This window comes from Lagenorhynchus albirostris, chromosome 10, assembly GCF_949774975.1.
Source record: "Lagenorhynchus albirostris chromosome 10, mLagAlb1.1, whole genome shotgun sequence".
Classification (NCBI taxonomy): Eukaryota; Metazoa; Chordata; class Mammalia; order Artiodactyla; family Delphinidae; genus Lagenorhynchus; species Lagenorhynchus albirostris.
The window spans coordinates 35738558-35794671 of NC_083104.1; the positions used below are offsets into that span (position 1 = coordinate 35738558).

The window sequence follows — 56114 nt, forward strand, 5'->3', positions numbered from 1 at the left end:
GCCCCCTGCAGTAGAAGCACGGAGTCCTAATCACTGGACTGTCAGGGAATTCCCACATTTTAGGTTTTAATTGAAACTGCCAAGGTGCCCTCCTGCAGTCTGGTCAAAAGGCCCACGGGTTCTGATGTGCAGCTGACAGGCCCGCTATCCTGAGCATGTTTCATCCCCTTGAGGGGATGGGGTCACAGTGGCTGCTGTCTACTGAGCATCTACTGTGTCCTGAGACCGTGGGATGCACTTACAGAAATCATCCTAGTCCACAAGCATCAGCATAGCTACACGCGTACCTCGGAAATATTACGAGTTCGGTTCCAGACCACCGAAATAAAGCACGAGTCACAAAAAATTTGGGGTTTCCCCAGTACATATAAGTTATGTTTACACTATAATCTATTAAGTGCAATAACATTAGGTCTTAAAAAGCAATGTACATACCTTAATTAAAAAGTACTTTATTGCTAAAAAATGCTAACCATCATCTGAGCCTTCAGCAAGTTGTAATCTTTTTGCTGGTGGAAGGTTTTGCCTCGATGTTGATGGCTGCTGACTGATCAAGGTGGTGGTTGCTTGAAGATTGAGGAAGCTGTGACAATTTCTTAAAATAAAACAAAAATGAAGTTTGCCATATCAAATGACTCTTCCTTTCATGAATGATTTCTCTATAGTACACAGTGCTGTTTGATAGCATTTTACTCACAGAAGTTCTTCCAGAATTGGAGTCAATCCTCTCAAGTCCTGCCACTGCTTTATCAACTCTGTTTATGTAATATTCTAAACCCTTTATTGTCATTTCAATAATCTTCAAAGCATCTTCACCAGGAGTGGATTCCATCCCAAGAAACCACCTTCTTTGTTCATTCATAAGAAGCAATTCCTCGTTCGTTAAAAGTTTTATCATGAGATTGCAGCAATTCAGTTACATCTTCAGGCTCTACTTCTAACTCTGGTTCTTCTGCTATTTCCATCACATCTGCAGTGACTTCCTCCACTGAAGTCCTGAACCCCTCAAAGTCATCCATGAGGGTTGGAATCAACTTCTTCCAAACTCTTCTTAATGTTATTTTGACCTCTTTCTATGGATCACAAATGTCTTAATGACATCTAGGATGGTAAACCTTTTCCAAAAGGTTTTCAATTTTTAGATCCATCAGAGGAATCACTATGTGTGGCAGCTATAGCCTTGTGAAATGTATTTCCTTTTTTAAAAAATAAATTTATTTATTTATCTTGGTTGCGTTGGGTCTTCATTGCTGCACGCAGGCTTTCTCTAGTTACAGCGAGTAGGAGCTACTCTTTGTTGCAGTGTGCAGGCTTCTCATTGCGGTGGTTTCTCTTGTTGTGGAGCACCGGCTCTAGGCGCATGGGCTTCAGTAGTTGTGGCACATGGGCTCTAGAGTAGTTGTAGCTTGCAGCCTCTAGAGCGTGGGCTCAGTAGTTGTGGCCCACAGGCTTAGTTGCTCCGTGGCATGTGGGATCTTCCCAGACCAGGACTCGAACCCGTGTCCCCTGCATTGGCGGGTGGATTCTCATCTTTTTGCGTTTTTCTTGGCTGCACTGTGCAGCAAGTGGAATCTCAGTTCCCCAACCAGGGATTGAACTCACGTGCCTTGCTGTGGAAGCATGGAGTCCTAACCACTGGACTACCAGGGAAGTTCGGATTAAGTTCTTATATGGGCACAGTTGGTGGTGCTGCAAAACAATTACAATAGTAACATCAGACATCACTGATCACCATAACAAATATAATAATAATTTAAAGTTTGAAATATTGAGAGAATTACCAAAATGTGACACAGAAGCACGAAGTGAACAAATGCCGTTGGAGAAATGGTGCCGATCGACTTGCTCCACGCAGGGTTGCCACGAACCTTCAATTTGTAAAGACCGTGATGTCTGCAAAGTGTAGTACAGCGAAGTGCAGTAAAATGAAGTCTGCCTGCATCCCCATTTTACAGTAAAGGAAACTGGACCTCCGGGAGGTTGTCACTCACTGAGGTCACACAACTAGGGACATGCAGGGTTTGAAACCAGGGGTATCTGACAGCAGAGCCCTGCTCCTGCCCCCAGGCCCTCCTGCATCTGTGTTTGCTTGGCTCTGAGTGTGAGGCCTGGTACACATTTCAGGTGGAGGCCAAGCTCGCTGCTCTGCCTACACACCTACCTGGCAGGTGGAGGGCCGTCTTCCAGACCCCCAGTTCCCAGTGAAAGCGTGGCTCCGGGCCCAGCCACGAGAGGCATTTCCTGGGCCACCCGTCAGTCCTGGTGCCTATGCAACTCTGGGAACAGGCCTCGAGCCGCACAGCTTCCCAGGCAGTTTGGCAGCATCCCTGGCAGCTGCTTCCCCATCCCCCAGGCTTTGCCCAGCCCCATGGGGTACCGAGCATCAGTCTCTGAGGGATTCCCCAGAGCTGGGAGCTCCAAGAGCCAGTAAGGAGTAATGGTCCCGTTTTACAGATGAGGAACTGAGGCCTAAGGAAGAAACTCGTGGTGGTTACAGTGTGTGGGTAGCGGAGTAGAACTCACACTTCCGTTCTTCCCGCCACCCTCCACAGCCTCTGGCTGAAAAACGACTTAGTCTCCCAGCCCACGCAGGAGGAAATGGGCTCTGGCTGCATGGCTCTGCCTTGGAGCTGCAGGACGACGGGAGAGACTCTGAATTCACTCACCAACTGTAGTTCTGTTCTAAACACACTCTGGACCACCCCGGGGGCTTCTGGGGCCTGTGCAACAGAAGTAGGGAACAGGGGTCTCCAGGCTCCTCCTCTGGGCTCTCAGAGCCCCAGCATTCCCCAGCACAGCCCATGTCACGCTGTGTCTCCCCCCCTGACTGTGAGCCCAAGGGGAAAAAGCCCCACTTCTGGGGCTTTCACTGCTGGACGCAGAGCAGGGATTCAAGTGTTTCCCACGAGGATGGCAGGTGGAGAGGACAGGGAGACACTTAGGTCTCTCTGGGGAGGGTTTGGCCCCCAATCCCCGCAGTATCAGCCCCCCCTCATCTGGCACCTCTCCAGCTGTGGAAACTTGTACCTTAGCCCAGAAAAATGAACTTGCTGGAAGTCAGCTACTTGGATGCCAGGGCCAGCCAATCCGGCGCTGGGGGCACCTCGTCCACCACCAGGGACGAGGGCCGGGGGCTGGACCAGAGGGGCTGCAGGGAGGGCCCTGCCTGAGGCCTGTGCCCAGAGAGAGGCGGAGAGGAAGAAACAGGAAGCCGTGAGCAGGTGTTGAAGTGGTGGGGATAGAAAGCTGCACGCTCAGGGGGACACCGGCTGCCACCAGTTTCCTCGCTGCACACGGGCACACTGAGCAAGTCTCTCAACCTCAACCCGGCCACTCGGCATTTTCTCACTTTTTTCTCCTACCCTGCTCCCCTCCCTGTCCCCAGGTAAGAAAGAGCTCCTGAGATATAGATTCTAGAACTCAGACACAGACTCCTCTGTGGCAAGGGCGGGGACAAACATGAGATGAGGAGTTACACCGAGTACCACCTTGCTTTGTCCCCATTTTACAGATGAGGAAACGGAGGTTTCAAATGATTAAGTGACATCTTAAAAGCCGAATCTTTTGGCTACTCTGCGATTTGAATCCAGAGCTGTCTGAAGCCTGAGCTGTATTTCCATTCTCTCCCCTGTCCTCCTCCCCAGTCTGGGCTGGCCTCGACGACTTTGCTCACATCTCCCCGCCAGACCTTGCACTGTCCTGCTTTTCAGCGCTCGCCCCTCACTCTTCTGAGATAGACTCTCTGCAGCTGGTCCCTCCTCCTCCCATCACCCCACAGAGACACCTGGGGCTCCCTCAGCCACCCAGAAAAGTTTTCTGCTTTTGGCCCATGGCCCTGGAGCCAGAGGAAACCCATAAATACAAACACATTTGCATGAAAGCCCAGGGGTCTGCATCTGCAGCTAACAGCTCGGTTTAACTTCCAAGACAGAGCTGCCAGAAGTGGGAGCAGCAGCCACCAGCTTCCTGGGAGAAACGTGTCCTGATAGCCAGGTCAGCATCAGTTGGTGTTTATTTAGACACACAAATAAAAGAACCTGGCGTTTCAAACAGCTTGTGCTCCTTTTTTTTTTTTTTTTTTGGGTGGGGGGGTGGTGGGAGGTGGGGAGGGTGTGTGTCATATATATAATATATATATATTTTAAAAGATCATATCACCAGTCCCCCACATTTTTCTCTACTGAGCAATATATACACGCCTATATATATATATATATATATATATATATATATATATATATATATGCGTGTATATATATATATATATATATATTTTACATATTTTTTTCAATAGATAACTACATTCAAGTAATGAAACACAGGATTTACAATTTCCCTCTGAGGGCAGAGGAAAAGCAAATTCACATACAATTCACAGAGGAAGTACCATGAAAGCCCAGCCAGACAGGAGCTGAGGCCTCTCTGGGGGACGAGGGAGACAGGCAGCAGCAGAAATTATGACAATCACACTGCTACTTATCGTGGGGGACAGGCAGGTGCCGATGAAGTGGGGGGTCCTGCCTGCTCTGCCTGGGCCAGGTCAGCAGGCCGTGCTGGCTGACCCAGGCTCCCTGGCTGGGGTGGGCTGGGGGCACGTGTCTGGCAACCTCAATTTTCCAGGAGCCTCTCGAATTTGGGGTTCACAAAGGAGAAGCCGGCAAATGCTGTTTGGTCCATGGAGTCGATGAGGTTCTTGTCGCTGTAGGAGAGGCGCGGCTTCTCGTTCAGGAACTCCTGGTCGAAGTTGTTGTAGTCTCCAGCAGACCTCTGCAAACAGAAGGCAGGGGTGTGTAAGCGGGACCCACAGGGCAACCTTCCAATGGGTTCCCGACGTTCCAGGGACCCATTCCCGGAGCCATAATCCCTGTTGGGCTGGGCCAAGCCAGAGCTGTCCTTATTTAGAACAGAAAAGGGAGTCTTTCTGCTGGAAGGTGGATGCTGTTACCAAGGGAATGAGGGAAGCCAGCAGGGGGCCTGGAGGAGGAAAGGTGGGCATCCACCCAAGCAGGGTTCTAGAAGACCACAGCCCTGGGCCAAAGCCCAGCCACCACTTGTTTTTGTAGGTCCCACAAGCTAAGGCTGGCTTTTGCATTTTTAAATGTTTAGGAAAAAATCAAAAGGAGAATAACACTTCATGACATGTGAAAATTAAATGAAATTCAAAGTTCGGCATCCATAAATAAAGTTTTATTAGTACCCAACCACACCCACTCACTGACATACCGTCTATGGCCGCCTTGAGACTATCTGGCCTGCAAAGCCTAAGATATTTACTATAAGGCTGTTCACAGGAAAAGTTTGCCAACTCTCTGCTTCTGAAGGTACAATGAAAGAGTGATTGAAAGAGGTCTTAAGCTGGTGGCCCTCAGGCCAAACTGAGCTGCAGGTACAACCATTTTGACTAGCCATGGGTTTTAATGGCATTTGAGCCAATATTTTAAAATTGGGCAATTTGGGGCTTCCCTGGTGGCGCAGTGGTTGAGAGTCCGCCTGCCGATGCAGGGGACACGGGTTCGTGCCCCGATCCGGGAAGATCCCGCATGCTGCGGAGCGGCTAGGCCTGTGAGCCATGGCCCCTGAGCCTGCGCGTCCGGAGCCTGTGCTCCGCAACGGGGGAGGCCACAACAGTGACAGGCCCGCGTACCACAAAAAAAAAAAAAAAAAAAAAAAAAAAAGGGCAATTTGACATAAAAATCCTGGTTTCTGGCTTCTTTGAAAACTGACAGAGCAGAGCAGCCCTGGGCCCATTTCCTGGCACGTCCACCCACTCTTGGTGCTGAAACCCGCTTGGCCAGTACATCACAGGCCCCACTTCCCACTGACAGGGGCTGCCGATCAGCTGCCTGGTGTTATTTAAAATCAGTCTATCCCTCTTTCTATCAAAAGCGAGACACTGAAAGCAGGCTGTGTGATTTTCCTACAGCTGGCCTGGCCTGGTAGTGACGTGCCCACGGCAGGAGGCACTGAGTTTGAGATCCCTGGAATGGGGGAGTGCTCTGCGGCTTCAAGACACAAACACGGGGGCACATTACGCAGGCTGCTCAGTGGGAACAGCGTGTCCTGAAAGAGGAGGGGAAGCAAAGGAGAGAAAGGGGAAGGGAGGGAAGAGCTGCGATCAGAGAAGGGCCACAGAGTTCAACTTCTGAGAAGTCCAGCCTCCCTCTGCTCTCCTGCTGGCTCCTTGGTGGTTTCTCTAGATTCTAGGCCTTTATGCAAACCATCCCTCCTCTACCTGGAATACCTCCCATCTGCCCTTGGCCTGGCCGAGCTTCCCCAGCCCTGCAGACATCCCATTTCCTCTCAGACCCACCCCGATCTCTGCATCTTGGGCACCTGCCCACAAACCATCCCTATGGCAACTGATTGTGTGTGGCCTTGTGACATGTCTTGTACTGCTGTCATTTATCATAGATGACCATCAGTGTGCAAGTTTCCTATCTCTCTGAGGAGCTGGGGCCCCTCTAGCTCTGGGACTGGGCCTCCCACTTCGCTATGCAGCCCAGCACAGTGCTCTGCACCCAGAGGGTACTCATCATTTCCGATATTTTTTGGAAAATGGATTGGATAGATGGGTAGGTGGAGGGAGGGGGGCCTTAACTCTGATCCCCAAAGCATACTCCCCTGCACACAGTGGGTTTTAAAGAATGTATGCTAAAGGGTGGCTGGATCCACTGTCACCAATGTTTGTTGAATGACTGACTGAGGAGAGATGGTGAGGATACGAGGGTAGAGGCTGTGGCTCAGTGTGCCAAGGAGGTTGGGAAAGCAGATTTGCTAGAAGAAGGGAGAGGAGGAGAGCATGCGAATGATGCAGGAGAGAGGCAGGGCAAAGCAGGAGGAGTCCACTCCGGAAGGCAGTGAGAGAAAACATTGAGTGGGCAGCCCCCACTGGAGCGGGATCACGTACCACTTTGGGCTTGAAGGGCGGCTCCACTGCACGTTTCTCCAGCAGAGCCCAGTTGATGGTCTTGAAGAAGGGGTGGATTTTGATGTTCCCTGTCACTCCCAGCCTCTTGGTTGTATCCCGTTCAAGCAGCTGCAACGCAGCAGGGAACCTGGTTAGCACCCGAGGGCTGTAGGAAATGGGAGCCTCAGAAAACGCCAAGCAGGTCGAGGGGTGCCCAGGCTGGTCCAGCCCAGCCTGGTATCACAGCCCAGGGCCTCTGGGCCTGAGAGGTCCTCTCTGGCCTCTGGTCCCAGGTCCGGTGGAGAAATAGGGTGTGGACTGGGGCTGCCAGGACTCTCAGCTGGTGGGACTTGTGGGCAAAAGCAGTAGCTCTTATTGGGTGTTTACCATCTGCCTGGCATCATACACTTACGTTTTTTTTCCCCCCAAAACTCTGTGAGAAAGGTTCTCTTCTGGCCTCATTTTGTAGATAAGGAGATAGACTCAGAGTTTAGCCTAAGGTCTATCTGTCTTCTGACCCCAAGCCCATCATTGCCAGGCCAGGCTGATTCAGTGCAGGGAACATAGACAGGAGGTCCCAAGAAGGTGGCAGGAGAGTGACCCCCCAATGTGTTAGGACCGGAGCACTGGTGAGGCTGCCATCCCTGAGACAGGAGGCTTCTGGCATTCCCGTGACCTGGTGTCTGCCAGCTCCTGCCCCTGCCAGCCCAGCCCAGGGGCTCCTACCTTCTCCAGGATGTCCTTGGACTCCCTGGTGATCCAGCGGGGATAATACGGTGAGTCCACACGGATGGACTCAAAGAGTTCGTCCTCATCGTCACCGTGGAAGGGGGACTGACCAATGAGCATCTCATAGAGAAGGACTCCAAAGGACCACCAGTCCACGGAGAATGAGTACTTCAGGCCCTGCAGGATCTGGGGCAGAGGGGGTGCCAGAGCTGAGGGGGCCCTGGAGCACAAGCCCCGACCAGCCCTCCTCAGCCTCTCGGCTGTGACTCGGACATTGCCACCCACCCCCTGTGGAGACAAGGTGTCGGCCAGAGGCAGGGCCGGGAGGGTGCCACTCACCTCGGGGGCGATGTAGTCAGGGGTGCCGCAGAAGGTGCTGGCCTGTTTGTCCCCAAACATGTTCTCCTTGCACATGCCGAAGTCAGCAATCTTGATGTGGCCATCCCGGTCCAGCATCACGTTGTCCAGCTTAAGGTCCCTGCGGGGAGGGGACAGGAAAAGGAGTCGTTAGGGTCCAATTCCCCTCCTCCCCGTAGTCCCCTCCCATGTCCCCACTGTCAGCCCGGAAAGCCTAGGACTCTCTCCAGGGTACGAGGGAATGAGGAAGAGGAGGGGAAAGAGGTGCTAAACACAGGTGCTTCCTGCAAGCCGCCTACTGTGTGCTGTGTGCTGGACACACACCATCCTACTTCCCGAAGCCCAAAATGAGGCTCAACGAGGTAGTATCACTTGCCTAGGGTCACCCAGCTACTCAGCTGTGGAAGCGCCCTGGACTCAGGTTTGTCAGACTCCACAAGGGCAGGGAGCCCATCTATTTTATGTAGGTAGTTGAGTAGATAACTTAGGCACACGGTAACAAGCACCAGAAAAGCAGAACAGCACAAGGCCCATCTTCCACTAACCTCGCTTGCCAGGCCCTCCCTAGACTGAGTCCAGGCACGGACAGCACATTACAATGTGCATCTCATGCCACCTTTTAAAGCCTGGTCCCTAACATCCAATATGCACTGTCCCATGGATTGGTTTTCCACTTGACAACATACCTTGGGATCATCCCACAATAGTACACACAGCACGGCCTCAGCCTTTCGGATGAGTACATATTAATCCATGGCAGGATGGAACTGTCATTTATTGGGTGAGAATTTATGAAAGCAGACCCCATTGGTGGAAGCTCAGAGTGCTCAGATGCAGCTGCAGAGGGAGACCGATGGCTCCAAGGGAGGGAGACACCATACCAGTCAGTGCTGCGCTCCCACCAAAGGTGTCGAGTATGGGCAGGGAGTTCCCAGTCCCTGGAGCTGTGCCAGCCTCAGCTAAGGGGCCACAAGGAATTGTAGCAATGGAGTAGGTGGTTTAAGCAAATATCCAACTAAAGACCAACTCCAAGAGGAGATGGGGCCACAGCTGGACCGGGATCCACTCAGAGCATTTCAGAGGATATGATGGGGTCGGGGCCTCCCCTCCTAAACACCCCCCACCTTCCGATCCCCGCACCTGTAAATGATCCCTTTCTGGTGTAGAAACTGTAGTCCACAGACTATCTCAGCCGCATAAAACCTGTATGAGACACACACACACACACAGTGTCCTGAGATTTCTGTGAGCAGCCCCTGCTTCTCCCTGGGTCTTCATCCCCACCCCCAGGGACAGGAAATGCTGAAAATAACTCCACGGACAACCTGGTCCTGATCAAGCACATCTTGTATCAGGCAAGTAGGGGCTGGTAGCCAAGGCAGAAAAGAAAATTGTGAAGTAAAAAGCTCCAAATGAGACAGTTCTCTGTCCTAAGAGTGTATGCATTTATATAGATATGCCTGTGTGCACACACACACAGTCTGGGGGTGCATGCTAGTTTAGGGGCCACCCACCTGGGTCCTGCATTGTGCAGGATCACCCACCCGCTGAGGCCCAGGGAGGGGACAGGACCTGGCATGTCTAGGTTGTGTTCCCAGCCACAGCTCACCCCTCACCCCTAGCTTCCCACACGGGGCAGGGGACGGCCCTGGCCACCCCAAGTCTCTCCAACCCCAGCTCCAGCCCAGGCTGGCTTCACCAGGGGGAGGGAAGAAGGAATGGAAGGCAGATGGGCAGAGGGCTCTTCCCCCAACAGGGCCTCGCGTACGTGGCACGGTAGAGCTCGAAGCGGCCTTTGTCCTGGATGTGATACATCAGGTCGCCCCCATTGAGGAACTCCATCACAAAGAACAGGTGGTCCTGTGGGGGGAGGGTGGTGAGCAGAGGCACAGAAAGCGGCAGGCAGCTCCCTCACTGAGGACCACTAGGGACAAGCCCCAACAGGAAGCAGGGGACATCTGCCCTGGTGGATGTGAGGGGGGAAGAACGGCCCTGCCCTGAGGAGTCTGAGGAAGGGAGACTCAGCCTTGCCTTAAGTGGTCTGAGGAAGAAGACTGGGCCCTACCCTGGAGAATCTCAGTGGGAGACATGGCCTTGACCTGAGCGACTGAGGGGGGATGTGGGCCAGGGGCACTGATAGTGGGCGGGCCGGCACCTTGGTCTGGAAGGTGCAGAAGAGATGGGTGAGAAAGGGATTCTCCCCGGAGAGCGCCAGCACCCGCTTCTCCACCATCGTGCACTCCACGTCATCATCGATCAGAACCACGTCCTTCTTGAGGGCCTTGATGGCGAAGAATTCCTTTTTGCCCTTCAGCTCTGCGAGCAGCACCTGACAGATGGGCAGGGGTGCTGAGCAGGGGAGGTTCGGACCAAAGGTCAGGGCGCACGGCCCAACCCAACCCGGAAGCACCCAGGGAGGGTGGGAAGCAGGTGCCCCTTGGCTACCAAGCCCAGGTCCCTCGGGCTGCCTGCCCCAGGGCCATGGGGCCCTCACCTTCCCGAAGCTGCCTTTGCCCAGGATCTTGATGAAGGTGAAGTTGTCAATGCTGCACTTGGTGCTGCTCTCCCAGATCTTGCCGTAGGTCCCAGTTCCTGCCCAAGAGACAGCTGCTTCAGACTCATGTCTCACGTCCAGAGGGTGGTCCTCCCTGGCTGGGTCCCTCCCCACAGAGGTGCCTCCTCTCCAGTTGCACTCAACTGTGTGGAGAGGCTGGGTCCCATGCTGGCGTGGGGGGGTAGGGGCTTTCCTGGAAGGAATGGGCACACCTTCACATGGGACATCATCTCCAGAGACTCCTGGCTTCTTCTCAAAATTCTGGTAGATCCCAACAGTCTCTGCAGTCTCGGAGTCCGACCTCCGGGCAGGTCTCTGGAGGGGGTAGGGGTTGGGGGGCCAGAGGTCATATCATGGTCAGAACTCCCAACCCAGAGGGAGGACCCCAACCATCCATGACTCCACCCTCAGTACCAATGGGGGACAGCAGGGGGCAGAGCCCAGGACCCCAGGCGGTGCATGTGCACGCACACGTGTGTGAATAAGTGCGCACACACACGCACACACACTTCCGGCACAGAGACGCCTCGGTGGTCTGGAAGGCACTGACTACAAACAAGAGTTCTGGAAATTGAACCCTAACTTCCCAGCCACTTACTCAATAGATTTTTATTTGTGTTGCCTTCACTTGTTTTTTTTTTTCCCTCACTTGTGATAGATTCTAGAATCTTAAAGTTCTGTGGCCTCCTTCAAGCTCCACCCATACCCAAACACACACACACAAAAAACATGTACACACTGGACTGCCCTGGTGGCGCAGTGGTTAAGAATCCACTTTCCAATCCAGGGCACATGGGTTCGAACCCTGGTCCAGGAAGATGTCACATGACACGGAGCATCTAAACCCATGTGCCACAACTACTGAGCCTGTGCTCTAGAGCCCGCGAGCCACAATTACTGAAGCCCGCGCACCTAGAGCCCGTGCTCCACAAGGAAGAGTAGCCCCTGCTCGCCACAACTAGAGAAAGCCCGCATGCAGCAACAAAGACCCAACACAGCCAAAAATAAATTAATTAATTAAAAAAAAAAAAAGTAAAGGAGCAAAAAGAGATTTTAGGTAAACTCCTTTTTTTTTTTTTTTTTTTTGGCAGTACGCGGACCTCTCACTGTTGTGGCCTCTCCCGTTGCGGAGCACAGGCTCCGGACGCGCAGGCTCAGCGGCCATGGCTCACGGGCCTAGCCGCTCTGCGGTATGTGGGATCTTCCCGGACCGGGGCACGAACCCGTGTCCCCTGCATCGGCAGGCAGACTCTCAACCACTGCGCCACCAGGGAAGCCCTAAACTCTTTTTTTTTTAAAAAAAAAAAAAACCACATACACATAAAGGCTTTAGTTCCAAGTGTTCCAACCTTGCAGTCATCCAGGTTCACCCTCAGGAAAAGCACTGCTTGAATAACTAATTTCTTAGGAGAACAAGCCCACCACCCTCTAATGTCCAATCCTTGAACTGGATCTTCCAGAAGTAGGGTCTTATGTATAAACGCCCCTCACTGCAGTTCCCCAGGAGTGGGCATGAGCCCTGACTCGTCCCCAACCCTGCCACCCTCTGTCCAGGGTTCCCACAGTGCCTGCCCACCTGGGTGACTTGGTTCAAGGCCTCGGCCAAGAGCTTCTGGTTGATGCCACAGAGGTTGGCCACCTTCGTCTGGCACTTATGGTGCACGTTCATGCCACAATCTGGGGTGGGAGAGAAGCAGAGCCATCAGGGCCCCCGCCCAGGCAGGCAGCCAGCAGGCTCCAAAAGAACTGTCCCCTTGTCCCAGGCCCAGCCAAGGGCAGGGAGGGACGGAGGAGAGAGCAGGAGAGAGGAGGGCTTTTGGCAGGGTTTGCTGGGTTTCCTGCATTTAGAAAAAGATGTATCTGAAGCCATCAGGAGCACCTCAAATCTTTCATTATTTAAAGAAGAAAAAGAAAAAACAAATGTCTGGGACAAGCTAGACAAGTCACTTTTCCTCCAGACGTCTCTCGTTTCAGTGAAGCCTGAGGTGGGGGAGGGCCTGCAAGGAGCACGAGCTGAGCTGGTGTGAGAGGGGCCCTGGCCGGGGAGCACCTTCCGCCTGTTTTCCCCTCGGTGACTCTCTGGGGCCGACTCGACACCTGTTTTATACTTGAGGACGTGGAGCTCTCAGCAGTGGGGCCACCTTCTGATGGTCACACAGCAGTAAATGGCAGAGTCAGTCGAGCCAGTGGGGAGGGGCCAGGAGGCCTCACCCACGTGAGAGTCCCCAAGCGAGGGGGCAAAGGCAGCCTCAGCTGGTCTCAGCTTCTGGGGTCCGGGTGGGCCCCCCTCCCACTTCCGCCGCAGCCCCCGCCCTAGCCGGCACGCACCTTCACACTTTAATCCCTGCTTCACCAGCCCCCAGAGCAGGCTGCCGCAGTGGTCGCAGAAGGTGGGGCTCATGTAGTTATAAACCTTGAACCGGTGTGGCATGTCAATGTTGAAACGTTCTTTCTGGAACTAGGGGTGTGGGGTGTCACAGGTCAAGGGTCACATGCCAGCACCAGTCCCTTCCTCACCCCCTAACTCTCCCTGACCCAACCCCATGCGTGGCAAGATCCCCAAGAGGGCTCCGTGGGGACTGGGAAATCCAGGGATCCCAGGGGCCAAGCCAGGGGAAGGAAGGAAGAAGGAAAACGGGGAGGAAGGGTGACTCCACAGGGAAGGGGTGGGGAGAGCTCGAATCCCTCCCGCCCTGCCCTGGGCCCCGCCTCACTATGGTGTCCCGGCTGTTGGCTGCAGTGCCCGTACACCGGCCAATGATCTTGTCGATGCATTTCTTGTGGATGGCAGCGTTGCATTCTTGAGGCGGCCCAGGCCCAGGAGGGGGACGGGAAGGCCCCGGAGGGGCAGAGTCTGTGAGCTGGCGCCCCCCGGCCCAGTCCTGCCTTCCACACAAAGTCCCCGTGCTCCCCGACCACCCACACCCTCACCACATGGAGCCCTCGGCCTAGAGGTTGATTTTTCTCTCCTCCGGTCAGTCCCTGTGGGAGGAGTCTGGGAAGGATTGGGCAGGGAGGACAGGTCGATCTGGGCGGGTATCGGAGGTTAGGAAAGGCTCAAGGAGTCCCGGTGGGCAGGGAGGGGGGCATGGCAGTGAGAGAACTAGAGGCAGGGGAGCCCTCTTTGTGGCTCAGGACAGCAAACAGCTCTTAAGCTCTCTCACCGCCCCCCGCCACACACACACACACACACACACACACACACACACACACACACACACACACACACACACACACACACACACACACACACACACACACACACACACACACACACACACACTGACAGATGCACCCCAACACAAAGGCACTCAGGTACACGTACACAGCATGTATAATGACAAACCTTCTTACATAGAATGCTTACCGGGCACCAGCCACACTTAAAATACAGCTTTACATATTTTATCCCATTTGATCTTCACAATGACTCTATTGTCCCTATTTTACAGATGAGGAAATTGAGGCACAGATAGGTTAAGTAACTTTGTCTAAGGTCCTACAGCTAGGAAGTGGTAGAGCTGGGATTCAGACCCAGGCAGGCTGGCTCCAGAGCCTGTGCTCACCACCACCGGTCCACAATGCCTCATGCATGCACCGACGGCTGTAGAGAAGGGTGTGCTCATACGTGTGTACCAGATGCACACAGCTCTCAACAGAAGCACACATGCAGCCAGGGATGTGCTGGCAAAGGTCTAACAGCCTCTCTGCGGGGAAAGAGCCCCGATGTGCAGCACTGGCAGATTCTGTGTACATACTCCACTGGGGCCTATTTCAGGCCGCCAACGTGATGTCACTGAACGGGAAGCGCTGGGAAGACACACGCCGGCTCCAGCACTCACTGACGCAGCCGCCGTCCACACACACACTACCACATGGAAAGCCTCACGTGCACACACTCAAGCACAGGCTTCATCCAGACACACCGTCCCAACACAGGGACACAGGCTTCTCTGTGAAGGCACGCAGGCACATGCGTGCACACACATGTGCATACAGACTGGGCGGTGGAGACACTTACGCCTGCACTTGTAGCCTTGCTTGTTGAGACCCCTGAAAGGCAAGTGCCCAGGCAGGGTGAGTGAGAGGAAGTACCGGGGATGGGGGCCCTCCCTCACCCACCCCACCCCAGCGGACACAGCCAGTCTCACCAAACAAAGTCTCTGCACACAGAGCAGAAAGTGGGCTGTCCAAAGAAGGTGGCGATAAACTCGTGGTTCTTGATGTAGTGAATTTTGGCCTGTTTGATGGCTCCACGGCGGTTCATCGTTGGGAACTTGGCCCCGTCTTCACCCCGCATTGACTGCTTGCAATCTGGGGACCGGGTAGGAGTGAAGACAGCCCCAGCCCACGGGAGGGGCCACACCCCTTCAGTCCCTCCCAGGGCAGTCCTGGACAGAGCGCCAATGGAGGCTGCTTCCCTAAACCTCCGTTCTGGCTCTGGTCTATGAACCTCCGTCCCCAGCCCAGGTAGGGAGGGGCTTACCTATGTCTTCCAGGAAATACTGCACAGACATCAACACCTTGGCCTGGGGTTGCAGGTCCAGCTGCAGGAGTGAGGGTGGGGGAGTCAGTGAGGGCGGGCCTGGGCCAAGCCAGACTCAGAACCCGCCCCCATGGTTGGTCCCTGAAGGGCCAGGGAGTCCCAGCGCCTAGCCAGACACCTGTTTGCCCAGAGTGGGCAGGGCCCCACCTGTGAGCCCCGCCCCCAGCCCTCACCCAGGAGTATTATTACATTTGGGGAAGTAAAAGGATCCAGCCCACACCCAGCTTGGCCACATGGCCCTGGGAACAGAGTGGGAAGGGAAACTCCCCGCCCCCAACCCCGGCTGCCCACTTTCACAAGGATCTTAGAATGGAGGCACTGCATCCCCCCACACATGCAGACACACAGACACACGCCTACTGACACAGCGTGCTGGTTCTCTCTCTCTCTCTCTGTCGGGGGCTCTGCCTGTCCAGTCTCCTCACACAGACTGGCTCGTCCTAAGGGCAAGACCCTCAGCTCCCCCAGGGCCTGGTGACTGACAGTGTCCCTTGGGGTAGTGGACAGAGAGCACAACAGGAGCCTCTGCCTGATTCTTCAAGGGTGGGTGCAGCCCTGGGTCAACCTCTCTCGGCCCAGTTCCTTCACCCCTCACTGGAGGCTGAGTAGAGTCTCCATGGTCACAGGTCTTTCCTGGCGGGGACACCTCGGCTGCAGGAGCCCACATGTAACCGCAGGGGGCAGGGATGCCCTGCCAGCGCTGACGTCCTGTGGCCACAAGGGACATATGGCCACGTGTGCATGCAGAGTCCAGGTTTCAGCAGGTGAGTGGTGGGCCATGAGCCTTCTCCTCCCCGACCCCCCCTGCTGTGGAAGATCATAACTGGTGCTCCCCGATGCCTGCCTGGGTTTGGAATATCTGTGAAGATTCCAAAAAGAACTGGGAACAATGGGGTTCTCTGAGAAAGGGGACCTGGTGTTGGGGCTAGGACCCACCCTTTCATACAGCTTGATATGTTTTACTATGTGCACATCCTGCCTTTGCAAAATTAAAAGGGAAAAAAGCAGCTGTAATACCAAGGAGGGCTCTCTTTAGCACCGCCTACGTGCCAGGTTCTACAGTAAGCCCTTTGCATCCAGCAGCTCATTTCATCAGAACTGACCCCACCGTAGGTCTTTTAGTAGTTTCTCCTTTTACAGATTCAGAAGCAGACTCAGAGAGGCGAAGGGTCTGATGAATCGCAGGACCAGGATTTGAACACAAGCTGTTGGCTACAGAGCTGCCCCAGTGGCCGGAGCGTCCAGGTGCCCTCGGCCGTACCCGCTCACTTTGCCCACACACATGCGTGACTGTGGCTGTGCCCCTCACCCAGAACTCGGCCTTGCCATTGTTCTTCTTGCAGCGCTCGGCCAGCACCGACACACCCACTGTCACCTCGGACACTGGCTCCTCCGCAGCTCGCATCAGCACAATCTGGATGACGCGACCTTCGTAGATGTGGGCATCAAACGAGGACTTCCACTCGGGGTACATGGTGGGCTTCTTCTGCACCAGCGTCTTCCCACGCTCTGCAACAGGCCAGGAAGGCAAGGTCAGGCTAGGGAACCTCTGTGCCTCAAATCTCGGGCCTTTCCACAGCCTTCCATCCTATGGAATCTGCCTGCTCTCTCCCCCAGGGCCCAAGTCTCCACTCCTCAGCCCTCATGACCATGCTCTGCTCGCCTCACCAGCCCCATCTCACTCACAATCTGCATGAGAGCACAGAAACGCCGGCAGTTTCCCCAGGGTGCCCTGCTAGGTTCCACCCCGGACCTTTGCTCCTGCTGTCCCTTCTTCCTGTGACCCGCTTCCTCCAGCCCCTCTTAGATGTCACCTTCCCTTAGACATTTACTCAGTGACACTGCCACAGGCTCCCACATGCCAGCCATGGTGTTGGAGGCAAGGAACACGGTACCTGTCCTCCTAGAGTCCCAGTCCTGGGCAGAGACATGAATCAGTTCACCCCTCAAGTGAACATTAAATCACAGCTGTCATGAGACTGAAGAGGGCAAGGTCACTGGTTCTAGACCCGCCCATGGTCAGGTGGCCTGCCCCAACCTAAGGGTCAGGGAAGGCTTCCTAGAGGAAGGGACAGCTCATCCGAGACCTAAGGGATGAGCCAGGGGTTCACCAGGTGAGGGCAGAAGCAAGAAGGAATGGCGTGAGATGTTTGCTTCTTCCAGGATGACCTCCCTGACTGCAGCCTGGGATGGTTCCTCATCTGGACTTCCCTATCACAGGATCACTGTCTGCCTCCTCCACCAGACTGTGAGCCCCATGAGGGCAGGGCCTGGTCAGCCCTGGAGCATGGCAGTGTTCTCAGTACCCAGCACAGGGCCTGGCACAGATGGACATGTGGAGCTCCTGGAGGGAGCCTGTTCTTGGGTGAAACAACCAGTGGGGGAGGAGCCAGAAGCCCTGAGCTCCACAGAAGGTTCCATGTAGCCAGTGCAGGTGGTTCTACAGGCAGTGAGTCGCCTGTTGTCCTGCATCGCAAGCTGAGCTGGGCAGGGAAATGAGGACAAGGAAGAGAAGGATCCCTCAGAGGCTCTAGGAGAACAAGGCACAGTCCCTTCCATTGCCTCCTCCTGGCCCCGGCTTCCCCGCCCCACCGGCTGCTGCCATTGCCTGCAGCACAGGTAGGGTCCAGCCTACAGCCCTACCTGTGCTGAGTGCCTCCTTCATCCTCACAGCACAGAAGGGCTGGCTTGCCTCGTCTGCGGCCTGCAGGGAGCCCAGCTCATAGGAGTTGAAGGAGATGCGCAGGAACGGTGCCATGTTGGGGCTTGCAGCAGGGCTGTGGAGACAGAAGGTGTGAGGCGGGCAGCAGGGACAGCCCTGGGAGGTGGTCAGGTAACCGCTCCCCCCGAGGGCTCCCACAGCACTGAATTTGGCCCACATGGTGCTCAAAAGGCACTAGTCCTAGTTGCCACCATTAAAATTGAGAAGTTTTATGTAAGACTAGATTGGTGGCCTCCCTGGTGAAATTGGAAGGTGCGACATCAGGCCTACTGGGCAATATCTGGCTGGCACTGCCCCCTTTGTTGGGCACCCCTGCCAGTTGACTCCAGTTCAGAGGCCCCCTTCCACTTCTCTCCGAATCCTATCTAGGCCCTGGAGGCGTGTGAGCCTGTGATTCCCATGTCATTCATTTGGGGAGTCAGTCATTCAATGCCTCCTTTAATACCCAATGGCTGTTACCTAGTATGTGCTGGCCATGGCACCTTGGTGCCAGCCACGATGGGCAGGACAGCACCCCTTCCTCCCTGTACCCTGCCCCACGCAGCCCTCCTTGGTTTTCAAAGTTTGGTTTTTGCTCATAACTACCCAGGCAGACAAGTAGGGCCAAGACAAGTAGCAGGGCCAAGATGATCACCCCCACTTTTCAGATGGGAAACTGAAATCCTGAGGTTGAACCAGAACCCAAAGCTGGATTCTACTAATTAAGCACCCACTTTGTCTGGGATCAGGGTCATGAAAGGCCCCACCCACATCAGCGTGCTTGACACTTCGGAACCTGAGCTCCTTGGGGTCAGGCGCTCTCGCCTACCTGGAAGTTTGTCCGCACTTTCAGACTAAGTTTTTCCAACTATAAAACTACTTTAAGGTCGAATGTAACGCTGACTTTGCTTCTTACGCCACACAGGTTGGCCCCACACGCCCCCATTCCTCACAGTTCCTCAAATCGAGGATCACGACGGGTGGCCCTGAAGGTCTTTCAGCTTGTCCTCGTGGAGGATGCTCAGCTGTGCAAGCCCACAGGTGTACACTTGCACACCTGCACAGACACTGGTTCCGGGCCTAGGCCCCACAGGAGGGAGCTCCACAGCCGAGGCTGCAGGAATGCTCACTAACATTTATCCCCGTGTATACGTATTTGCTCCATCCTAAACATAAGCCAGCACGGAGGCAGACTGAGACACGCACCCCTACCCACACATGGGCCTGTGTGCACAGGCAACAGCCACCCTGGCCCTGGGACAGCTCCCCCAGCTCCTCCACATGGCCGCAGAGTACCAGCCAGGCCTGCTGGCAGCTCCAAGCCCAGATAAGCTCACAGGAAACACTTGACCTCAGCCTACAGCCCAGTCCAATGGCCCGGCCAGTCCTCTGAAGCCTGCAGCCAGAGAAGAGGGGAGGGACCATGCGGGGCAGACTCCACCACGTCCCCTGCCCGGGCCAGGCTCCTACTCAGAGGGAGCGAGAGTGGGTGTGTGAGCTCACGTCTGAGACCAGACAGGCCAGCCACAGTGACCCCTCAGCAGGCAGGGAGGGAAAGCCAGCTGTGGGCGGCTGCTGCTTCCTCCTGGGGCCCAAGCAGGCATGAGTGTGCAAGCTGGTGTTGGGGGGAGGGGGGCGGTATGTGTGGGTGTGACTGCACAGCCATGGAGATGTGTGTGCCTGTGAGGATGTGTGAGTGGGTGGCAGGCGGTGTGCACTCAGCCAACGTTGAAGTGGAGAGCGAGCTGTGTGGGCCTGGCTGGGAGCGTGCGTAGGAGCCTGGGTGAGTGTCTCAAACTTCCAGGCAAAAGGACATCATGCCCCTCCTGCCACCCTGTGTGGTCTGGGGGTCCAGAATGATCAGCAGGGCCCCTGCACAGCACACACTTGCCATGTGTCTGCATCTGCATTCCAGGGCCTGACCCCGGCAGACGTGGCTCAGCCTCATGCTTCCCAATAGGATAATCTCGAGACCCAGGTGGGGCCGTGATGAACTTCCCGAGTGTCTCAGAGGATGAGGGGACAGGTGGGCAGGGACAAAGGAGGAGCAGTTGTGCTGCAGGGGGCTGGGCTCATATGGGAGAGGGGGTCAGGGCAGCCCTGGGTGGCAAAATGACGGTCAAGCTGCCTGGGTATAAGATCCTATCACCCACACTGCCTTGGCTGTGGGACTCTGTGGGTCACTTGGCCTGAGTCTCAGTCATCCCCATCCTACAGATGAGGAACAGTCCCCTCGCTGCAGAGTTGTCACGATGATGAGAACTTGTATAGGATGAGAGCCAACACCAACCCCACAGCCTCAGGGCGGGGGCCTCTTACCACTACAGCCCCTTCTTGCTAATAGCACCCCTCTTTCATCTGTGCACCTTCCCTCACCGCTTACAAAGTACACTCACATCCCCACCACATCCACTCCACGCCACCCCTGGAGCCTGGGAAGACGGTCCTGATAACTGACTCTACCTTTCGGGGAAACCAAGTCTCCAGGAACAGAGCTGCTCATCCTGGAGTAGCAGGTGGGCCCAACACCTACTGGCCAGCTCCTCCTCGGCCCTTCCCCCACCTCCCCTCGGGGCCCATTCCAGGTGGCCCATGGGCTCCGGGTCACCCAGCAGGAGCCGTCCATGGACCACCCAGGGCTGTGAGGCAGAGACAGGATCATCAGCCTGCCCTCCAGCTCTGCAGCACACTCGGAGCAGTTGCTGTTCGCAGTCAGTTAGAAGCCATCAGAGGGAAAACCACAACCACAGCAGGCCCCAGTCCTGGCCCCAAACCTGCACAGCCAGGCCGCAGCACCGTGAGAGAGAGGACCCACGGGCTGCCCTGGGGCTACTTGGCAGTAACCCTAGCGTTAGGTCACCCAGCCCCAACTACCTAGGACTAAACCTAGAGCACGGGCCCCGGCCACGTTCTATCACCTCCTCCACCTCAACTGCACCGCCTGGACTCCCAGAGGAAGACAGGCACCACGAGCTGGCATCTTCTTCCATTGATGGCCATGTGACCCTGAAAGGGGTCTTGGGCCCCTGCACACCAGGACCCCCCTGCACAGCAGAGCCAGAGTTGTCCACCTACCTTGCAGAGCATCTGAACACTGGTGGGAAGGCCAGGGGGTAAAGTGACAGCACAAAAGCAAGGTGGGCCAACTATTTATAGCCCCCATGCAAATTGGCTCAGGCCCACAGGCCCCAAAGGAAGGCCATTGGCTCAACCTTATCCCCACTCTGCAGGGCCACGGAGGTGGCAGGGGTTGGACTCCACACAGGCCTCCATGGGGACCAGCTCCTTGGAGCCAGCTGAGGCCAGCCAGGCCTTTCCCAACTGCCTGTGGGCTCCGAGTCTCTGCTCTCCTGCTTCTCTAGCCCACAGCAGGGGCAGCCCTGTGAAGCAGAGAGCTCTGGACTTGGGAGTCAAAGGGCCTGGGTGTGAATCAGTACACTCACTTATAAGAAAGATCATCCTTCTCTGAGGCCAACATACACCAGACCAACCTTGTAATGGCATTAGCTCACTTTATCCCTGTGCAGGTCCCAGAGGTGGATATTTTACTGATGAAGAAACAGGCTCAGAGAGGCTAAGTGACTTGCCCAAGATCACAGAGCCAGTAAGTGGTAGAAGGAGGATCTGAATCCAGGCCTGCCTGACGTTGCAGCCCACATTCTTCTGGTATGCCATGTCAGGAAGAGGAGATGAAGGGCAAGAGGGGGCAGAGGCAGAGATAGATAAAAGTGCAGGGAGCAATACACACAAACACACCCATGAGGACAAAGTAAACAAGAAGAGGGGTGAGGGGACCAGGAGACAGGTCCCCTGTGCTTGACCACCCAACCCCCTCCAGGCTGGTCCTAGGTCTGACCTTGGGGATCCCCCGCTACTGTACAAAGAGGGTGGTACAGACCCCTGAACTGCTACTTTCTCTCCTGACCCAGCTGTTTGGGACAGACTCCAGTTCTTAAAACCTGGGGAAGGTCTGGCTGCATCCCATCCCCAGGATATGAGGGCTTGCTGGCCCTGTTCCCCACCCTGCCCTAGACCAACAGCCCAGAGGTACGGAAAGGCAGGGCCGGGCCGGACCAGAACAGGCGGCCCGCTTCTGCCAGGGCAGCGGAAACCTTCTCCCAACCAGTCAGGGGCAGTGGGCAAGGCCGACCTCGAGGTGACCAGGGTGACTGTGCCAGCTGAAGCTCCCGGGGCGTGGAGGACAAGTATGCACATTACACATCCACGTGTGTGTGCGTGAGTGTGTTCCAGTAAAGGAGGCAGGTGGGGTGCAAGGCCTGAGGGGCACTATCAGGAACAAAAACGCATTTTCTACAACAATCACATATAACTTGTTGACTAACAATTTTTTTTTTTTTTTTTGCGGTACGCGGGCCCCTCACTGTTGCGGCCTCTCCCGTTGCGGAGCACAGGCTCCGGACGCGCAGGCTCAGCGGCCATGGCTCACGGGCCCAGCCTCTCCGCAGCATGTGGGATCTTCCCGGACCAGGGCACGAACCCGTGTCCCCTGCATCGGCAGGCCGACTCTCAACCACAGTGCCACCAGGGAAGCCCTAACAATTTTTTTAGAGGTAAAAAATAAAACCCATCAAGCCAAAAATATCTCCCAATAGATCGGCCTTCAGAAACTGACGTGTCCAGCTCCTCTTTGTACAGAGCGCAGGGGAACTGAGGACCGGGTCCTGCAATGAGGGTCCCCTGGCCCCCAGATAGGGCCGGGTCCCCTCCAACCTAGTCCTTCCCTGACATTTGATTCCGCCTCACAGGCCACAGGGTGATGCCTGCTGGACAGAGGAGCAAAGCAGGGCCCGAGAAGAGAGGCCTTGGGCAGGCTCTTGGGGAGAGTGTGAGAATGTAGAGGGGGGCTCCCTCACAAAGTCTGCCCAGGGAACAAGAGGAGGCAGGCTGAGGTCAAGCAAAGCAGGGGTGAGTAGGACGAGCTGAGGCCCCTAGTGGGTCTAGGGTCTGGCTCCCTTGAACAGACCCCTGAAGAGAGGGGGATACACCCCTCCCATGCAACCCTCCCCACACACACCCGCCCAGCCTGGGGCAGCCCCTGCCACCTGCCCACGGAAGGCCACCACCCGCTGCCGGTCAAGGCTGGTGGTGGCGGCAAAGCAAAGTGGGGCAGTGTCGGCCTAGGCCCTCTAGGGACACAGACCCTGCCTGGGGGGAGCTCAAGGTCCGGCCCACATCAGTCTTGAGGGATGAACGGAAGAAGGAGGACACAGGAGGCCCAGGCAGTGGGAGGGAAGGAGAGTGAGAGGCAGTGTGATTGTAGGAGGGAGCAGGGCTGGCCCTGGCAGGGTTGCAACAGGGCAAGGGGGCTGGGCGTGGCAGAAGCTGCCGGGCAGGGCAGGCAGGCGGGTAGCAGCTCAGCTGGGAGACTGGCTTCCCCAGATGGCCTTCCCAGACAGAAGCAAGTTAAGGAGGCCACAGGGGTTTCACAACCCAGGAAATGGGCTCAGCAAGAACAGGAGGTGGGGGAGGGGAAGGGCTAGCAAGACCCCTCCAAGGCCCTTCCCCCAGGGCCTGTGCCCTAGCCCCCATGTCCTGGGAGAGGGACCAGCCATGGTCTCAGGTCATGGCCAAGTCCCACAGCAGGGGATGCTCCCCACCCCTGCTCTCCCCCAGGACTAGCACCTTATCCCCCAGCCAGACTCCTTCTCAGCCCCTCCCTCGCCCCACACAGACCACCCACTGCCGTGGACTCTCCTCCCCTTGCCCAGTGACCTCCCCTACTACCTGTCACCACTCCCGGTCTTTCCCCAATCCATTCTTCTCACAGCTCAGAACCTCCTGGACTCCCACTGCCCTTGGAGAAGGCCCCAACCTCAGCCTGGCCCTGGCCTCCCCGCCACCTCAAATCTCACCCCTGGCTACTCTGTGAACACATGCCTCACTTTCCACCTTTTGCACAGGCTGCTCCCTCAGCCAGAATGTCTCCCTGAATTCCTCCATATCCTTACAGATTGCTCTGAAGTCCAGCACTTCCTTCCCCACTTGCCAGGAAGCCAGCTGCTCCTCTATCTCACGTGCCCCCGCAGGTCCCCTGTGCATGTGTCTGGGATCACACTCAGCAGAGGACCTGGGTGTCTGCCTGTAGCTCAGCCTTGTCAGCTCTGGCCACACATCTGACCGGCCTGGGGACATTCAAAACCTCCACTGCCGGCTGACCCGGCCCACTGATGGGAATCAGAGGTGAGGCCTGGGCAGCACAACTGAACGTTTTGCAACTGTCCTTCCCTCAGAACCAGTGAAACACCTGGCTTTTCCCTCAGGAAAACCCATGCCTGTGGCGACAAGATTCTGCACATGATAGGGTGGGGACTGTAGGTCTCGAAGGCCTAGCCTGGTCCCAGGTGACCCCCAGCCAGCGGGCGTCACAGTGACAAGACACACCAGGCCCATGGAACTCACAGCCCCACCGGGGACAGCCACATAAGTGTGTAATTACAGAGAAGATGACTGCTGCTCAGGCAGTGAGAAGGCCTGGGGTAGAATGGGGGCCGGAGGGGCCTGTCAGCCGGGGCGGGGGCGGGGTGGTTTGCCTTAGGAAGGGCTTCAATCTGAGAGATGCTCACGGTGCCATGAGCCCATCTGGCCAGAGGGTCTGGAAGGGTAACGGGGACAGGTCTTGGGACCCTGGCTGTCACTGGCTCACACTCACCCCTGCCCGTGTCGGGTGTAGGACCTGTGTGGGGCACAGTCCACAGCAGGCACAGGCCTGAGCCACTCAGCTGGCCCTAGGACTGGGGAAGCCCGGGCTCAGCCAGAGGGAGGGCTCCAGGTACCCCTGAGGGGGGAACAAAAGTCCCTTCATGGCAAGACTGAGGACAAGGGGGCTCTGTGAGGAGCCAGGGTAGGGGGTATGTCAGGGCCTTTCCCAGAATAACCACACCTGTGTGCCCACACGGGCACACCCACCAAACCAAACACAGTTACACGTGGGGAGCCCTGGCTGCAGTTGGACATACACACACAGCTGTAACCACAGGCACATACACAATCCTATGACAACTCAGTAACGCACACACCGAGAACGACACCCCTGCTCCCCGGCTCTCACATGTTGACAGACATCCAAGCCCACGCAGATCACACAGGACATTCATACCCTCACGCATTCACCAGCACAGAGAGATCTGTGTGCACACAGGGAGCCGCGAGCACACAGGCACACCGCCACTCCAGGCTGGCAGAGATCAACTCACAAGCCTGGAAGAACCCACACATGCCTGACTACGGTCTGCCACCAGAAAGTCCAAATGTAGCTTTTTCTCCTGCAGCCCGTGGGGCACAACAATTGGGGACAGGGGAGGGAAGGGCAGCAGGACATCAGGCAGGCTGGGCCTCCCCACTGAGGGAGGTGGAGAAAGTCCCTCCTGGCCTGGGGCAAAGTCCAAAGTGTACAAGGGAAGGAGTGGGCCGGTCAGGCTCATCGCTGGGTGGCCTCCCACTGCCTGAGGGGAAGTCAGTGGAGGTTGGGGACGAGGCTGGGGGCCACAGGTGCAGTCACAGGCCTGGTGCACAGGAGGAGGGGCGGGTGCACCTGTGCAGGTAGAGCAGCCATGCGGGCACCCCACACAGCACCTCCACGGAGCTCCAGACTCACTGGGCAGAACCTGACAAAGAGAGGGCGGGTAATTCACCCAAAGCCACAAAGCCAACGGGGCAGACCCCAGGGTGGCGGAGAGGGACTCTCCGGTCCTAGCCCCAGAACTGCCCGTCTGGCCTCCCGCGGGACAGGGCACTGCTTGACAGAGGGCACGGCTCCTCCACCAGCCCCCACAGAGATGGGCCCGCAGTCCACTCCTCAGCCACTCTCTGTGCACCTCCTTCTAGAGTCCCTGTGATTTTCCTGATTGTTGACAACAGCCTTTGTGTTTGAGAGACGGTGAGATGGCCATCTAAGGCTTTTGCCATCCATGCCCACAAGGTGAGTAGGGCCTAGATGATGCCTTCCCACTTTAGGGATCAGGAGAAAGCTGGAGAGAGGCAGGACCATGGTGTGCCATCTCACGGCGGGCAGTGAACACAGGAACTGGAGAGCAGGGGCTGGTTGTGGGCTGGACAGGTCTAGTTCAATGGGGTCTACCCTGGGTGCCCTGCGACCTTGGCCAAGGCCCTCTGGCGTCATCTGTGAAAGGGATGATCTTGCCCTGCCCAGGAGGTGGTGCTGAGTGTAGGAGCTGTACCGTCATCCTTATCAGCGCTGTCATCCTCACGCTGGGCCCTCTCCCCACCTGCCCCACCGCCCATTCCCAGCTGTCTGATAGCCACAGGGGCCTCCAAACTTCCTTGGATCAGTGGGTAAAGGGGCTCTCTCAAGCCACCCAGCCCTGTGGTGCCCTGCTCTGGTCTGTTGCTCTGGAAAGAGACCAGGCTGGGCAAAGACAGCTGAGTCCACTGGCAGACACCTGGCCAGCTACTGTCTCTCTCAGGACCTCAGTCTCCCTACGTTGACAATGGAGACCTCTCAGCTTCCTCCAGCTCTGATGAACGACCCCACAGTTCTCCTCCTACCTCCTCCCAGCCCCAGCCCACAGCAAGCGGACACCTGCTCCAGCCTCAGGCCTTGGTGACTGGCTACTCCACTGTGCCTGTTTACCCAACACAGCCATAGACATAATCCAAAGCTTCTGGGGCTGTTGTGAAAACAGCAGCTCAGCCACCACAAGCCTGCCCTCCTGGGCACCCTGGCAGGGACCTTCAAGGGACAGCCACCCCAGCCCTGTACCCAGGGCCTCTCAAACTTCCCCACCAAAGGCCTGCTGAACCCTCTCCTCCCTAGTCCGGGCTTTACGTGCTACCTCTCGACTCTCAGGTTTCACTTTCAGCCCAGACCCTCCTGAACTCCAGGATCCCCAACCTCACCAAGCTCTGTAGGTGCTCAAACACATCCAAATGAGGCCTACTGGTGTTCTCCACGCAAGTGCCCCTGGTCTCCTAGCAGCGCCAGCACTCAGGCCAGACACCCGGCGGTCGTTTCCACCTTCCCCTTCTTCCCAGCACAGCAAGGCTATCACTTCTGCCTCCTGTCCATCCCGAAGTCCTCTCTTTTCTCCATCACCACCCTATCCAGACACCATCGCCTTCTGCAGGCCTGCACCAGCCTGATCACTACCCTCCATCCTCTCCTCTGGCCCCCATGGTCCCTCTGCCCCAGTGACTAGGCAGGTCTTTTAAGACAGTAAAGCAAGTCTTGTCACCCCCTGCTCAAGTCCCCAGTGTTTCCCATTTCCCTTCTGATGAGCCCAGACCGCTCTCCCCGGCCTCCTGGCCATACCCCGCCCTGCTCCTGGGCCCCAACCCCAGTGACCACTTCTGGTTCCCTAAACAGCCACGTTCCTTTCTGCTCACGAGCCTCTGAGCTCGCTGTTCCATCTTCCTGCTCCTCCCAAAACACACACTGGCTCTTTCTCATCATTCAGGTCTCAGATGGACACTCCCTGATCTGCCCATTTCACAGGTGAGGTGACTGAGGCTCAAAGTAGTCCAGTCCCTGGCTTGAGTACACAGCCAGGAAATATCAAGCAAGGATTTGAAGCCAGATCTGTCTGACGCCTGCAGAGGTCTTGCTCCTAAACCTTCGATGCCCTCGCTCACACTCCTAGCCGAGGCCCCTGCCCATCTCCAGCCCTCCAGGCTCCTGGCCCCCGCCTACCACACCGCCAGCATTACCATTCAACACCCAAGAACCCCAGCCCCTTGGCCCTGGATAGCAAAAGCCAAAGCTCAGCCCAACCCTCACTGGGCTGACCTTCTGTGTGTCCCTGGGACAGGCAGGTCCCTGCCACCAGCTGCTGCATGGCAAGGATGTATGTATGGATGTGTGTAAGGGGATTTCCAGCTCTCCCCACTCCTCCAGCCTCCATCAGCCCCACACGTCCGCCCCCTTCCCCAGTCCAAAGGCCAACTCCAAGGGTCCGAAGGGCAGGCAGGCTGGCGGGAGGGCTCACCAGCTACGCCCTCACCGCCAGCCTCAGCTTTTCCAAGCCTCATGTCCCACAAGGGGCCAGGGCAGGGGAGAGGCTTTAGGGAGGCCAGAGGGGGCAGCAGGCAGCTGCGGCCTGCCTTTCCCTTCCCTGCATCTGTTTGTCAGGAGATCTATTTTTCTCCCTTTGAAAGGGAGTGAGGGGGAGAAGAGCTGAGTGGGCACAGCTGTTCCACCCTGGAGTTCTCCTCTGAGAACGCAGAACTTATTGAAAACAACAGAACTGTCCCCACCCTGCAGCATTGCTGCTGGAGGCAGAGTCAAGACCCGGCTTCTCAGCCGCAGCCACTTGGCCCCGTGACACTGGGCCCATGCCCAGGCCATCAGATGATAATAATCCCATCATCAGTACCACCTGCTGTTCTTCGAACAGTTACCATGAACCGGGTGCTGAGTGCTTTATACAGCTAGTTTCTACTTCTTACACACGAACAGCATGCCAGGCACGGTCCTGGCTACTTTGCATACATCATCTGTTGTTTCCAGCACAACCTGGTAAAGGTGGATGCTGTCATGGTCTCAGGTGTCAGAGGGGGACACTGAGGCACATGGTGTCAAAGCCACTTGCCCAGGTCCGTTCATACAGCTGCTTAGAGCTGCCTAATCCCAGAGATGCAGCCCAGCTGATGTCACTCACACACAAGGGGCCATCCCTGCCTGAGCTAATGCTCTGAGCCTCAGCTTACAGCTTGGAGGAAAAGAGGAGCTGGGGTCATGGAGGCTGCAGGGGACCCCGTGGCCTCTGCACCCCCAGCCCACTCCTTGAGTTTCTGTCCAGGCCTGGAAAGCCTGGCCGGTTGACCTATTCCACTGGCCAGACACTGCTCCTCTCGGAGGCAAGACTGGGGTGGAGCAAGCCACAGATGGAGAGCTGGTCAGTCCCACTCTAAAACCACTTCCTGGGCAGCCCAGAGGAAGTGAGCCTCCGGAAACACCTCGGACGGTCTCTCCTTGGGCCCAGGCCTTGGAAAGTGCACAGACTGCCCCAGGAGAAGTCCCCTGCCTGCCTCCCAGTCCCCAGGGCCCAGCAACTCCACGGGTACCAGACATGGACACTGCAGGGAACAGAGGAGCTGACAGGATCCCCCATCCGCCTGTGAGCACCTCGGCCCCGTGACCACAGGCGGCCCACTTCCTCCTCTGTGGCAGCAGCCACAAATGGCGCCAGCACAGCTGACGTGGCCCCTCCCCTACCTTTATGCCCCCTCCCCCCAGTGCCAAGCCCTGGTCAGCCTGGGGGCCTAGCCCAGGCAGGCAGGATAGCTGGTGAATGCCTGGGAAGAGCTCACCTCCCACTGTGGCCCTGTCCCCTGGAGTGCCTGTGGTCACACAGCCACACCTCAAACCTCACCCTCAGTGCCAGATGCAAGCTGAGCTGTGACCCTGACCAAGGACCGCCCCCCCTTCCTGACCCAGAATGGGCACAGTGTGGTATGTGTGGGCAGGCGTCTGAGTGCACGGATGACTGGGTGAGCCTCTGTGTGCGTGTTTGAGCGTGCCTGCGGGTGAGTCCATGTGAACACGTGTGTACGTGTGTGCGCATGTGTGCTACGTGTGCAGGCACTCATGCGTCTGCGGGTATGGGTGCCGAATGCGGCTCGGCTTGTCTCCCTGTGTGTGTTTGTATGTCTATGCCAGCGAGGTAGGTGAAGTTTGAGAGTAGAAAGTGGGCTGGCTTTAAGGCTAATTAATTGAACTTAGGGAATGAGGCTCAGTGGTGGGCGGGAATGGCCCCCTGATCTCACACAGCAGAGTCCCCCAGCCAGCCAAGGACACATCACCTCCTCCTCACCAGGTTTGCAGGGAGGCTGAATAAACAGAAGACCCAGCGCAGACCCTGCCCTTGTTCAGCCCCTCCAGGAAGTGAGGGCCCTGACCTCTTGCCCTCCCCTCAAGGGGGAGCCCGGCCCCCACCATCTATTCACCCCTGAGACCTGTAGGTGCCTGGCAGCCAGTAGGGGTGGGAGTGAGGGGTTCATCTGGGAGGACTCCTGGGGGAAGAACACCTTGGCCACCCTGAGCACCCTCCAGTGCCCCCCAGAATCCTGTTCACTGGACTTCAGACACTCAGTGGGTAACTCACACTTGCCCCTGTAATGCGGGCTGAAGGAGGCAAGTCTGGCGCCAAAGGAGGGAAGTTTTAGCTTTATAAGGGGCCTGAGAGAGAGCAGCCTTTCCCAGTATTCCTTAGAGACTCCCAGCTCACCCTGAATCTGGGGGCTGGCGATGGGGATTTAGAGCCTCTCCTCTGGCCCCAGAGAGGCTGTGGAAATGAGGGAACTGGGGTGTGGAAGAGAGCTGTGCCAGGAGCTGGGAGACCTCGTTCCATTTCAGCTCAGTGTCCAACCCCTACAGGGCCCAGGGCAAACCTCAGTTTCCCTTCGTGATGACAAGGACAGCCTGAGGCAGAGAAAGGGGCCAAGGAAAAGCTGATACATCTACTCTCACCCTGGCTCAGACACCACCTCCTCTCGGCACCAAACCACTGGTGGGCCCCAGGCCTCTGAGCTCCAAGGCCAAAGCCTTCCCTGGGCCCGAAGCCAGTTCTAGGCAGGGAGCTCTCAGGGGCAGGGCCAATTGCTACCTGCTCTGGGTGCCCAGCCCCATACCCAGACCATGGGCATGTTGTATGTTCCCCCACTCCAGTCCCAGGGCAGAAGGGGAGGAGCCCAAAGAGGGTGGTCATCCCTGTACACTGTGCATCTGCCTAAGAGGACCCCATCTTACCTGGGGCTCCCGGCTCCCCTTTGTCCGTAGTCCTGGCTCCCGCTGCCACCACTGCCACACAACCACCACCAGAAGTAGGCCCACCGCCCTCACCTGGGCCAGTTCCTGGCAGACCTGCAGGAACAAGAGAAAACAGATGAGCTGGGAGGCGCCACCAAACAGGCTCTTCCCATCGGTCAGCCCCAGCGTGGCTGACAGAGGCCCAGCTCAGCCTCGTCTGGTTCTGAGACCTTGGTCTCTGTGGACGTGGCTTTCTCTTCTATGAAATGAGGTATTGGGCTTGACTTTTCCAGGGCACTGGCTATGTGTCCACTCCATGCTTGGAGTCAGAACACTATGTCTCAGCCCTTGGAGCATTCCCAGACTACAGATACAACAAGAAAGCTGTTACTAATCCTCCTGTCTTCAAGAGTCTGCCCTGTGGGCTTGGAGACCTAGGGTGCAATCAGGTACCACCGCTTTGTGGCCTGGGGCAATTCCTCTGAGCCTCAGTTTGTCTCATCTTTAAAGTGGGGAGACTACATCTCCCCAGACGGTACTGAGGCTCCAGTGATGTGGTGTGCCAGCTGCTGTGCTGAGCTCACACTGGGAGTGCCAAATGAATAGTGACACTTTTTTATTCTTTGTTTTGCACCTTCTAGTTCAGGTGATTCTCACATTACTGTTGTGCCCATTATACAGCTGAAAAAATGGAAGCCCAGAGAGATCCTAGAAGGAAGGAACAACAAAGGCAACAAGGTGCCCTGGGTCTCCTGGCTGAAAGGCCTGAGCACTTTCTCTGCAGGCCAGGCCTCCACAAAAGTTTCTCCTCCCCAGATGTGAGCCGCTCCTCCAGCTGAAGACCCCCATCATCACTCCCTCGGGGCTGAGGCATCCTCGAGCTTTATCTTTTTGTCTGTGCTTTAAGTTATTTCTAATTTTAAACTCCAATTAGCTGTGCTAGCTAAACGGTGTCAGTGGCCTGCGGTCACAGCTTCGAATCACCCCCACCACTCTCTCCCCATCACTGCTGCTGAGACTGGTAGGGGGTATCATGTGGGCTCAACAGGGCTGGATGCAGGTGGGGTCTCTGTCAGCCATCTTCCCTCCACAAGCAGTCTGGTCAAGTGGATGGGAGGGGGCAAAAGATACATCACGGGCAGGAAACTGGGTTGGGACTATCTGGGCTTTTATTAGCTCCAGCTCCCAGGAGAATGGGGACCATACAGTTTGCGGGGAGGTGAGTGGTCACCAAACAAGACTTAGCATGTGCTGAGCTTTCACTATGGACCAAGGCTGTGCTAAAGTACCTCTGACACAGGACTTCTGGTCCTCACAACTTTCTCCACCCTGCAAATAAGGAAACTGCCTCAGAGAGGCCTAGTTCCCAGCTCTTGCTCTTAAAAGGCACAGTGTGTATTTGAGCCCAAATCTTTCCTGGGTCCAGAGCTCTCGGTCTTAGTCACAACACTGTGAGCTCAGGTGTCTGTGAACTTGGGAGAGTGGAGGAAGGTGAGAGATGGAGGCTTTCCCCGTCTCCCCAGGAGCCAGGGCTGGGCCTGCGTGTATCATGTGCACATCCACACTCTCACAGCCTGCCACATGCATACACATATACACACACACACCAGGGCTCTCACCTTCCCTCCCAGCACTGCCACCCCAGGGCACAGGCAACACACACCTCGTGGCATCCCCTCCTGCTACTGACACCCACGCCCAAGCACTCTCGTTTCCCCACAATCACAATGACTCCCCAAGCACACATCCTCACAGTTTCATACAGTCAGACTGTGAGTCTCCCACCAGTCATACGCTCAGCCTCAGCCCCAGCCAAACTCCTGTCACACGCCAGAGCCCTCATACCACCCTATAGCCAGGTACAGCTGTCCAAACACCTCCACATCACACACACCCGCACAACTGCCTTCTATCGGCCTGCCCACCACGTCCCAGCTCAGTCCACGGCAGGAACGAGGAAACCCAAGGGACCAGTCCCCTCCCTCAGCGACTAGGTCAGTCTGGTCACAGCCTGGTCACAGCGGCTCAGTGGCAGAGAATAAGAACATGTAAGTGCACACACATACACACACTTATACAGACACACTCACACATGAGCCTCGTGGACTGACACTAACACTGCGGGCTGTATGTACTCATGACCACCAAAACCTACCCAGTGTACAAACAAGACCCTCCAGGCACATGGGGACACACATCCCAACACACAGAGGGGAGTCTGGTGACAAAGAACATAGTACACACATAGCTGCGGAGGGCACACAGAGCCTCAGGGCACTCAAAGAGGTATATACACATACACACAGGCAAGTCACACATGTTTAAAAGGACACAGAGGGTCAAGCCCCAGACCCGGTGACAAAGAACACACAAGGAGACACAGATACACAACATACCTACATGACAGATACGGACAACTCAGCAGAAGACAGGGTCCACGCACATAGGGTACGGGCCAGAGGAGAAAGGAACGTCGCTTCACTCACACCAAATCCTTCTGACCCGGTTCTGGTGGGGTTCTCAGTGGGGCTCTCCCCTCCCCGACAAGGACGAATGGAGGAGTTGGGGAAGTGCGGCAGTTCTGACGGTGCCCACCTCCTGCCTCTTCACCCTTTCCCTCCTCCGCCTCCTCCCCTCTCCCGGCTGGGCCCCCAAAGGGGTGGCATCTGGACTGGGAAGGGGCCACTGGAAAAGGGGGCTGGGGGGCGTAGGGGTGGGAGGGGAAGGGCAGGGGATAGTGTAGCATGGAGCCACGCCCAGCCCGGAGACAGACGGGGAGAAACACACAGAGACTGAAAGAAGACAACGAGAGAGGAGGAGGCGCCGCGCCGGCTGGGCCGGGCAGGGTCCCAGCGGCGGGAGGCGAGGCCCAGCGGGCGGCCTGGCCTCAGCCCCGCGGTAGAAAAGATGAGGCGGCGGACAGGCAGGGGGCGGCGAGCGTGGCCGGGGGCGCCCCTCGCGGAGGACAGGATCTAGGGGGTGGCGGGAGGTGGACTGAGGGTGGGGTGATGGGGCGCAAGGGCAGCCGGATGGGTACTAGGAAGAGGCGGACGGGGGAACACTGAGGGGGTGGGGACGGATGGACGGACAGAGGGCCCCAGTAATTCGGAAGGGACGGTGGACCCTCGGAGGCGCGGGTAGAGAGGGCCCGGGAGCAGACGGACAAGAGCCCCTCAGCCCTTACCGCTGGAGAGAGGGCCAGACAGACGGACGGGGGCACGGAGACACCGGCGGGTCTCGGAGCGCGGCGGGACTTTCGCCGGCCGCGGCTCAGTTTCGGAAACGGGAACCGGAGCGGGGAGGGAAAGGGAGGGACGGTTCGCCCTCGGGGCAGCCCGATCCCACGTCCGGGCCCGTCCCTCACTCACCTCCGGGCTCGGGCCAGGCGCCAGGGGTCGCGGTGGCTAGAGTCTGGCTCTCGGCGCGGCTCCCGGGCGCGCGCGCGGATGGGGGTTCGGTGCGCACCCGACCCGGACGGGCCTGGTGGCCGGTGAGGTACCACCCGGGCCTCGGCGCGGCGGGCGAACGCCGGGGGTCGCTCAAGTGATCCCGGGTCCGCAGCCTCTAACTCCCGCGCAGCGGCACACGGAAGTGCGAGGGGGCGAGGCGGCGCGGAGCGACCTCACCCAGGTGCCGGCCCCGGCCGCGGCCCCGCCCTGGGCCCGCCCCCACGAGGGCCCGCCTCCACCCGCGGCCCCCGGGGGTCTAGCGGCTAGGCTTTCCCTGGCCCGCCACTCAGTGTCTGGGCCTCTCCGCCCGCCCCGGCACCCCTCGCCCCCGCCCGCCATTAGGGCACTACCAGCCCTCAGAAGGGGCCTCATTTTACGGAGGACGCTGAGGCCGGGGGGTTGGGGTGGGGGGCGATCTCCCCGCCCCACGCCCCGCACAGCGAGCCGGAGAGGCGCCGGAGGGGGTTCCCCAGCTCCCAGCGCCCGCGCCCGGGACTCCCGCCCCGCCAGCTGGCCCGCCTCGCCGGGCCCTCGCTCTTTCTCTTCCTGTTGGCTGGAGTGCGGACGCGGCCGGGCTCCGTGCCCGCCGCCAGGCCGGCTAGTCCCGGCCCTGCCCCCGGAGACGAGTGGGAAGACTCCAGGGCGGGAGGCTCTAGATGGTCCACCACTGCTGGTCAAGTGATTCTGGGAGCAGTCCCTACCCCGATCCACCAGTATTCCTCCCTCCTGCCCCTGCTTTTCAGAGTTCCCCATCGCCTCTGGGAGGCTCCTGATCTTCCTTTCCAGACTTAGAACTTGGTTGTCTGACATAACTCATTCATTCATTTCATTCACTGGGTATCCTCTGGGCCTCAAGTCTGGGGAAAGAGTAAGGCGCAGGGAATCCATTCCCTTGCCCCCAAAGATCAGAAAACCAAACCAATGACTCCATACTCCAAAGAAACGTCACTTTTCAGAGGAAAAGAAGAGGGTTCCAGTTCCAGGCCTACCTCCTGGGGGACCACCTAGAGGACAGCCTGCACAGCTCTTCCCAGCTGAGACCTAAGGGATGAAAATGGGAGGCAATCCCTGAGGAAGCCTGACCTGATCAAGGGGCCCACAGCTAACACAGGCCATGGCCAGGACATTAGTCTTCTCAAAGAGCAGGTGGCTGCAGCTGTTAGAGTGGAGTGGGCTTGTGGGGGAAATGCATGGACAGAGTGGCTGCAGGCAAAGAGACGGGCTGGACAGGGGCAGAGGTGCTGCCATGTTGTTCAGGTGGGAGGACCCTAGGTTGGGGAAGATGGGTGGGAAGAAGGGGCCACACCAAGTGGGTTACAGGGCTGTGGGGGTGGGAGGAAGGGGTGTCCAATGAGACCTCCAGGGATGGAGAGCCTGGCAGAGATGTGAATCCTGAAACTGTTTTAAGTGTGTGTCGGTGGGGGTGGCGGGGGTGGTCTGGACTGGAAAGAGAAAAACTACAATGATTCGTCCCACAAATGGGAGGCTGGGGTGGGGGGGCGGGCGGCTGCTACTCTACATTCCAGAAGGAGGACCTAGTTTGAAAACTGGTTATTGTCTAGGTTCCCAGCACTGGTGCCTGTCCCCTACCCCACTGGGGGAGGCTCTATCCACCAAACTGAACCTTCAGGTCACACTGGACTATCATTTGGGAAATAGGGCTTATGCCCTACTCCTCACAACTAGTCTTTTGTACACACTGTTCCCTGGGACTGAATGCCATTTCCCACCCATCCCCAAATCTCTACCTCTCTTTGTTGTGTCCATTCAAATGCCACTCCTCTGCGATGCCCAGCTGTGAATCCATGGCACTTCCCTGAGCTAAGGGACTCCATTCATTAGTGTGATTTGTGTCCTCACAAATCACACTACCCCCACCCCATGGCTTCCGTGGGGTTGGGCTGGAGGAAAGGGGAGCAAGGTGAGCTTTAGGTGACTTTTGCTCACCTGGGATCAAGTTTCCCTCCTGGCTCCTCCCTCCAGGTCCACAGAGGCCAACCTAGCCTCTCCCTCAACATCAACAATAGGCTCAGCCTGTGCCAGGGATCACTGGAGGGAGGGCAATGGAGGGCTGCCTCTTGGGGAGCTCCAGGGCCAGCCACCAGACCTTTGCTCCCACACCCCGAGGTTCACCTTGGAAAATGGAAAAGAAGAATAATCTCTATCACTGATGGAGCTTCCCCGGTGCCAGGTCCTGTGCTGGGTACTGGATGTGTGCAATCTGATCAGTCCTCAAGGCACTTTAAGGTGAAGGCCACTATTAGGGCCACTTTTGGTGATGAGCAAACTGAGTCTCAAGGAGAGATGAAGCCACTTGCCCAAGGATTCACAGCTAGTAAATGGCAGAGGTGGGATTCAAACCAAGGTCCACCTGGCTCCAAAGTCCAGGGGTTCTCAGTCTCAGCACTACTGACCCTTGGGTCAGATGATCCTTTGTTGTGGGGGCTGTTCTGTGCATTGGAGGATGTTTAGCAGCATCCCTCGCCTCCACCCACTGGATGCCAGTAGCTCCCCTCCCTTAAGTCGTGACAGATAAAAATGTCTCCAAAAAGGGAACCCTCCTACACGGTTGGTGGAAATGTAAATTGGTGCAGCCACTATGGAAAACAGTATGGAGGTTCCTCAAAAAAACTAAAAATAGAGTTGCTATATGAGGCAGCAATCCCATTCCTGGGCATATACCCAGACAAAACTATAAATCGAAAAGATACAAGCACCCCTATGTTCATAGCAGCACTATTCACAATAGCCAAGACATGGAAACAACCTAAATGTCCATCGACAGATGAATGCATAAAGAAGATGTGGTACATATATACAATGGAATATTACTCAGCCATAAAAAAGAATGAAATAATGCCATTTGCAGCAACATGGATGGACGTAGAGATGATCATATTAAGTCAGAAAGAGAAAGACAAGTACCATAAGATATCACTTATATGTGGAATCTAAAATATGGCACAAATGAACCTATCTACAAAAGAGAAACACAGACATAGAGAACAGATTTGTGGTTGCCGAGGGGGAGGGAGGTGGGGGAGGAATGGATTGGGAGTTTGGGATTAGCAGGTACAAACTATTATATATAGGATGGATAAACAACAAGGTCCTACTGTATAGCACAGGAAACCATATTCAATATCCTGTGAAAAACCATAATGGAAAAGAATATGATAAAGAATGTATAGGGCTTCCCTGGTGGTGCAGTGGTTGAGAGTCCGCCTGCCGATGCGGGCGACGCGGGTTCATGCCCCGGTCTGGGAGGATCCCACATGCCGCAGAGCGGCTGGGCCCATGAGCCATGGCCACTGAGCCTGTGCGTCCGGAGCCTGTGCTCTGCAACGGGAGAGGCCACAACAGTGAGAGGCCCACGTACCTCAAAAAAAAAGAAAAGAATGTATATATATAAATATAAAAATATATGTATAACTGAATCACTTTGCTGTACAGTCAAAATTAACACAACATTGTAAATCAACTATCCTTCAGTAAAATAAATTTTTAAAAAAATGTCTCCAGACACAGTCAAATGCCCCCTAGGGGGCAAAACCACCCCTTGTGAGAGTGAGAACCACTACTTTAGAGCAGGACTGGTATTGCAGGAACAAGAAGGATTTAAATTAGACACCAGGAAGCACTTTCCTGGCCCTCAGGATTATGCAGACTCATGAACTCAGGAGCTGTGGGCACACACTAGCTTCAGCCAATCTTTCTCCTATGGAGATTCCAAGGGGAGGCGAGATGTCCCCAGAGAAGGGCAAGGGGCTGAGGCTGTGCAGGCCACACTGTGGCCAATGCAGAGAAAGGATGCAGGTGGGCTTCCCTCTAGAGACAGGTCCTGGGACCAGGGGACCCAGGGAGAACAGGCTTGTGTGGGGTCCAGGGAATCCAGGCCAAGCTCGGATGGAGCCACTCTGCATGTCGGAGTTGCCCTTTGGTGCCACACTGGGTGGGCCAGGGCACAGTCCAGGTGAGCTTGCTTCTGTGCCTCCACAACCCGACTGGTACTGACCTTAGAAGGGCCTGCTGAGGCTTGGGAGCAAGTCTTGGCTGTGTCACATGCTAACTGTATGACCCTGGGCGGGTGACCACACCTCTCTGATCCTGAATTCTCACCTGTGAAATGGGCTGATGACAAACCATGTTGGTGGTTACGTGTTGGGTGAGATGATGTGTGTGCAGTTTCAGCCAGGGTGGGCACCTGGTGAGGCTAAGCTCACACTGGCCAGGGGCACAGGTAAGGTCACTTTGCCAAGTCACAGGCTGTCGGCCTCGGAAGAGCCCTTGTTAGCCTCTCACGATATGGGGCATAAATCCCCATGCAGGGCTGGGTCCACAGCAGCCACCCGGAAGTGGTGCTTTCCCTTTTCCCCTATCCAGGTTTGCAGCCAAGGAAACAGGCCCAGCAGAGTTAGCACTGAGCAGTCTCCAGACTCCTACCCCGAGCATCCACCCAGGGCTGTCCCCCTGCAGGCTCCCTGGAGGGTTAGTCCAGAGGATCGCCAGCCTGACCCCTGCAGCTTCCATCCCACCCAGAGGCCATTAACCCTGGGGGCCCTCACACCCCTCCACAGGAAGGCCAGGACTCAGCCAAGCAACCTGGAAAAGGCCTGGACCTCCCTCCATCTCTGGGGCCCACCCACCTGAGGGGGCAGGATGGGGTCCCCCACTTGATCCCTGCCAAGAGTTGGTCCTTGTTCCGGCCTCTCTTCCTATGCTGCCTCTCTGTTTCTGCTTCTCTGTATCACCATCCCTGTCCCTGAAGCTTTGGCTGCCATCACCATCCCCATCACATCCAGAGCACTGGCCTGACCAAGGGAGAGTGGGCTCATGTTTCTGGAGCAGAAGGCCTAGGCCAGCAGGGATGGTGCTCCTGGGCAACTGCTGGGGATGGCAGAGCCTGGATGGGTCCTGTTGGGGGTAGCGCATGCAGGTGAGAAGGGCACTTGGAACATGGTCCAACCTGTGGCCATGTCTCAGGTCACCAAGATGACCATGGGCAGGGATTTCAGCCTCAGGCACTGGGTAAGCAACATGTAAGGGAAGTGGCCTTGGGGGTAGTACCAAATGGTAGGGAAGTGCCAGGTCAGGGGCCTGAACAGGCCAAGTTTACATCCTGGCTCCACCCTGGACCTGTGTCGTAACTGTGCCTCACCTTCCTCATCTGTGGAATGGAGAAGAGAACAGTAATATTGGCCTGGTGGGTGGTTGAGAGGATGGAAGAGATCAAGATTGTGGGGCACTAGGGGCAGAGCTCAATCCATGCTGGTGTTAACTACCAAAGAGTTGGTGAGGCCGGCTAATGGTCTACAAGTTCTGTCCTCAAAACATCTTTGGGTGAAACTTGAGAAATACTTGCGGTAGACAAGGGGAAGGTGCTTTCTGGGAGTTCAGGGCACAGGGCTTTCCCCGGGCTCTCACAGAGCAGGCAGCCCCTGGACTACCCCAGTCCTGCACTGACCACCGCACAGCCCCTGCTCTTGAGTCCCCTCTTCGGGCTCCTCTACTCCTCTGCCCACCAAAGGGGTGTGGATGGGCATTGGTGTTGTCAGGGGCAGTCACGGACTAGCAGCTATCCCCTGGCACAAAGACCCAGGTGACCCCCCAGCTCTCCAGCATCACCCCTACTCCCCCATCACCCGCACACAGCAGCACGCCCTCTGCTAAGATCTGCCAGGTTTTACACTAGGCTCTGACACCTGCGGAGTCGGATGGGCTCTGTCACCCACAGGGCGGGGAGGGCCGCCGGCCTCAGCAGCTCCCTCGCTCGCTCACCTGCCTCAGTCTCCCTCCGCAGCGGGCAGCTCACCGTGCCCAGCTTGGCCGGTGGGAAACGGGGGACGGCGGGTAGGGGCAGCCTCGCCCCCCAGCAGCGGCTGCGGCGCATACGCCCCCGCAGGCACGTCTCCCGCGTTCCGGGTCCAGCCTAGCCTACCTAGCCCCGGGGAGACCTTTCCGAACGGCGGGCGGAGGCGTCCGCCTCTCCTCGTGACTCAGGCCCGGCTATAAATGACCCGGCTGTATTCCCGGGTCGCGCCGTCACCTGGAGGCTGGAGTGGCGCCGCCTCGTGGACCCGGGCGCTGGGCGGTGTCTTCTCCTTGCCCTTCGCTGCTGGCTCCGTCCAGGAGAGTCAGGGAGACTTGAGCACGCCCGTTTCAAGGATGGCGCAACCTAGAGCCTGGGCGAGAGTGTCGTCCAAGGCACCAAAGCCTGGGTGGGAGGACTGGGGCTGGGGGGTGGCGGGTGGTGAGAGATGGGGAGGGAGACTCACAGAAACCTAGAAAAGTAATGAAGTAATGACACACATTGGCTGTTCTGATGAAAACCAGAGCAAATAAGGAAAATAATGACAAGTTTACAGAGAAAAGTAGAGATTTCTCATAATTGCACGGGTAATTTCATCTCCTCAGACAGACCTACCCTCCACACTGTTGTTGTATCTTAGAAATTGTCCTACTGGAAGGCACAATCCGGGCAGGCTTTCTGGAGGAGGTGACTGTGAGGAGGTGACAGAGCAGTCTGGGGCTCAGGACCCCTTAATCATTTTACCCTAGGGCCAGGATGAGGGATCCTAGGTTCCTGACCCAGCCTTCACCCAGGGTTTGCCAACGACTCTTGGCCGGGCTGTGAGCAGGGGCAGTGAGCAGTGCCTGGAGAGAGAAGTGGTTGGGCCAGTTGGACCAGCAAAGCCTGAGCAAGGTACTTGCGCAGCCAGCACCCTCCATCCTGGGTGTGCTCATGCTGTGCTTTGCTCTTGAAGATGCCATTCGATCAAGCTCTTAGCCGTCTAACAAGGCCCCATGCAAAAGGTCCTCCTCTAGGGAGACTTCCAGATTCCTGTCTCTAACTAAAGAGGTCCTCTATGAGCCCTCCCCTCAGTTCTAACCCACTCCCACCCCCTCTGTCCAGGGCCTCTCCTGAGGCACCAACCACATGGTGCAGACACTCCAGAGTAGGAAGAACTAGCATGCAGCTTCCACACTAACTCACTGTGTGACCTTGAGCAAATGCCAGCCATCTCTGAGCCTCAGTTTCCTCATCTGTAAAATCCCCAGCCCTTGAGGCTGCTCTGAGGATGGATTGAAATGCTGGCTGCAGAGGGCCCAGCCCTATGCCCAGCACTAGAAACAGTCAGCTGGGCTGTTCATGTCCATCTCCCCGAGGCTGCGAGCTCCCTTGGCAGACATACACCTCCTCCTCAGTGCCCAGCAGCCTGTGGTGGGCAGAGACAGAGGTTGCCAGGTGAGGAGCCTCCCCAGGGAGCTGAGTCTCACCCTTAGGCTACTTGCCCACCCCACCACCTTCATATGCCTGGGCCTTGCCTCTGCCCACAGGATTCTGCAGAAACGGACTGTGGCCATCTTGGCCACAGCAGCTAGGCCTGTGGCCAGGCTGCTGGGCAGGCCTGGGCAGCAGGAATGGTGAGCCCTGGGAGCCAGAAACACAGCCAGTTCACAGGCCAGCCCCTCAGGGCCTGTGCGCACCAGGCAGTCGTCCCAGGGCAATAGAGGGAAGAGTGGCAAGGCTGGAATTTCTGGATGGGGGTGGCATTTGGGTCAAAGGCTGGGATATATAATCTAAGCCCTCAGGTGGGGCCCATGTGGGACCCTTTACACCCTCACTCTAGGCCAGTGGGGTGAGAGCTCCAGTTAGCTGCATCCAGCTGTACCAGGTTTCCCCAGGTGGGCACTGGAACTGGGGCCTCCGCTTCAGGCCGCAGGCCTAGGATCACAGGGAGATTTGGGAGCCTTGCAAAGAAGATGAACTAGACTTTCAACTTGGCCTCAGGTTTCACAACCTGGAAGCCTGGGAAGTTCATGCTGATGTCCGCTGTAGCTCTACTGTGTTGCAGAGCAACCATGCTGGTCTGTCCTTTGGGGTGGGAAGGTAGCTTTCTTGTGTGGGGGGCCACTCTTTGCCTCGGGAGCAGCTCTCTGGAGGGAAAGCAGAAAGGATGAGGAGGGAACTTGGGGAAGTGTGAGTGGGTTTTAGTGCTGGGCAATAGGGGTTGTGGTGGGAGTGTTCTGTGAAATCTGGCTTTGGGTTCTTGTGTGTGCACCTAGGTGCCGGCTGGTGTGCACGTGTGGGGGGCTGGGAGGTGGGGATGGAGGGAATCTGGTGGCAGTGATGCCCAGTGTTCCCTCCTGTTCCTCAAGCCCCCTCCTTCCACACCACCCACATGAAGCCGCCGGAATCTAGAGGAGAAGACTCCAAGGAAGCCTCTGCTGCCCACCAGGCTCTTGGGAAGCCAGGCTGTGGCCAGACCTCAGCCTGTGTGGGGTGGGGGTGGTGCATGGCATAGCTGTGCCACAGGGGACGAGAAATGAACTTTTCTTCCCTCAGGCAGAAGCTTTGCTCCGAGAGGCGGGGAAGGGACAAAGGATTCCCAGCCCCCGAGGTGGATCCAAGTGGGCCTGCGCTGGGCAGCCTCCTGCCCTTTCCCCGCCTCTCAACCTCCACCCCCCACAATGTCGCCACCCCAGCCACGCCCCGGGTCACTATGGAAGTGTGTACAGGTCTTTGTCCCCTTGGTGCCTCAGTACCCCCATTCTTTGTATTTCAGCTGCACTGCACAGCATGTGGGATCTTAGTTCCCTGACCAGGGATCGAACCCACCCTCCCTGCACTGGAAGCACAGAGTCTTAACCACTGGACGGCCAGGGAAGTCTCTCAGTCTCCCCATTCTGACTTCTCCATTCTTTTGCCCCCACTGCCGCCGCCCTGGGCCACCAGTGCCTCTTGTCTGGCCACCTGCAGTCTTCTGTATTCAGGACCCCAGCTCCGCGCCCCCAACAATTCTTTTTTCTCACAGGAGACACACACCCCTCCTGAAGAGTCCAGGACTGCTCAGTCCCAGCCCCGAAGTGACCATGGGTCTCTCGGGATAAAGGACAAAGTCTCGACATGACTGTCAGGCCCAGCCTGGTTCAGCCCTGCCTCCCTGGCCCCTGTCAAGCACCCCAGCTCCTGTGAGAGAAATTTCTTTCAGTTCCTACCAGACAATCTCCTGTAGTTTCTCACCTCCAGGCCTTTGCCCATGCTCTTCCCTTTGCAAGGTGCACCATGCCTAGCTAACTCTCAGTCTTCATATAGCATCTTGCTTAGTTACCACCTCTTCCAGGAAGCCTCCCCTAGCCCCTGTACCAGGTTAGGCAGAGCTCAGACATCAGGGCAGTGTGCCCTCTCCCCCTGGGGAACACCACCACTGGGGGGTTGGGGGATTGTCCTTCCACCTCCCCACCCAGGCCTGCCCAGCTTCCAAGCCCCAGCGCAATGCTTTACCTCAGCCCCCAGGTGTCTGAAGAAGAGAGAACAGGGTGACCAGCAGGAAGTAAGGGGACAACCGGGGGAGGGGGGCGGTGGTTCTCAGGATGACTCCTACAGCTCCGGCCCACCTGCCCTACAGGGCCTCCCCTGGGAGTTGGTACCACCAACTGATCCTCCAGATTTGCCCAGGGCTTCCAGGGCTTGGGGGACTTGGTCTCTCAGCTGAACCCCAGCTCAAAGGGAACCCTAGCAGCTGAGGATGGGCCCGGCATCCTGGGTCATGTCTGATGGGAGGTAGGCATGAAGTGAAGCTTCTGGAGAAGGACAAACCTCTGGGCTGGGGTGGGCCTGAGCACACACAAGTAAGCGAGTTTGTGTCAGGGGTGGGGATTGTAGCAGAATGCAGCTAGAAACAGGCCCCCGATGGGCATGCCTGAAGAGGTGCCTGGCAAGCACTGTGAAGCTAGAGCCTCACCCTGCGGTGCCTCTGACTTGCTTCAGAATCCCAGGAGTCCCCTCTGCCCCTCCAGGCCTTGATAGCTCCAGCTATACAAGAGAGGCGACAGGATGGGACGTATTAAGTTATCATTAGGATGATACTGGCCCCTGCCAAGGACAGGCTGAGCAGTTCAAAACAGCCTCTCGTTTAGTGCTTGGGGCAGCTCCAGTTTACAGGTGAGGAAACTGAGGCTCAGAAGGGTGAGGTCACCACCCAAGGCCACTCGGCAGGTCAGGAAGAGGCGGGCCCCCAGGTCTGTGTGAGGTCGCAGCCTCCAGCCTTTTCGCAGGAGGACCTGGTGGCTTCAGAGGCAGAGGCTCCTAGTAGTTAAACTTGGTCTCTGGGTTCCCCTCCCAGCTCAGCCCTCACTGGTTGTGTGACCTCGGGCAGGTAGCTCAGCTTCTCTGAAACACAACGAAGGATGATAAGAGCCCTAGCTCTCCGTGGCCACGAGGATTAATTGACCCAGTGAGGGTAAGGAGGAGGCCACTGCCCTCCCTATCCCATCTCTCCCTCCTCCCCAAGTCCGCATGAGGACATGCCGGGAGCACGGACAGGAGTGGGCCACTCTGAGGGTTGCAGGCATCAGGTTCAGCAGTTCCACCCAGATACATTCTTCTCTTTACCCCTTGGCTAGGAACCTCCCCCAGGCACCATGGCGAGCCCCCCAATTGCCATCTAATTGCCTCCACCTGGGTAGAGCAGGCATTCTGATCCCATCCCACAGAGGAGGAAACTGAGGCTCGGGTAAACCCCCGCCCAAGGCCACACAGGTTGTTAGAGGAGAATGAGGCAGGAGCCCAAGGCCTGGCTTGTCCATGTGTCCTGCAGAGAGTCCCTGCCCCTTCCTTAGACAAAGGCAGGATGCTGTGGTGGGGACCGGCTCTGCTGCCCTCCAGTTGGTTCTGACAGGGGCATTGTCAGGACAATTCCTCAGGAAACTGGAACGGAGCAGATGTTCTGCCTGGCTTAGGCCAGGCCCAGATGGCAGCGTGGACTTTGGCCAGTGTCCCCACCAGAGGAGGGGATGGAGTCCAGCATGATTTGGGAGGCCGGGCATCTGTTTTCCTCTGCCTGGCAGGGATGCTGGGCTGGAGCAGCCGCATGCCTGGGTGGCTGCCCTCCAGTGTCCCCTCTTCCCTTCCACGTGCCTGCGGGGTTCCCAGCCCACAGTGCAGCCCGAGCCCCTGAGCCTGAGCCTCCTGAAAAGGGCCTGTCCTTATAGGTTGCGTTGAAGGGCAGTGGCCGAGCTCAGGAGGTCCAAGCCTGAGACCCGGAGTCCCCTGGCCATTGGGGGTGGGCTTCTTGCCGCGAGTTCAGCCACTCAGTTGTGTGACCTCGGGCAAGTCACCTCCCCTCTCTGGCTTCAACTCCCTTATCTCTGAATGGGGTTGTTTATAGCCCCTCAGAGGCTCAGGGAATGTAGACAGAAGAGGGTCTAGCCCTGTGTCTAGATCAGAGTGAGCTCCCAATAGATTACTGCTATTTTTGTTATATGATTTAATTTTGATATTATCAGGGTGCATTTAAGGATGGGATGGGAAGCTTACATGGCCAGAATCCCTCTGCATAAAACCTAAGGCTCTTAGAAGCTTAATGCAAAACATCTCATCTAACTCCCCATCAAATGGATGGGAGACTAAGGTCCCAAGAGGCAAAGTGACTTGCCCAGGTAACCAGCACAGACTCCAACAGAGCCAAGAATAGAACATAATTCATTGTTCTTTCCCTCCTGCCATCATGTAGCAAACACCAACTGTGTGCCAGACCCTGTACTAGAGCTGAGGAAGCAAGGACAGCTCCACCACAGGGTGCCCCTGGCCTGGGCCAGAAAGACAAGGAGGAATTCCTTCTCGGGCAGTGGTGAGGGGGCAGAGAAATCACTCACAGTCGGAGCAAAGACTACATCCAAGGCCAATCCTAGGAAGAGCGAGGTGAGCCTGTGCGGCTGGAGCATGAGGTGCACAGGGTACCTCAGGGATCAGTGGGGGAGTCACATTCTCAGGGGCCTTGGATTCCATGCAAAGGCCTGGGTCTGCGTTTGGGCCTGTGCTGAAGATAATGGGAAATGAAGCCTTGGGAAAGGGGTTTTCCAGGCAGAAACTGGAAGCGATAAGGCTGGGAAGACAGGCATTCTAGGCAGAGGAAAGGGCAAGGGCCTGGAGGCAGGCTCGGCTGCAACAAGCCTCTTTAAATGAGTGGGTAAGTGCGGCATGGCCTTTATCATTCATGCTGCCCGGGTCTGTGCGTCCAATAGGGCAGGGATCAGAGTGCCCTGCCACATGCTACTGATGGCACCTGCAGTGCAGGGGTGGAGACACAGCTGATGCAAAGACCTTCACCCACCCACCCCCATGCCCAGTTCCCCCCACCCCCCCACCCCACCCCCACCCCACCCCACCCCCCAAGGCCAGCAGCGCCTGAAGCTGATTACAGCCTGCTCCCTGAGCACAAGGTTTGCCGACATGAAAGGGCACATATGGGTGTAGGTCCAGGGAGATTTCTCTAATCTTTGCCCTTCTGACCTTTGCTCTGTGAGCTCACAGTGCGCAGCCCTGAAGGATGGGCTGCTGGGTCTCCGACCAACAGACTCATGGGTGAGGGTGTGGCTGTGTGTAGGGGGTTCCTGAGTCACCTCCAACCCTCTTCCTTTCGTTTACTGTTGGTTCTGGAACCTTTACCTATGGGTCTCTGGGCTCCCTGGTGTCATCATTCTACCACGTGACCTTCCTGGTGCCTGTAGGATTGAGCTTTAAACTGTGCATGTCTTTGTTCCTTTGCTAGCTGCAGGGTCACACCCCTTGAGGGCCATGTCCTCTCGTCCAGATCACTCCCCATGCCACCACACACATGGCCGCCACCCTGTGAGGGTCAGGCATACTGTAGGCTGTTAGCAAAGACTGGCTTTCCCGGGGCGGCACCCCATGCCCAAGCAGTGCTCAGCAGCATCTGTTCACTTCACGTTTGTTGGCCCCCTCTGGGCCCTGGGCCTCCACGGGCAAAGGGCCATGGGCAAAGGGCCAAGCTGCTTCCCCATGGAAGTCAGGCTGTCTGGGATTGGCCTGAGCCTCTGGGGCTCCCTGTCCTGTACCCTCCTGCAGCTCTGGCAGGCCCTGCCCTGGAAGCTCCTCTTTGGATCCAGAGACATTCCAGCCCTGCCCTGGGGAGAAAGATGCAGTAGGCGGGGATGTGCCCAGAAGAATTAGGAGCAGCAATGCATGATGAAACAGCTCGGGGCAGACCTGCCTGTGCTGCTGCCCATAGCACTCAGACACAGGATCCTCTCCCTGACCTGGAGGCTGACCCCTTGAGTCCCCACCTTTTGCTGCTTTAAGATGGGGAAGTTTGGGGTGGGAAGTCACCATTACTTCCTCCATCATCACCCTGCAATTGTTGACATGGTTGAGTGTACAAGGACGCCTCTGTGCACAAATTCTTGTGTGTGAGAGGCCTGGAGTGGGGGCAGCAGTGTGGGAGAGCAGGAAGGTGCAAGTGCACACGGTGGTGAGAGGAAGGCCAGGCTCCAGCCAGCAAGGGTGCATGACCTCTAGAGACGGCTCAGGCTCAGGGTTTGCCCTTGAGGCACCCTCATTCCCAGCCACCTCAATGCCAGCATCTGCCCTCCTAAGACCAAGGCCTGGGCACCTGAGGGGAGGAGGGGAAGGGGACAGTGGGGAGGAGGACGAGGATGGAACGTCCACTGTGGGTCCTCTGGAACCTCCTCGTTCTGGCCTCACACTGTGTCCAAGAGGCCCTGGAGTACTCTCCAATCAGCTTTCCTGGCTGCCAAGGGTCCCCAGAGCAGCCTTTGCCCCCAGGGCCTGGGCAGAGGTGGGTCCGTGGAGACTGTGGGGTCCTGAACTCTTGGATCCTGCACTCAGAGGTCAGCTTCCTTGGAAGGGCCTCCTCCCCAAAGAGCTCAATCTTTATCTGTGTCTGGCAGTGGTCAGCCGGTGTGGGGAAGCCCAAAGGCACTGACTGGGCATCAGAATAAAACTTCACAATTGCCGCCCCCGCCCAGTGCCACAGAGCTCTGCCAGAAGGTAATTATAGGTGGCCTGGGATGGCTGGCTCTGCTCATAGCCCAGAGCGCAGCAGGCCCAGGGGCCTCAGGGCTGCAGGGAACCCCTGCCCACTCCATTTTGCTCTGCCCCAGGCCTTCAGGTTCAAAACATTCCAAGTCCCCAGCTCCAGGGCCCTCCACCAACCTTGATGCCTACCAATCTTGGAAGAGGTCCCCTGGGGGTCCAGGTGGAATCAGGACTCTACAGAGGATGTGGTGAACATGAACTTGGTCTCAGAATCTTAGAATCATAATAAGAACAATAATTCCAGCCCCTGCATATCAAGTACTCACTACCTACCAGGGCCTGAACTAATAACAATGTTTATTAACTCACAATCTTTCCACAAAGCCCTTACGACGTGGGGACCATCATTAGCCTCATTTTACAGGAGAGGAACTGAGACCCAGGGATGCTAAATGACACGCCGATTCTCACACAGCCAGGACGTGGCCAAACTGAGCCTTACATCCCAGACTGCTCTGAATTCCAGGCCAGAGTTCATAGCCACTAGGCCAGTCTACCCCTAAAGCCACAGAAACAGGGATGGGGGTAGGGGGCACAGTTGGAAACTGGCCTGGGTGGAGTCAGACGAGCGATGGGTGTGGAGGTATTGGCAGCTAGCAGGGGAGGGACAGAGCTCCCCTTTCAGAGGCTTGTTCCCCAGCTGTGAAGGCTTGTGCAGACCTTTCTGTGTGGCCTCACGGGGTGGGTATCCAAGGGGCAGTGAGAGGCTGGGGGAACAAGGGTAGGTGCACACAGTCTGACTGCCCCACTGTCAGCCTTCTCGGTCCTGCCCAGGTTCTCCCAGACCAGAGGGGGCATCCTGCCCGGCCCCACCTGCTCCGGCCCCCACAGTATTCTTCCCTCACGACCTGGGAAGCTATGTGAGGACAGGGGCTCACACAGGAGCTGCACCTGGGACCCCTATGTGCCCCTTGCACTGCCCTGGGCCCAGTGGGGATGCCTGAGTCTGCCGGGCATAGAAGGCTTGGGTCCAGCCTCCTGCAGCACAAGCCTCCACCTCCTGGGTCCTTGCCAAGATTTATCTCTGGAATTTGCCTTGGAAAACTCCTGGTTCCTGCTGACTAGTGAGGGCAGAGCTGTGCCTGGGTTCAGGATCTCAGTCCACACTGTCCAGAAGTTCTCATGGGCATCTAACTTCTCATTTGCTGTCTGTCATTCTTTCCCATTCTCTTCTCCCTTGTTCCTTTCTGGTTCTTGCAGATACAATAGTAAAGAGGCCCTGGGTTCATAGCTCCATCTCCATGAATGACTAACTCCAAATGACTTCTGCGCTGACCTTGTTAGTAATCAACAATGAACCCACAGACTTTTATTGGGTCCCTACTCTGTGCTGAGAGTTGAGGAAAGGTGAAAGGAGGGACTGACAAATTCTGAAGTAGGCTACTGTGCCCCCCTCTGTGCTGGTGGCCAATATTGCTAATCGATCACAGCACTTCTAACTGAGCCCGGAGGGGTACAACTCAGAATCCTTCTCAACAGAGCTGCAGGGAGCCATTGACAATCAGCCGCAAGTGACACATCAGTTGAAACCCATTTACCCTCCATCTCTTCTGCAGCCCACCTCCTGCCAAGGATCGAGGCCAGGGTCAGGCCAGGGCTTCTTGTGCAAAGCTGTCCTTGTCCTGTCCCACCTCACACTGCCTGTGCCCTGATTTCTTTGTCCTCGTTCTCAGCGCCTGACACAGGATGGGGAGAGGGTAGACAGGATCATCTGTCTTTGTGTCTCAGGTTCCTCTGAGGCTCTGATGGCCTGGTTAGGGACTTGGCCCCAAAGTAATGCAGTGCCTTTGGATGGAAGGCATCTGGGCCACTGCATCCAAGCATCTTTCAAAGCTGCCTCCGTCTGGGACCCAAGACCCTCCCCAGACACATATCTTCTCAGAGATGCTCTGGGGCCTGGGGGTCATAAGTCCCCTCACCTAGTCTCCTGTTCCCGAGGTGCTCACTGTGCATTCCTTCCCAGGTCGGCAACAAGATCCTGACTGCTGCCTTGCCTTTGGTAGGCATTCACACACGTGGATTAGCATCCACTGGGTGCCAGAGCCTATGGCAAGGGTCAAGGACCCCCCAGCAGAAACAGCGGGTCCCTGATTCAAGGAGCTTGAGGTCTGTAGGAGAAAGAGACGTGTTCCTGGATGGGTGATTGAGAAAGCACTAAACTCAGGATCAGACAGGTGGGAAGTCAATCCCAGCACTGCCACTAAGCCTCAGTTTTCTTGCCTGTAAAATAAGGATAATTGTAATAAGGAACACAATAACACCTGCTTCACAGACTTATTTAAAGGTTAAACAAGATAACTTATGCCATCCTTTAACATTATTTGTTGAGCATCTACTATATGCCAAGATTTGCCCTCAGTTCCAGGGATATGATCGCTCTCTTGGAGCTGACAGAGAAAGCAGATAAGTCACTAGGAAATGACCACATCCTGTGAGCAGAGCCCACATGGGGGAAGCCTAGGCACTGTGAGAGCCAGAAGAACTCCTGACTCCACCCATGAAATCAAAGAAGGCTTCCTGGAGGAGGCGACTCCTGAAGGAGGAGGATGAATTAGCCAGGCTTAGGGAGAAAGGTGTTCCAGGCAGAGGGAGCAGCATGAGCAAAGGCTAGGCAGTGAAGATGGTGCATATGAAAGGGCCCAGCACTGGGCCTCAGCACTTGTTTAAAAAATACAAGGCAGGAGAGTGGCCCAGACAGACTGGCCTGGGTGCTGGATGTGGGGCAGATGAACTGGGTCAGGTACGTCCGGGGAGCTGCATTATTTACTGTCCCATCTATAAAATATTTACACAGGCTTCCTGATGATTTATGGTGTTTGTTTTCCTACCTCGGGGCTCCTGGCAGGTAAACCATGTGCCCTGCAGCTCACCCTTGGGAGGAGTCCCGGGGCACCGATGCCAAGCACCTAACTGGGCCAGGAGGAGGGCTCTGGTCCATCAGGCCAGGCCATTCAGCAGCTCTAAGCTCTTCTAATGAGGTGTGAGCCCCGCAGACCTGAAGTCCCCACCCCAGAGTCCCCAAGGCAGAGTCAGGAATCCAGGGTGACAAAGGTCCAGGCTATGGGGAGAGGCAGACCCAGACAGTGACCCAGTGCTCCCTGGCCGCGTGGTCTTAGACGAGGTGCCAGACCTCTCTCATCTTGTCTTCTCCCCTGTAAAATGGGGTTCATGGTGGTATAGTGTTCTGAGGAGTAGATTGAGATCACATAGCACAGGGTGTCATCTCAGTGACAGGAAGCTTGAAACTCTATACATGTTACATTAAATGTCTGCTAAGTGTAATATTAGGACAACCTGTCAACTGGAGCACACCTCATGGAAGAGCACAACTCTTATAAGTGTTTTATGTGGGAAGTGGCTGCCTTTTAATTTGCTTGGGTTGAGAGCCAAGAGCCTGCGGAAACCTTAGAAGGGCTTGACCTCAGCCTCCCACAGAAGGAGACCTGCTGTCCCCTCTGCTCGGCACCTCTCTCAGAGTCTTTTTAGAAATCTTTCTTATAATCTCTCTAAAATGGGCCCAGTTTCCTGTCCATTTCTGGAAAGGAAAAAAGGAGAAACCCCAGATAGAGGGAGGGAGGTGGGGCGGAGGGCTCGAGTGGACCTCTGCCCAGGCCAGGTGGTATCTCCTGCTGCTCTGAGGGGGAAGAGCCCTCAGCCGGCGAAGGTGGAGCTGGGGTGGGAGGTCCAGACCCATGACTGATGGGCTGGCAGGCTCATGAAGACTGGACTACAGGGAAAAGCGGACACAGGGCTGGGTGCCCCCAGCCTGAGACAGCAGGATGGGCAGGTATGGTGAGGTCAGCAGATTCCTGAAAGGAGCTTCTGGAGAATCATGGCCTGGATGTGGATGAGAAATCGGCCCACATACCCAGGGTCTTCTTCCAGGGCCCACCTGGACCAGCTTGACCAACCTCTCCATTGAGCAGATGGCCACACTAAGGGCAGAGGGAGTAGGGATCCGCAGGCCACGCACGAGAGGAATTGCGACCAGAAGCCAGGGAAATCCAGCCCTTGCTCTATGAGTCACAGATCCATAGACTTTCAGAGACCAAGTATCCTCAGGCACCATCAAATCCGACCCCTGCCACAGTAGACAGAGGAGAATGTGCCTATCCTGGGCCTACTTACCGCAAATCATTCCTCACCCTTCCCCTGCTCTGATCCTCATCTATAGCAGAGGGGTCAACCTCTTCAGGGTGCATTCCTCATACTTCTGTGGCTTGGTTTAGCCTGTTGGGGGCACTGGGGGAAAGGTGGAAGGAGACAGGAAGAGAAATGCCTTAGGCAATGTTTCTAGCAGTGCCTGCCTCTCTTCTGCGGCCTCAGATCCCCCGGAGAGGCCCAATGAGGTTCTAGCTTCTTCTGGATACCCAAGTATCAGTCAGTAATACTTTAGTAAGAATCAACTGATGAAGTTCCTTAAGTTCACTACATTCCCAGACAGCTCTCCACACAGCAGAAGGAAGCTGGCACAGAGTGAGGGTGAGGAAGGCAGATCTCCAAAGGGAGAGGGGGCTGAGGAAGCAGAGGATGGGTGCCACAGGCAAGCCCTTTGATCCTGGACAAGTGGCCTTACCTCTGTGGACTTCAGGGTCCAACAGGAAAAGAGAAGCCACTTGAGGCGTTTCAGATAGAGGGAACTGAATGTAGGGAATCCGTCACACAGGTGATGGAAAAGTAGAGAAGCTATGGGGAAAGGCAAGGCAGCCCAGAGGGTAGCACCAGCAGGAAGCCACCACTGCCTCCAGGCTAAAGGGACAGAGGAAGAGAGAGTGGTGTGCATGTGCCACCCCTGGAGATCCCCTCCCCAGAGCCCAGCAGCCTGGTGGATTTTCCCCACCTTGTTTCTCAACCGGGTGTTTTGGGCAGCAACTTCCCCATTGAGCACATACTTCCTTCCCTCGGCTGCAGCTCTGGGACACAGCCGTCTGGAAAACCTGTGGCCTCCTCTGCCTGGCTCAGCTGGGAACTGGAGCGGCTGGGCCTGTGCATCACCCCCACAGTTCCCAGAGGGAGAGCCAGGGGCTGCTGCCCAAACCAGGGACTGGGGGAGAGAGCTGAGGACTGAGGCCCTCTAAGCAAGGCTCCAGAAACCCAGGAAGTTGAAATCTCTACCCCACCATCTAGACTCCAAACAGCACCACCCCCTAAGGGTCTCAAGGCCAGTGCTAACCAAGGGACCCACAAATCTTTACTGTGCACCTACTGTGTGCCAGGCACCATTACATCACCTTGGTTTTACCTGACTCCAGGTATTATCATATAACCCCACTTTATAGATGGGGAAATCAAGGTTCTAAGGGGCTAAGTCATTTGTTCAGGCTCCCTACACTAAGATGCTCTATACCGCAGAGCCCTGAGGTATAGACATGGAGAACCCTTGGCATTCACCTTTTCAACATAGGGGTTTCAAGGGCTTGAGAGTGACCACAAAGGCTGGGGATTTTCTGTCATTGGTAGCATTGCCGAGGCGTGAATTTGAACCCTGCATAGGTAAGGCTGGTGGTGGGAGAGAGTCACTGACTTTGAGGCTTAAACAGAATAAAGCAGGCTAAGCATTTCACCAGCACCCCGTGTGAAGGCATGGGGGCTATTAGGCTCTGGGGTCAGGTTACCCCCACCTCCATCCCTTTACCTCCTCAGCTGTTAGGTGAGATACATAATCCTGACCTTAAAGGGTTCTTGTGAAGACGGCAATCACGTATGTAAAGGTTCCAAAGTTTCTGGCACATATAGGGGCTGTTAGGACAAGGACGTTGATCTTGGCCTTTTCAAACGGTGACATAATTTAGGGCTCTGTGGTAGGTTGTGAGGCCTGAATTGGTAGGAGCTCCAAGGGCAGGCAGTGTGATCCTGGGGGGCAGGGTGGCCAGGAAGGTCCAGGTCAGTGAGATGCGAAGGGCAAGCAGGCAGGAGGCACCAGGGTGTGTGCTCAGGGCCTCTGGTCTTTGGGGTCACAGAGGCCTGAGTGCAAATGGCAGCTCTGCCCCTTCCTGGTGGTGTGACCTTGTGCATGTTACTTCAGTGGGGCCTCGCTTTCCTCATCTGTAAACTGGGGTGACATCACTGCCCGTTTCCTAAGGTGTGTTGAGGAGGTTAAATGAAATAATACACCTGAAGCCCCTGGTATACGCCTGGCACATGGGAAGAGCTTAACAAACGTCAGTAGTTACCGTTAGTTAACATCAGTGGTTACTATTATTTTCATGAGGGTTGGACCAGCACTTCAGGACATGAGTGGAGGTGATGGTTCCTCCATGGCCCCAGCAGTGATTCCCGGGCCCCAGCAGCCTTGGGAATGACTTTCTTCTCATCTCTGGCCTTCTCTGAGGGAGGATTCCTCTAGTCCCCAGGGAGGAGGTTTTTCTCCATCACTTCCCATCAGAATTGGATTAGGGGGAGTTAGACTCTGTGCCTCTCGGGATTTGGGGTCTGACTCATACCCTGACTCTCTTGTTTATCAACTGTAGATGGAGCCTACGCGCCCAAGCAAGGGCTAGACTGGGGAGGGAAATGGACAGTGATTAAAAACTGAGCGAGGTCCTGCCAAGAGGAATTCACGGTCTAGGGCGCAAGGCAGACCAGACTGGCTGAGGTACAGGCTGTGATACACGTGGCGGTCAATCTTCTTAGATTCACGGTATTCTCTGAGCAGCTGGTGCAGAATTCTCATCCTCCTCAACCAGGTTACCTTCTCTGGCATTCGAACGTTGGCAGTACCCCTTCCCTTACCTGTGCTCATGTGCCTGCCGTTCCGGCAGGCCAAGGTGTTTTTCCAGCGTCAAGCCTGGGAAAGGACTGTCACAGGCTTCCAGATGATTAGCCCATCTTTGATCAGCTTCCGGATCGGCTGACGGGATTTGGCATTGGTAATCTCATTAGTCTCATTGGGGTCCAACCAGACCTTCTTTTTGCCACAGCGGAGGACACTGAAGCCAAGCCTTTTCTGAAGCCTGAGCATACTCATGCCTGCGGCCGCAGCAGCAAAAGAGTGACCTGCCATTTTTGATTCCACTTTGCTTTCCGCGATCCATGTCCCAGACACCGAGCCTGCCCAAGGGATGTGTGTGTGTGTGTGTGTGTGTGTGTGTGTGTAAATGACCTAAAGTTCCCCACCACACTAGAAAAAAATTAAAATGCTATTTCTCTCTTACTGCCCCCTGCCCCAGAATAGAGAGCTCACTTGTCGTGGGACTCAACTTCCTCAGACCTCATCAGAGACACACTCAACTTTACATTTCCAAGGAGATTCTTGACCATTTATCCTCTGATAGACACCCAAAGGCTGAGTCCTCCTTTTCCCATTCCAGGTCCCAGGTTTGTGGGCAGATTGCTCATGGGCTCCATCCACTTCAGGCTTGAAGTGGCAAAGGGGAAACAATTTCAAGGGCATAAGCCATATTGCCCCCTGCTTCATGACACTGCTCTTCTAACCTATGAACTGAAGTTAGCTATGAGGACCTGAATTGACCCAGGCTGCTCCAGTGCTCTTCCTGCCTCCGACATCTCTCTTCTGGTTCTGCCTACACCCTCTTCTCAGCAACCTTAGTCAAGGTCTGAGAAAGCCTGGTGTAGTAGAAAGAGCCCTATTGTCTTGAGTTCCAAGCTCTTCTTTGCCATTTAACAGCATGTGATCGTGGGAAAATCATTTACGATAAGCCTCAATTTTCCCTGTCTTTGAAATGGAAATAATAATAGGTGCCATGCCTGAAGGGTTAAGAAACACTCAGGACACCAAGTAAAACAGGCTCTTTCATTAATTGCTAGTGAGTACAAAGTGGGAGCACGAAGTGTTCCTTTTTTAAAAAAAAAATTTTAATTTTATTGGCATATAGTTGATTCACAATGTTGTGTACAAAGTCTTCTTTAACAGGTGAATGGTTAAACTGTGGTACATCCATATCATGAAATAAATAAAAGAAACAAACTACTGATACATTCAAAAACTTGGATGGATTTCCAGAGAATTATGCTGAATGAAAAAATCCAGTCTTAAAAAGTTCCATAGTGTATATGACTCCATTTTTCAAATGAAAAAATTTTAGAAGTGGAGGATAGATTAGTGGTTGCCAAGGGTTAAGAAGGTGGTGATGTAGGCGTGATTATAAAAGAGCAACATGAAGAATCCTTGTGGTGTTGGAACTGTTCAGTATCTTGACTGTAGTGGCAGATGTAAGAATTTACACAGGTAACAAAATTGCATAGAACTTAATATACACACATACACGGGTAAAACTGGGGCAATATGACCAAGACTGGTGGATTGAACTAATGTCAATATTCTGG

General features: G+C 56.0%; 1 protein-coding gene across 5 annotated transcripts; it reads right to left on the reverse strand.

Moving 5' to 3' along the window:
* Nucleotides 1-432: 432 nt before the first annotated feature.
* Nucleotides 433-34201, reverse strand: PRKCD (protein kinase C delta). Of its 5 annotated transcripts, XM_060161590.1 has the most exons (22): nucleotides 33887-34182; nucleotides 30519-30632; nucleotides 17737-17870; nucleotides 16403-16602; nucleotides 15034-15094; nucleotides 14699-14861; nucleotides 14569-14600; nucleotides 13262-13347; nucleotides 12876-13005; nucleotides 12124-12224; nucleotides 10760-10862; nucleotides 10488-10585; nucleotides 10149-10322; nucleotides 9762-9853; nucleotides 9134-9196; nucleotides 7976-8114; nucleotides 7634-7822; nucleotides 6908-7036; nucleotides 4608-4767; nucleotides 2162-2469; nucleotides 1782-1868; nucleotides 433-1689 (listed from the first exon to the last, which is right to left on the reverse strand). In XM_060161590.1, the coding sequence occupies exons 3-19, from the start codon at nucleotides 17849-17851 to the stop codon at nucleotides 4609-4611; spliced, it is 2034 nt and encodes a 677-aa protein (XP_060017573.1). In that variant the 5' UTR covers nucleotides 17852-17870; nucleotides 30519-30632; nucleotides 33887-34182; the 3' UTR covers nucleotides 433-1689; nucleotides 1782-1868; nucleotides 2162-2469; nucleotide 4608. The 5 variants fall into 5 exon arrangements, with proteins under 5 accessions (XP_060017573.1, XP_060017574.1, XP_060017576.1 ...); XM_060161591.1 differs by lacking the exon at nucleotides 2162-2469; XM_060161593.1 differs by lacking the exons at nucleotides 433-1689; nucleotides 1782-1868; nucleotides 2162-2469 and having other exon boundaries at nucleotides 4233-4767; nucleotides 16469-16602; nucleotides 33887-34176.
* Nucleotides 34202-56114: the final 21913 nt, after the last annotated feature.

What these genes read in the sequence shown, in the direction of transcription:
- PRKCD (XM_060161591.1), bottom strand. Translation starts at nt 17,851, where the DNA reads ATGGCACCGTTCCTGCGCATCTCCTTCAACTCCTATGAGCTGGGCTCC. An exon ending in CAGAAAGGGATCATTTACAG is followed by an intron (nt 8,115 to 9,133) that starts GTGCGGGGATCG and finishes CCCTCCCCGCAG; the next exon opens with GGACCTTAAGCTGGACAACG. An exon ending in CTGACTACATCGCCCCCGAG is followed by an intron (nt 7,823 to 7,975) that starts GTGAGTGGCACC and finishes CCTCTGCCCCAG; the next exon opens with ATCCTGCAGGGCCTGAAGTA.